Source organism: Oncorhynchus clarkii, chromosome 25 (genome assembly GCF_045791955.1).
Source record: "Oncorhynchus clarkii lewisi isolate Uvic-CL-2024 chromosome 25, UVic_Ocla_1.0, whole genome shotgun sequence".
Lineage (NCBI taxonomy): Eukaryota > Metazoa > Chordata > Actinopteri > Salmoniformes > Salmonidae > Oncorhynchus > Oncorhynchus clarkii.
Genome location: NC_092171.1, coordinates 15,751,940 through 15,815,254, shown reverse-complemented (window position 1 = coordinate 15,815,254; position 63,315 = coordinate 15,751,940). Strand labels below are relative to the sequence as shown.

The 63,315-nt window shown below is 43.0% G+C and overlaps 3 protein-coding genes and 1 pseudogene across 4 annotated transcripts; 1 reads left to right on the top strand and 3 right to left on the bottom strand.

The window, feature by feature from the left end:
• Positions 1–6,311: 6,311 nt before the first annotated feature.
• Positions 6,312–22,514, bottom strand: LOC139383973 (serine/arginine repetitive matrix protein 1-like). Of its 2 annotated transcripts, none has more exons than XM_071128600.1 (17): positions 22,375–22,514; positions 20,734–20,823; positions 20,153–20,275; positions 17,978–18,115; positions 17,685–17,723; positions 16,147–16,232; positions 15,815–16,054; positions 15,376–15,690; positions 15,001–15,245; positions 10,967–11,047; positions 10,779–10,847; positions 10,414–10,555; positions 10,204–10,284; positions 9,617–10,081; positions 7,946–8,132; positions 7,499–7,684; positions 6,312–7,262 (listed from the first exon to the last, which is right to left on the bottom strand). In XM_071128600.1, exons 1-17 carry the CDS (start codon positions 22,393–22,395, stop codon positions 7,251–7,253), a joined length of 2,520 nt encoding a protein of 839 aa, XP_070984701.1. In that variant the 5' UTR covers positions 22,396–22,514; the 3' UTR covers positions 6,312–7,250. The 2 variants fall into 2 exon arrangements, with proteins under 2 accessions (XP_070984701.1, XP_070984700.1); XM_071128599.1 differs by having other exon boundaries at positions 6,312–7,269; positions 22,375–22,487.
• Positions 22,515–26,475: 3,961 nt separating this feature from the next.
• On the bottom strand, positions 26,476–37,229 carry LOC139383766 (L-threonine 3-dehydrogenase, mitochondrial-like). The gene is made up of 9 exons (XM_071128332.1): positions 37,141–37,229; positions 34,385–34,589; positions 28,783–28,843; positions 28,524–28,594; positions 28,208–28,357; positions 27,917–28,089; positions 27,497–27,587; positions 27,128–27,397; positions 26,476–26,753 (listed from the first exon to the last, which is right to left on the bottom strand). The coding sequence occupies exons 2-9, from the start codon at positions 34,572–34,574 to the stop codon at positions 26,608–26,610; spliced, it is 1,152 nt and encodes a 383-aa protein (XP_070984433.1). The 5' UTR covers positions 34,575–34,589; positions 37,141–37,229; the 3' UTR covers positions 26,476–26,607.
• A 6,485-nt stretch (positions 37,230–43,714) lies between these two features.
• Positions 43,715–55,210, bottom strand: LOC139383567 (myotubularin-related protein 9-like; annotated as a pseudogene).
• A 1,165-nt stretch (positions 55,211–56,375) lies between these two features.
• Positions 56,376–61,002, top strand: LOC139383788 (protein FAM167B-like). Its single transcript, XM_071128357.1, has 2 exons — positions 56,376–56,842; positions 57,431–61,002. The coding sequence occupies exons 1-2, from the start codon at positions 56,474–56,476 to the stop codon at positions 57,692–57,694; spliced, it is 633 nt and encodes a 210-aa protein (XP_070984458.1). The 5' UTR covers positions 56,376–56,473; the 3' UTR covers positions 57,695–61,002.
• The last annotated feature ends 2,313 nt before the right edge of the window (positions 61,003–63,315 follow it).

The following is a 63,315-nucleotide window of genomic DNA, read 5'->3' as shown; positions in this document are numbered from 1 at the left end:
GCTCGAGGACAGAACTACATCAATAAAAACAATAAAAAACTATGGGAAGCAAGCATTAGAGTCAACATGGGCCAATTGAATATACATACAATATCATTGCAATAGACATAGTGCTGTCCATTATTCCCAATATTTATATCTAAAGTCAATGCAGTCTAACTGCAGACACTCTCAGGCCGATCGTCTCTCAGGCAGGCCCATCTTCAATACCAGGACCCCTCAATCATTTGACTATACTACCACCTACTGGTGGGGCGAGTTCAGTGTTGAAGGAAAATGGCAGAATTAATGTGTAGCATAGTATGACAATCTTTTTTAATCTCGTTCTATCTGTGGTATTACACTTTAGTAGGGATCGTAATGCTTGTGTTTAACTGACACTTTGATATTCTGGATTTCCCCTGATTGTCTATGCGATTAAAATGTGGGTCAAAAGGGAAATAAAAGTATTTATTTTTCATTTAAACTATCATTGTAGTATAATTAATGTGCAACGTTTTAGCTTGACATGTATATGTAATCTGTTGTGTTGGATAGCAGATGTAACACGAACAGAACTGCAGAGCTAGGGTCCTAGCTAGCCACTTTCTCCGCCGTAACTTTAACAGGACTGTGGGAAAATGTACGGTTCATATCGTGAGTTGTCAGTAGTTTGGACGCTATCCTTTCTGTGGTAAACAGAATTTAAAAAATAGTCTGCTCCTTGTGTTAGGCCCGACGCACCCCCTGCGGGGTTGAACGCAACCGTTTTTCAGGGGAAGAGCGCCTTTGCTTTTGAACATTAACCAGGCGACAGTCGATCTTAACTCCTCCACATTTACTGGATTGGTTGAACAGTGCAGAAGATAAACTGGCCGGAGGTTCTCTTTTCAGGACCAGAAATTAGGACACGCCGCCCTGGCGTTTTGTTTAGGCCTGGAAGTGACGGCCCTGGCATTGGAGGAGCCTGCCTGAGACGTCTAAACTCATCCAACCAGTAGGTGGCAGTATAGAAGGACCTGAGATGTATCTCCAGTTAGAATCCTCTCAGAAATGGCCAGTGACGTGACATTGTATTGATAATCTATAAAACTGGGTAGCTGGCTCAACTCCCACTGGCAGCAATGCTGGTGTAGCAGCAGCTTGCTCAATGTCCTCACACTGCCTGTGTCGGGCCGCCTCTGGAGCGGGTGTTACAACAAAAGCATTAACCATAAGAGATGTTTTTTAGTTACTGTAAAACCCTTACAAGACTCACATCTAGTACATTACATCATCAAATTCAGAATAGACATTTGTCCATTTACTGTATTTTTTACATTTGTATAAAGGTCATATGAGTCATAACTCAAAGATGAGAGAAAATGGCACTATCAGGTAATCAGGCTCTCTACAGTGGATAGCTTTCGATCTCGAGTTGAACTAGTACAGCATGGCATTGTAAAACTGTAATAGAAGAAATGTACCACTTATACAAATGTATTGGACAGGACAGGCAGTTTGGCCAAGATGCCTAATAGGTCTACATGGTGTGTCTATCCGGTTTGTCTACATATCAACTGTTCTGCCTGCGGGTATGGAACCCTGACCTGTTCACAGGACGTGCTACCTGTCCCAGACCTGCTGTTTTCAACTCTCTAGACAGCAGGAGCGGTAGAGATACTCTTAATGATCGGCTATGAAAAGCCAACTGACAATTACTCCTGAGGTGCTGACTTGGTGCACCCTCGACAACTACCGTGATTATTTGACCATGCTGGTCATTTATGAACATTTGAACATCTTGGCCATGTTCTGTTATAATCTCCACCCGGCACAGCCAGAAGAGGACTGGCCACCCCTCATAGCCTGGTTCCTCTCTAGGTTTCGGCATTTCTATGGAGTTTTTCCTAGCCACCCGTGCTTCTACACCTGCATTGCTTGCTGTTTGGGGTTTTAGGCTGGGTTTCTGTACAGCACTTTGAGATATCAGCTGATGTAAGAAGGGCTATATAAATACATTTGATTTGATCAGTGCTGATTGTAAAACCATTCAATGTATCTGCCCCCAGCATGCTTGAAGGTGCTTTCTACCTAGGACTCCCAAAAAATCTAGAGCAGCTGCACAGACCCAACAAGCATCCCAACAGGACAAAAATGAACAAGCCAAGGGAACAGCAGTCACTGCCCTGGCAGTCTTTACTAATACACACTATGGCCTTAGTGTGGTGGGGGATTACAGTGGGGCAAAAAGTATTTAGTGTAAGTTCTCCCACTTGAAAAGATGAGGCCTGTAATTTTCATCATAGGTACATTAATTATGACAGACAAAATGAGAAGAAAAAAAATCCAGAAAATCACATTGTAGGATTTTTAATGAATTTATTTGCAAATTATGGTGGAAAATAAGTATTTGGTCAATAAAAAGTTTCTCAATACTTTGTTATATACCCTTTGTTGGCAATGACAGAGGTCAAACGTTTTCTGTAAGTCTCACACACTGTTGCTGGTATTTTGGCCCATTCCTCCATGCAGATCTCCTCTAGAGCAGTGATGTTTTGGGGCTGTTGCTGGGCAACACGGACTTTCAACTCCCTCCAAAGATTTTCTATGGGGTTGAGATCTGGAGACTGGCTAGGCCACTCCAGGACCTTGAAATGCTTCTTACGAAGCCACTCCTTCGTTGCCCGGGCAGTGTGTTTGGGATCATTGTCATGCTGAAAGGCCCAGCCACATTTCATCTTCAATGCCCTTGCTGATGGAAGGAGGTTTTCACTCAAAATCTCACGATACATGGCCCCATTCATTCTTTCCTTTACACGGATCAGTCGTCCTGGTCCCTTTGCAGAAAAACAGCCCCAAAGCATGATGTTTCCACCCCCATGCTTCACAGTAGGTATGGTGTTCTTTGGATGCAACTCAGCATTCTTTGTCCTCCAAACATGACGAGTTGAGTTTTTACCAAAAAGTTATATTTGGGTTTCATCTGACATTCTCACAATCTTCTTCTGGATCATCCAAATGCTCTCTAGCAAACTTCAGACGGGCCTGGACATGTACTGGCTTAAGCAGGGGGACACGTCTGGCACTGCAGGATTTGAGTCCCTGGCGGCGTAGTGTGTTACTGATGGTAGGCTTTGTTACTTTGGTCCCAGCTCTCTGCAGGTCATTCACTAGGTCCCCCCGTGTGGTTCTGGGATTTTTGCTCACCGTTCTTGTGATCATTTTGACCCCACGGGGTGGAGCCCCAGATCGAGGGAGATTATCAGTGGTCTTGTATATCTTCCATTTCCTAATAATTGCTCCCACAGTTGATTTCTTCAAACCAAGCTGCTTACCTACTGCAAATTCAGTCTTCCCAGCCTGGTGCAGGTCTACAATTTTGTTTCTGGTGTCCTTTGACAGCTCTTTGGTCTTGGCCATAGTGGAGTTTGGAGTGTGACTGCTCGAGGTTGTGGACAGGTGTCTTTTATACTGATAACAAGTTCAAACAGGTGCCATTAATACAGGTAACGAGTGGAGGACAGAGGAGCCTCTTAAAGAAGAAGTTACAGGTCTGTGAGAGCCAGAAATCTTGCTTGTTTGTAGGTGTAGGTGACCAAATACTTAAATACTTTTCTCATTTTGTCTGTCATAGTTGAAGTGTACCTATGATGACAATTACAGGCCTCTCATCTTTTAAAGTGGGAGAACTTGCACACTTGGTGGCCGACTATACTTTTTTTACCCCACTGTATTAGCAATGCACACCACTCAGTACCCCTACTATAATTTCATGCTGCACAATTCAAATTTACATATAAAATACATATAATTTTTATCTATGCAATCCCCGAAAGTAATAATCACGAGGGTACCATAAACATTAACTAGTAATGCGGCATACTCCAAGAAAGGTTACAATCTCACCTTTCTGGTAAAAATAGTTCTAAAATGCTGATGTGTAGTCACTTGAGGACACGAGCTCAAGTACACAGTACATACAGTTGAAGTCGGAAGTTTACATACACCTTAGCCAAATACATTTAAACTCAGGTTCACAATTGCTGACATTTAATCAGAGTAAAAATTCCCTGTCTTGGGTCAGTTAGGATCACTAATTTATTTTAAGAATGTGAAATGTCAGAATAATAGTAGAGAATGTTATTTCAGCTTTTATTTCTTCCATCACATTCCCAGTGGGTCAGAAGTTTACATACACTCAATTAGTATTTGGTAGCATTGCCTTTAAATTGTTTAACTTGGGTCAAACGTTTTGGGTAGCCTTCCACAAGCTTCCCACAATAGGTTTAATTTTGGCCCATTCCTCCTTACAGAGCTGGTGTAACGGAGTCAGGTTTGTTGGCCTCCTTGCTCGCACACGCCTTTTCAGTTCTGCTCACAAATTTTCTATAGGATTGAGGTCAGGGCTTTGTGATGGTCACTCCAATACCTTGACTTTGTTGTCCTAAAGCCATTTTGCCACAACTTTGGAAGTATGTTTGGGGTTATTGTCTATTTTGAAGATCAATTTGCAACCAAGCCTTTAACTTCCTGACTGATGTCTTGTGGATAACATCATAATTTTCCTCCCTCATCATGCCATCTATTTTGTGAAGTGCACCAGTCCCTCCTGTAGCAAAGCACCCCCACAACATGATGCTGCCACCCCTGTGCTTCACGGTTGGGGTGGTCTTCTTTGGCTTGCAAGCCTCCCCCTTTTTCCTCCAAACATAATGATGGTCATTATGGCCAAACAGTTCTATTTTTGTTTCATCAGACCAGAGGACATTTCTCCAAAAAGTACAATCTTTGTCCCTATGTGTAGTTGCAAACCGTATTCTGGCTTTTTTTTTTTAATGGCGTTTTTGGAACAGTGGCTTCTTCCTTGCTGAGCGTCCTTACCTGTTATGTCGATATAGGACTCGTTTTACTGTGGATAGATACTTTTGTACCGGTTTCCTCCAGCATCTTCACATGGTCCTTTGCTGCCGTTATTGATTTGCACCAAAGTACGTTCATCTCTAGGAGACAGAACGCTTCTCCTTCCTGAGCGGTATGACGGCTGCGTGGTCCCATAGTGTTTATACTTGCGTACGATTGTTTGTACAGATGAACGTGGTACCTTCAGGCGTTTGGAAATTGTTCCCAAGAATGAACCAGACTTGTGGAAGTCTACAATTTTTTTTCCTGAGGTCTTGGCTGATTTCTTTTGATTTTCCCATGATGTCAAGCAAGACCATTGAACTGTAGACCATTGAACTACATCCACAGGTACACTTCCAATTGACTCAAATGATGTCAATTAGCCTATCAGAAGCATCTAAAGCTATGACATAATTTACTGGAATTTTCCAACCGGTTTAAAGGCAGTCAACTTAGTGTATGCAAACTTCTGACCCACTGGAATTGTGATAGTGAATTTGAAATAATCTGTCTAATCAATTTGTTGAAAAATTACTTGTGTCATGCACAAAGTCGATGTCCCAACCAACCTGCCAAAACTATAGTTTGTCAAAAAGAAGTTTGTGGAGTGGTTGAAAAACGAGTTTAAATGACTTCAACGTAAGTGTATGTAAACTTCTGACTTCAACTGTATAAAAATAGACGCATTTCATATTCAACAAAACTATAAGGCTTAAAATGACATACGCTTTTTAAATATATCATAATCAAATTATAAAACCACTAACTGTAAGAGTTCACGTTCCTTATAACTGTAAAATACATGTTTGTATAGAGTTAGAAAAAATGTGCATATTTTCTAAAGGGCCCTTGATCAAAACATCTGCCAGCACAGCTGTTAACATCTGAGCTCTAGCTTGGCTTCCAGAACTCATTAGGAACTCACCTTCAATCTCATACAAATCTTGTCCATCTATGAAAGTGTTTCTGCTAAAAAAAAAGAACAATTATTTAGATGAATGGCTATTAATCAATCTCAATGTGCTAGTGATGAAATTCTCTCCTGCTGCGCTACAATGTAAGGATTGCAGGCATGTGCTTTGTCAGTGGCTGTGACGTAGGGTTCAGCAAGGAGTTGGACTGTCGGAAGAGCGAATGAAAATGGTAGGAGGGACATTCCATTGATCTGTGGACATCCCAGCTGGTTTCAGATTTTGCATCCTAAGCAACAAAAAAAAAAAAATAGACTAGCGTGTCAGTGGGAACCAGGGCTATCGCCCAATGCAAGCCATTTGGATCTACGGTGTCCACAGATCAATTTAAGCGAAAATGTCAGTGAGAACTTGTACCAGACCCACGTAGGTCCTCTAAAAACATGGGACTTAATATCTAAGATTTATTTTAAGTGGCCAACCCTGTTTTCTGAGAGGCCTTAACCATGAATTTAGAATACAACATAATCACTTTAGTTTTAATATAAAAAAAATCTTTTAATTCTGAAAGGATGACAAGAGCAGGAGTTTAAATACAAGTCAAATAGCAGTCCCACAAAAATGAATAGCTCAAAGCAAGAGTGGACCAGTGTGAACTCAAAGTATGACTGCATATCAACCCATGTGGGAAATCAAACCCCGGCTCTCTGGTGAGGTCAGAATCCTCATGAAAAATCCAGTTCTTTTTAAACTTGTGTAGACTTTTTCTAAGACAGAATTTTATGGAAGGCCAAACACCTCTATTACATAACAAAAAGGGGAAAAAGACTGCTTGGATTCATTCCCCATTTTAGAGAGCAAACAGCATAGCAATACCATACAATGCCTGCTGACAAAAGGGAAAAGTGACAGCTTTGATCTGTGTATTTGCTTTTTACAGTCCATTTCATGCACATCAGAGCAGAGACACGCTAGCTGCACATGCAATCCTAAATTCCCAAAGTCAAATCTTTTGAATGTCGTAGTATGAGAAACTTGTACAATGCAAGCATCATAATGAAACCGTTCCCATCCCTGATATTATCTTGAAAATTAAGGGGTCCAACAAAGATAGTTTTACAGTTTGGATATAAGCAATAACACACTTTGGGTAAAATATTAGAAAATAATATTAATTGGGAGATCTCGTGACATACCAAGCTCTTGATAAAAAATATATTTCAATAGATTACCAAACCCGTAAAAAGAAAACAAAAACTAAAGAATAAACAATTTGTACATTCTAAAGCTGAACAAGGTTAACGAAAAATTCTAAACAAAGGGAATGGAAAATCAGGAAAGGAGAAAAGGGGAGGAGAAAGAGGGAGGGGAGTGACCGGGCTTCTCAGGACAGTGGAGGGGACAGCTTTCCAGCTTTCCTCATGGAACGCAGTGCCTTCTCTCTCAGGTGCTTCTCCAGGTCGTCCAGACACTCTTCTACTTCACTGTCTGATTCCTTAAGGAAAGGTAGCATTAATTATATCATATTTCGGTTACGTTGCAAGGTAGGTGGTATGATGCTGCAGCATGCTTCATCATAGTAATAGAATAAAGGAATACATTAGCTGATGGTGCACAAGTCAACTTCTACAACCTTGTCTGACTTTGTTAATCTTGAATGAAATGCTTAGATGATATGTGAAGCATGCTAAAACCCCTCAGTAAATCAGAAGAGTAGACTTCACCTTTTTTGGGTTGGAGGCTGCGTCGCCCTCCATCCCCTGGTTCTCCTGGTCATCCCCAGCAGCAACCGGCACATCACACTTCTCCTTCTTGTGTTTCTTGTGCTTCTTATGCTTCTTCTCCTTCTTGTGTTTCTTTTCCTTCTTCTTCTTCTTGTTTTTCTTTCCTCCAGGCTCAGTGTCAGAATTCTGAGAAAGGGATTACAAAGCAATACCACGAGTGAGTAAGTATTTCGTTGGCATTTAGTGAGAAGGGCCAAGCAGAGGGCATGATGACCTTCATTGGTTAAACCTCTTCACAGTCTTGCAAAATGTTATGGTATTGGTGCCCAGAAACACACACCAGCTTTTACTCACAGGTGAACTCCTCTATCTAGCCACTTAGTTAAGTCAAACAAAATGTTTAATCTCACATCGTACTATTAACAAATAGCAGCTTTAAAAACTTGCCTTGTTTGGAGAAGGGCTGCCAGAGCCGCTGCTGGCCTTTTTAGCCGGGGGTGCAGGTGGGGATCCACTGGCTGAGTGGCCTGGAGAAGGGGAGCCTGAAGCTGGCCGTTTCAGGGCTCCTGGTTTAGGGGAACCAGACGGTGACCTTGATGACACTCTCCTCATCGGCTGGGGGCTCTGAGAGGCTCTGATAAGGAGAAACCGGAGAGAAAAGGTGTGATATATCTGGAACGTACACTGAATGTACAAACATTAGGAACACCTGCTCTTTCCATGACAAACTGACCAGGTGAAAGCTATGATCCCCTTTTGATGTCACTTGTTAAATCCACTTAAAAACCAGTGTAGATGAAGGGGAGGAGACAAGTTACCTTCTTATGGTTGGGGGGGCAGTATTGAGTAGCTTGGATGAATAAGGTGCCCAGAGTAAAGTACCTGCTCCTCAGTCCCAGTTGCTAATATATGCATATTACTATTTGTATTGGACAGAAAACAGACGTTTCTAAACTGTTTGAATGATGTCTGAGTATAACAGAACTCATATGGCAGGTAAAAACCAAAGGTTGGTTGATTTTTAACTCGGCCCCTATTGAAGTTAGTGGGATATTGGTCATGTTGCACTTCCTAAGGCTTGCACTAGATGTCAACTGTCTTTAGAAACTTGTTTGAGGCTTCTACTATGAAGGGGGGCTGAATGAGAGGGGAATGAGTCAGAGGTCTGCCAGCAGTCAACAGCTGGTCACGCGCATTTCACATGAGATATCTCCCGTTCCTTTGCTTTCTGAAGACAAAGGAATTCTCCGGTTGGAATATTATTGAAGATTTGTTAAAAACATCCTAAATATTAATTCCATACATCGTTTGACAAGTTTCTACGGTCTGTAACAGAACTTTTTGACATTTCGTCTGCAACTAGTGAATGCGCTTTGTTAGTTTTGATTTGTTTACCAAACGCGCTAACAAAGGAGGTATTTGGACATAAATGGACATTATCGAACAAATCAAACATTTATTGTGGAACTGGGATTCCTGGAAGTGCATTCTGATGAAGATCAAAGATAAGTGAACATGTAATGTTATTTCTGACTTCTGTTGACTCCAACATGGCAGATATCTGTATTTGTTTGTCTGAGCGCCGTACTCAGATTGCATGGTTTGCATTTTCCGTAAAGCTTTTTAAATCTGACACAGCGGTTGCATTAAAGCATTTTTAAGCCTTAAGACATTTGAGACATGAATTGTGTAGGTGTGCCATTCAGAGGGTAACTGGGCAAGAAAAACTACTTAAATGCCTTTGAACGGAGTATGGTGGGTGTGAGGCGCACCGGTTTTGAGTGTGTCAAGAACTTCAACGCTGCTGGGTTTTTCATGCTCAACAGTTTCACGTGTGTATCAAGAATGGTCCATGAACCAAAGCACATCCAGCCAACTTGGCAACTATGGAAAGGCATTGGAGTCAACATGGGCCAGTATCCCTGCGGAATGCTTTCGACACCTTGTGGAGTCCATGGCCCAACGAATTGAGGATGTTGAGGACAAAAGGAGGTGCAGCTCAATGTTAGAAAGGTGTTCCTAATGTTTTGTACACTCAGCGTACATCTAATAGTGGTGGGAGTTATTGATGTGCAGCAGAAGCTATTGCGTTAATAAGGCCAATTAGAGGCTGCTTACCTCTGGTTCTTGCGGGGCTCTGGTGTCCGGGACACCCTGCGGATTGCCCTGTTGCCGTGTGAGGGGGACACCTGGCGCCTCTGTCCAGGTGGAGAGGTGTCAAAGCGCCCCTGAGGACTGGTTCGGCCACGGTTGGCAGGGGAAGGGGACAGGCGGTTACTGTGAGCAAGGGGGGGTGAGCGAGTGTCCCGGCCTGGTCGGTTGGATGGGAGCATGGGGCTTCTCCTGTGTCTGGGGGGAGAGGTGGATGAGGGAGGTGTGCGTCTCTTTTGGGGAGGGGGACTCCTGCGCTTAGGGGACCTGGAGGGACGGCGCTTGGGCACCGGGGATAGGCGTTTGGGAGAGGGAGACCCTGACAGCCTTCTTTTCTGTGGGCCCAAAGGAGTGGGGCTGTATCGCCGCTGGATGGGTGGAGAGTACCGTCTGGGGGAGGGGGAGCGCCTGCGAGGTGGTGGAGAGGGAGACCTGGGGAAACAGAGAGGACATACGAGACAAGTTATTTTTTGAATCTCAGGTGTGGTGCACTGAATTCTGGAGAATTCTCAGTAATGAGGGAACCTAAAACAAGAAGGCGTCAAGTCTTTTACCTGCGCCTAGGAGGAGGAGAGGGAGATCTGCGACGCCTTGGGGGAGATCTGCGTCCTCCGGGGGAAGGAGAGCGTCTTTTTCTGTAGAGGGAAAACAAAGACTTACACGAGGAATGCATGTGGGACAGACAGTGTGTGTGTCTTGTTGGTATGGGAAAAACGTCCAAAATCTATAATCATGACTGCATTAGAGAACTGTCCGTAGCTAACCTGGGGGAGCCATCCCGGTGTCGTCTCCTGGGGGAGGAGGGCGAGTGACTACGCCGCCGCCTGACATCCCCGTTCCTCGCCACTGGCCCCCTGCCCGGCCTCTTGGACCCCTCACCTTCTGAGGATGATGATGATCCAGCCTCTGTTACCAATCCGAAAGAAAACAGCACACGTCATTTCCCAGTAGCAACATGTGGATGTTTCAAAGAGGGGGAAAACCCCATCTAGGTGGGGCTTAGGACCCACAAGATGAGGGTGCAAGACGAGGATCCTCAAGATGAGGGTGCAAGACGAGACGGACACAGAGTGGGTTAGAAAAAAAAGATGGGGTGAGGTGGGGAACACAAAATAAAAACGCTTGTAACCTGAAGACGTTTCCCGATTCTGCCTGCGATACTGACGTCGCTGCTGCACAGAATCGGCTGTAGCCCCCTCTGAAATGCAAAGCAGTGAGTCCCCATTCAGAGCTATAGAAAACCGCTAAAAACCCAACCATCCACCCACGGTGCATCACACCAGACCGAGACAGACAGGCACTAGAAGGCAAACACACCTGACTCTGATGCCTCAGACTGCCTGGGTTTCGGAACAGGGGACGGTGAATCGTTCCTCGTTCCTGGTTTCTTCTTTGACCCTGAAAATCAAAACTGTTTTAGTTGCCAGAATCTTTCCAGCAAGAACACTCATTCACAAATACAAATGCTTGTATAACACTAGTAGTAGGAGTGACATCATGCTTGAAGAGGATGCTTGCTGCAGCCTGAAAAGAGGTTTATGATTCAGCAGTTTCCATTAGCCAAGGCCTGCCAGTAAGGCCACAGTGTCCCACTTCTGTAACCAGGCCAGCCTAGGAATAGTTATCCAGGGATTTGAGATTAAGTAATGTAAACAGTTTCCAGGTCACTGATTGTATAGACATAAACCCTTCCTCTAAAAGAGCATCCAGGAATGGTTGTGTATCACACTCCCACTGACTGATCATGTGACAAGACGGTCACTATGAGGTGAGGGAGTCCCATGTTTGAAAGGTGAGGAAGTTGGATAGGGCTGAGTTCATTACAGACCATTGTTGATACAGTCCCAAAATGTTTTGCATGTCTGCAGTCAAGTTAAAGACACTCTAAACCAATAAAAATAAAATTTAAAACTGTCACGTCATCATAATGCAAAATGCCAATATCTTGAAAACTTGACATGCACAACACTGGGACTGTATCAACAGTGGACTAATGAAAAAAACACCAAAAGATAGTTTCCGGGTAGATATTCTGTTTAAAGCTGCACTATGTAGAAATCGCACCGCCATTTCCTGGTTGCTAAAATTTGAATAGTTTGCCTAATTTCAGGTTGTGTGACAAAACAAGCACGTATAGTGTAGAGAATTATTGAACCATCTAAACTGCTGTATACAAAAACAGTATTTTCAGCCGGTGTACAAAACTGAACGTAAAAGACTCAAACTTGACATAGAATTGGCGCACATAGAAAATATATTCCGCTTCTTAGACTTGCTTTCAATGAGAATGACACTGCTATAACCAGTGGAGTAAACTACTTAATCCCTTCAAGTTCTTTTTACTTAAGTAATTTTGGGGGGTACCCGTAGTAGAGGTCGGCCGATTAATTAGGGCCGATTTCAAGTTTTCATAACAATCGAAAATTGGTATTTTTGGGCGCCATTTTTTTTTTACACCTTTATTTAACTAGGCAAGTCAGTTAAGAACACATTCTTATTTTCAATGACGGCCTAGGAACAAACGGTGGGTTAACTGCCTCGAAAATCTGTCATTCTGCCCCTGAACGACAGATTTTCACCTTATCAGCTCGGGGGTTCCAATCTTACAGTTAACTAGTTCAACGCAATAACGACCTGCCTCTCTCGTTGCACTCAACAAGGAGACTGCCTGTTACCTTGGCTTACTGCATTTGCGTAAGTTGCTAGCTAGCATTAAACGTATCTTATAAAAAAACAATCAATCATAATCACTAGTTAACTACACATGGTTGATGATATTACTAGATATTATCTAGCATGTCCTGTGTTGCTTACAATCTGACTGAGCATACAAGCATACAAGTATCTAAGTATCTGACTGAGCGGTGGTAGGCAGAAGCAGGCGCGTAAGCATTCAGTCAAATAGCACTTGTGTGTTTTGCCAGCAGCTCTTCGTTGTGAGTCAAGCATTGCGCTGTTTATGACTTCAAACCTATCAACTCCCAAGATGAGGCTGGTGTGACCGAAGTGAAATGGTTGGCTAGTTAGCATGCGCTAATAGCGTTTCAAACTTCACTCGCTCTGAGCCTTGGGGTGGTTGTTTCCCTTGCTCTGCATGGGTAACGCTGCTTCGATGTGGTGGCTGTTGTCGTTGTGTTGCTGGTTCGAGCCCAGCGAGAAGAGGGACGGAGGCTATACTGTTACACTGGCAATATTAAAGTGCCTATAAGAATATCCAATAGTCAAAGGTTAATGAAATACAAATGGTATAGAGGGAAATAGTCCTATAATTCCTACAACCTAAAACTTCTTACCTGGGACTATTGAAGACTCATGTTAAAAGGAACCACCAGCTTTCATATGTTCTCATGTTCTGAGCAAGGAACTGAAACGTTAGCTTTCTTACATAGCACATATTGCACTTTTACTTTCTTCTCCAACACTTTTTGCATTATTTAAACCAAACTGAACATGTTTCATTATCTACTTGCGGCTAAATATATTTTATTGATGTTTTATATTAAGTTAAAATAAGTGTTAATTCAGTATTGTTGTAATTGTCATTATTACAAATGCATTTCCCCCCCGGCTTTTTTGGTCCTCAATAATCGGTATCGGCGTTGAAAAATCATAATCGGTCGACCTCTAATCTGTACTTTATTTATATTTTTATAACTTTTACTTCACCACAATCCTAAAAAAAAAAAAAATCCCTGACAGTCAAAAGTACTCATTACATATTGAATGCTTAGCAAGACAGGAAAATGTTCCAATTCACACACTTAAAGAAAACACATGGTCATCCCTACTGACTCTGATCTGGTGGACTCACTAAACAAATAAATCTCCTATAAATAATGTCTGAGTGTTGGAGTGTGCCCTTGGCAATCTGTACATTTTAAAAACAAGAAAATAATTTATACTTTTAATACTTTAAAAATGCAGAAACTGAATATCCCTTTGAGCATGGTGAAGTTATTAATTTGGCTTTGGGTGAGTCATTACAAAAAAATACAGGTGTCCTTCCTAACTCATTTGCCGGAGAGGAAGGAAACTGCTCAGGGATTTCACCATGTGGCCAAGGGTGATTTTAAAACAGTTACAGTTTAATGGCTGTGATCTGAGGATGGATGAACAACATTGTGGTTACTCCACAACACTAACCTAAAATGACAAAGTGAAAAGGAGAAAGCCTGTACAGAATAGAAATATTCCAAAACATGCATCCTGTTCGCAACAAGGCGCTTAACTTCTTGGTGACAGGGTAGCTTGGATGAATAAGGTGCCCAGAGTAAACTGCCTGCTACTCTGTCCCAGATGCTAATATATGCATATTAGTAGTAGTATTGGATAGAAAACACTGAAGTTTTTAAAACTGTTTGAATGATGTCTGAGTATAACAGAAGTCATATGGCAGGTGAAAACCTGAGAAAGTTGTTTGAGGCTTCTATTGTGGAAGGGGGTCAAATAAGAGCTTTTTCAACAAATGGACTAGGTTGTGGACAAATCAGTTGTTTACTGCACGGTCATGCGGGCACGCCGTGCCTTCTTTTTCCTCTGTAATGAATACTCTATTGTCCGGTTGGAATTTTATTGAAGATTGATTATAAAAAGACCAAGGATTGATTGTAAACATCGTTTGACATGTTTCTACAAACTGTAATGGAACTTGACTGTTAGTCTGGATTTTGTGCTCGCGCATTGTGCCTTTGGAATAGTGAACTAAACGTGCAAACAAAACGTAGGTATTTGGACATAAATATGGACGTAATCGAACAAAACAAACATTTCTTGTGGAAGTGGGAGTCCATTCCGACGAAGATCAGCAAAGGTAAGTGAAGATTTATAACGCTATTTATGACTTTTGTTGACTCCACAACTTGGCGGGTAACTGTATGGCTTGCTTTTGTGGCTGAACGCTGTTCTCAGATTATTGAACAGTGTAACAGTTTTGCCGTAAAGCTTTTTTGAAATCTGACAAAGCGATTGCATTAACCTTGTGACTAGGGGGCAGTATTTTCATTTTTGGAAAAATAACGTTCCCGTAGTAAACGGGATATTTTGTCAGGACAAGATGTAATGTGACAAACCTGCACATTTTAGAATGTCCTTTTGTGTAATGACCATGCTGTATAATCATCTTCCTGATATGCCACAGCTGTCAGTTGGATGGATTATCTTGGCAACGGAGAAATGCTCACGAACAGGGATGTAAACTAATTTGTACACAACATTTTAAGTAAGCTTTTTGTGCATATGGAAACATTTTTGGATCTTTTATTTCAGCCCATGAAACATGGGACTAACACTTCACATGTTGCAATTATAATTGTTTATTATGGAATAGAGAAAAGTAAGTAGAGCTAACATACCAGCTGATCTGGATGGGGAGGCTGAGGCCCGGCCCTTTCTGGCCCGCGGGGAGGCAGAGCGTTGTGTCTTCCCAGAGGGGCTGCCATTGGGGGCTCTTCTCCTGGAGGGGCTGAGGGAGGGGTCAGCTGCATGGCCGCGGGGCTGTTTTCTGGGTGGTGTGGTTGACGTTCTCTTCATTGCCTTCTTATGAGGTGAGTGAGACGTGGAGCTGCTCCCAGAGGATGATGGGGAGCGAGAGCGCCGTCTATGGGATACAAACAGAACAAATCAACCACAACTGCTGTTTGGCAAGGTAGCTAGTTAATTCCGAAAGGCTGTTAATGACAGCTTTAGTGACAGGCACTTCTGCTACACTTCTATGGCCCTCCACTCACCTGCGGACAGGGGAGCGACTGCGCCTGTGTCTGGGGCCTGGGGGGCCACGTCTGGGGGGGCTCCTACGACGAGGGGACAACCGTCTCCTGGGGCTCGGCCTCCGCCGGGGGGAGTAAGACCTGGAGCGTGATCTGGGTCGTCTGCGGGAGCGGGAATGGGAGCGAGAGCGGTGGTGGGGCCTGTCTCTCCTGCTGTCCTTCTCCCTTTCCCTGGGCTTGAGCCTATCCTTTTTAGGAGCCTTATCTGGGGAGGGTTCTTTGACCTCAGTCACAGAGTCAGGAACCACAACCACAGTGTCCGGCTTTACCACATCACTGGAAAATTAAAACATACTACAAATTAGATTACATTTTGAAGTCAAGAATGGAATCAACAATCTGGACAAATCCCATCCCTGCGTATTTCCAGATACAGTCGGTGCCCAAACCTTTCTCTTACCTGGTGGAGGAGGCCTCCTGAATGACTGGCTCAGGTATGGTGCTCTCTGAGGTGTCTGGCTCAGGCTGGGGCTCCTCAATGCTCTGGGGCAGGGTAACACTGACAAGGGTGACAGCTGGGGCTGGTGGTGGAGGGGAGCTGCTGGGACTTGGCTTACGCCTCGGTGAGCGGGAGTGACTGCGCTTCCTCTCCCTCTTCACTGGAGATCGTCGCCGTGGAGACTGTGACCTTGACTTCCTCCTGTACCACAACAACAAAAGCCAATGCTATATGAACTCTTACATTTTGATTGAGGTCGACTTCCAAGTGCATTTATTTACTGCCATTCTCACCTTCTGGGGCTCTCCCTTTCTCTGTTTTCCTTTTCCTTCTTCTCATCATCAATCTTCTTCAGAGAAGCGAGCTTCTCTTGCTCAATCTGCAACAGACAACAGCATGCGAGGTCAAAGCAGTAAAACACTGTACAAATTAGGGCTGCACGATTAAATCGAAATCAATTCAAAATTGCAATCTCTCTCGCATGAAGCTGAGATTCTCTGATAAAACAAAAACTAGACTATGGTGCCTCCTCCAATGAGATGCGCTAGACTCCGTTCACACGCAGAGGATGCTGACCAATCACAAGCTTGCGCTCACTCTCACACGCTGGTCAATCTTTAAGTGTCCCCTTAAAACATGCAGTTAGCTGCAGGTGAGGAGAGAAAGTGCTTCCCCTCCAAAATGTGTTGGAAACACGAGTGCTGCTAGTGCTAACGAAAAGAAAACAGCCACCCGTAGACCAGGGTTTTCGTTAGGAAAATTTGGCGGCCGGCAAGATTTTAACTTACCAGACATCCGCTTTAACCTTGTGACTAGGGGGCAGTATTTTCATTTTTGGAAAAATAACGTTCCCGCAGTAAACGGGATATTTTGTCAGGACAAGATGCTAGAATATGCATATAATTGACAGCTTAGGATAGAAAACACTAAAGTTTCCAAAACTGTAAAAATATTGGCTGTGAGTATAACAGAACTGATATTGCAGGCGAAAGCCTGAGAAAAATCCAATCCGAAAGTGACTCACTCTCTTTTGAAAGCTCTGCGTTCCAATGCGTCCCTATTGAGCAGTAAATGGGCTATCAACCAGATTACTTTTTCTCCATTTTCCCCAAGGTGTCTACAGCATTGTGACGTAGTTTTACGCATTTATGTTGACGAATACCCGTAAGCAGCTACATTGCGCAACTGGTCACCTGACCCAGAGTGATTCTTGCGTAAAATACAGAGGTAGCCATTATTCCAATCGGTACTACTGAAAAACCAATTGTCCCGGTGGATATATTATCGAATAGATATTTGAAAAACACCCTGAGGATTGATTATAAACAACGTTTGCCATGTTTCTGTCAATATTATGGAGCTAATTTGGAATATTTTTCAGCGTTTCTGTGACTGCAATTTCCGGGCGATTTCTCAGCCAAACGTGAAGAACAAACGGAGCTATTTCGCCTACAAAAATAATATTTTTGGAAAAAAGGAACATTGTCTGTAACTGGGAATCTCGTGAGTGAAAACATCCGAAGCTCATCAAAGGTAAACAATTTAATTTGATTGCTTTTCTGATTTCCGTGACCAAGTTACCTGCTGTTAGCTGGACAAAATGCTAAGCACAGTGGGTGGATGCCCTAGTGCATTGTGTGCTTAAGAGGAAAGCTCTTTGTTTCTGGCCATTTTGAGCCTGTAATCGAACACACAAATGCTGATGCTCCAGATAATAAACTAGTCTAAAGGCCAGTTTTATTGCTTCTTTAAAGAACAACAGTTTTCAGCTGTGCTAACATGATTGCAAAGGGAATTATAAACAAGGTTGTGATTGTGTCTGGTTGCTTACCTGTCTCTGTTTGATCTCCTTTAAAATTGACTGTGCTTTCTTCTGCTTTTGAACGGTAGTGTTGGTGTAAGGTTGGAAAATATTTGTCTCATTTAGTTTTGTGTTTAGTTAGCACCGTATGTATTCATTCATATGATCTCATGTTAGAAGTGATGTTCTCTACCCCGACACTTGTTTTAACCATGAATAAAGTATAACCAGTGTTAGAAAATGTCAATATCGTGCCAAAAATTATCACGTCTAAATCGTTCAGCCCTAATACAAATGCATGACAAGGTTGTGATTGTGTCCACAGGGAAGGCGGAGGGGATACCGGCGATGTTGTCCTGAGCGCTGAGCAGCAGAGGCCACAGGTCCCTCATGAACTCTCGGGCATTCTTCCCATTCAGGAAGCCAGTCAGGTTGATCTGCATCATCTTACTGTCCGGGTGCTGCAACACACACACACCAAGGGAGAGAGAAAGACAACACACCAATTTAACACAGAGGGAGAACTCACAAGAGTGAAAGGAGGGGGAGGGGGGGTCTCGCTCAGGCGACTGCCCCCCTTTGTTTCCTCACTAAGCTACACCTGCCTGCTAAATAATAGCAGCCATCCTCATAACAAAACAATAGCTACAGTATAACCCCTGTGCCCCAACAGACTGCTTCATGGCAACAAACTTTGTTCTGTTGACTTGAGGCTGTGATAAAATTGTGCAATTCAATTTTTATCGCCACCCCATTAGTTAGGTAATTGAAACCTGAAACTGAGAATATCTGAGGGGAGACAAAAACTAGATCATCCATGTATAAGCACCCCCACTGCATGCATTAAGGTAGTTTCCTTAAAATATTCTGAAAAATAAATCCCCCACATATCACTAAAATTTTCATCAATTGTGATAGAAAATAACTATCAGATATCTTTCCCTGCCAGTCTTCCCACTAGTTACCCTGCCCTGTTGTTCTCGGTCTCCCCAGTCTACTCTGAGAGATTAACAGATATCCACAAAACAGAGTGCATCAAAACCCAACACTGCGAGTACAGTCCCGGTGTCCTCAGCGTGTCCCGCAGGATCAGTGGGTATGGAGCGCCCGAGTCTCCTGCAGAAAGAGACGCTCCCTTGGCTTGCTTCCGACTCCCTAGTGCTTGAGACTCAACCACCTTGAGTTTATTGTTATATCATTTATCTAAATTGCAAGAGACGAACAAGCAATAATGAGTGCACAAGACATTTGAAAGGGGTTTTATTTCAACATGTAGGTCAAGAATTAAAGTCAGATACCCCTTTACCTCACTAACAATGACGATTAAGGACTTTGCTTATTACTGTGCTGTTAAAGCATTTAGCTTAAAAAACCCACCCCTCAAAAGATAACAGCACAGAAAAGAAATCAAGTCGGTAAGAGGTAGCTGAATGTTATTTTCCCTCCCAGTATTAGGCTAGGTTCACTAAAACAGATAGTAAGAGAACTTACAGGATTCCAGCAACACCTTTGTATGAATATAAAGCATCCTAGGGTTGTTGGGAGTCATTTGTTCATTAAAAAAAACCTGTTGTTTATCAATACCCTTGAACATTTCCTCTGGGGTTTCATCCAGTTAATTATATGTAATTTCCCCTTGAAGTCATGTTTTATAGGCCAAATGCTAGTTAAGCTGGGGGGGAAAAATGTGGTAGAATGCACAAGTATAATTTTAACCATGCGATTAGATTTCCCAACTTGAGGGCAATTTTAAGGAGGAACAAATGACAATGTAACAATGTGGAAACAACTTTGGACATCTAGTGCACTGATTTATTTATGCAGAACAGGGTCCATGTGCATTATAGTATTCAAAAATCACTTAGTGGGCTAGGTAATGTTTAAAGCACCGTTTTGCCACAGCCCAGATTGAAGATACTACGGATGTCATTTTAATATAAACTAACTAAATGAGGATCAATAGTCTAAAGTTCAACTGTATTCCCAGTCAATTTTTTTCACCATCCAAAGACAGGCTAGAGGAGATAAAGAAAAACTAGCGGTGCGATTCAAAAGTATATGGAGAAAATGGCATTGTCCAAGTGTTTCTATCACTAGCATGTTGATCCCTGAACATAACTCACCTCAAACCACACACTGCATCAGGGAGAGTTGGGCTCAGTGACACTTTGGGCTCAGCAGAGAGCTAATAAGGTGTTGGTGCTATACTTCTGATGCAAGGTATAACATCCATATTGGTTCAGGCCTTTTGAATCATAAATCACATCATCATTAGAAAACTGTGGCACAAAGGCACTGTCACATATTACAGCAAAAACTTTGGGTCATTCAAATTATGTATATTGGACACCGGTAGTCGCTCTTTCCCCCATCTGCATTTATATTGTGTCTTATCAATACACTAGATTAAATCAACCTCTCTTTGCCTTGTATTAAGTTAACAAATAACATCTGATGTACATACAAGAACAGGAAGGAATTGGAGTCAATAGTATTACCTTTTCTTCCAGCTGGTTAAATATAAATTCTATGACGACGTCATCCTCGAACCCCAGGATCTCTGTCACTCGCTGAGTGATCCAAGGTTTGACGACCTCCAGGTTCACCTTGGTCATATCCACCTAGGGGAGGAAGAACCAGGAAGACGTTCAAACACATTCCTAACTTCAACCCATTGCACACTTAAAGGGATATGTAGAGATTTTGACAATGAGCCCCTTTATCTATTTCTCCAGAGTCAGATGAACTTGTGGATTCCATTTTTATGTCTCAGAGTCTAGTATGAAGTAAGTTTGAGGTGGTTTCGTGAGCCAATGCTAACTAGTGCAATGACTGGAAGTCCATGGGTATCTGTTAGCATGGATACCCATAGACTTCCAGTCATTGCGCCAGCGCTATTTAGCGAAACTGCATGCAGACTTAAAAATGGCATCCACCAGTTCATCTGACTCTGGGGAAGTAGGTAAAGGGCATCCCTTTAAACCAAATTAGGCAATATATTAGTTATGGCTATTACCATATTTAGTTGTGGGGGCATTTCAATTCAATTAAAAGATGTGCTTTGATGTGTTATTTATACCTTCTTTTCCAGACATTCTGCAAATTTCAGTTGCTTTAGAAGTTTCTTCTGCTTGTTGCTGAAGCGATTGTCCTGTTCTGCACTTGTGCCCTGTAAGAAACAAAAACATCAACTATTACAAAATGTTTGTTCCTGTCCATGCCGCAGACACTTAGCTGAGGAACGCTAAACTCCGTTTTCTTATATCGAGGCAGAGTAGTCGCGCGATTTGCTAGCAACAACATTGCGCTACGTGTACATGCACAGGAATAATTCTATATCAAACTGATTATGGCAGTAGGCAGATTATGCAAGTCATGTAAACATACTTTCAGCGCTCCAGCAGTGTATTTCATCTGCGCACATGCACAGCAGAAGTTGTGCAAGCCTGCCTCTTTAGCACAAGTTTATGGAGTTCAGAGCAATGGATGACTCTTATAAAGTTTGTATGTGGAGACTATTTCTATGTCCAAACTCAATCATATATACTTCCCAAAAATAACCTGGTCACTGTGGTATAACGTTTATTTTGAGTGGCAATTTTCTGCATTTAACAGTGTGCCATCAGGTAGCTTGATTTCATAAGTGTTCATGTAAAGAGGATTGTTTGGGAATCAGTTCTTCTTGTAAAGTATGGTAACTTTAAAAAATATATATATTAATCTGACTATCCACAATAATCGCATTATTGTGTGCATGTAACGTTAACCGTAGTCATTGAGTCACCATCGGTCAATAGGCTTTCCTGTACCTGTTTGTCCTGTACAACTGCGGTCCATAAGCGGGGTGCTGAAATTCACTTTTAATATAAACGTTTACTTAATACAACGGACTTTTTACTAATTTGTGTTAAATTAGTGAAAAGACGGCAATTGTATTTTATTAATGTTTTATTAAAAAAGTATGACTTTCATCATCGCGCGGAAGGACAGCAGTTGTACTGGACAAACATTTACAGGTGAACGTTTTCAGAATTGACATTCTTACAATTATCTACTGACGGTGACTCGATGTTTTTCGCAGTAACGTTAAATCGCGCCACCAGCAACACTCAATTCCGCCTCGATGTAAGAGAACGTCAGCTAATGTTAGCTACGTCACAACAGTTGAACATAACGTTAGATAGCCGACTTTAGAAACATGTGACACATATACAAGTAAATTATGTAGAAATGAAGTCCCTAATATGATCACTTATTATGGAGAATAAACGTCAGTTTGTTGCTAGCTAACGTTAGTGTTAATCTCGATGTGCGATAAGGCCCGAGTACGAGTACTGTAACATACTCAGCCCGACTAACGTTACAGTAGGATGGCTAGAATTATACAAACCCATTTTGCAACCAAGTCTTATACTAGGTAACACATTCTTGTAGTTATCACCCTTAACTACATCAGTAATGACAATCATTTGAAAATGGGAACACACAACATACGCACAATTTATCGGCTAGCTTCAATCCAACATATCTATAGCTAAGCTAGTTTGCTAACAGTTAGCTGGATAACTTGCAGCCGCCATCTTTACACTAGCTCCTCATTGCAGCGGAATGGCGCACGAGCTCGTCCGTCTACAATGGCACATACTTACAAATACAAACGAATATATTATACATTTGGAACACAATTTAACGAGTAATAGTATAACTTTAAATATCTTACGCGGAAGAACCCCGCGTCCATGTTATACGTTGAGAAAGATGTAAAAGTGGGTGTTGGTGGAGTCTGGAGAAAGACGTGCTCACAGCGCTGTCCACGACCTGCTAACAAAACCCCAAGATACAGCGCGCGACAGGGCTCCTCCTTCTCAGCAGAACGGAAGCAGCGATGACGAGAACAACAGGTTCTTCTACACTTTTTCTGAAAGACTCTAGTCAGATTCCCATTACGATTAATGTGATTAGAATCATTTTCCAACGCATCTGGTCTGCATCACAGTGCTAGAGGCGTCACTACAGACCCGGGTTCGATCCCCGGCTATATCACAACCAGCCGTGATTTCAGTCTAGAGGCTTACAAAATGTTAACCCTCTTATTAAAAACCCAGAGAAGAAGCTTAATCAATGGCTACAGAGGGACTAATCTTTAAAAGGAAGAGTCCTATAAACAAAGGCTGAGGGTATCTGTAGGCTAGCATATGCCGCTCTATCTTTATATCTTGACGATAAAATAAGCAAAGAGATAGACCAGATGCTTTTCAACTTTCTGTGGAGAAACCGTACACATTAAATTAGGAAAACTGTTGTAATGAACACTTATGAGTATGGTAGGGTGAATTTTCTGGACTTTACTACCTTATATAATACCTTTAAGATCAATTGGATAAAATAATTCCTAAGAAGACACACTTCTATGTGGAACTTTATTCCTCATCATGTCTTCTCTACTTTTGGTGGCCTTTACTTCATGTTGATTTGCAGTATATATTGACAAAGTTCCAGTGAAACTCTTGTTTTTCATCAGAAGGTTTTCTTGTCATGGTCCTTAATTTCTAAGCATACTCTTTCTCCACACAGATACTATATATGGAATAAACAGGATATATTGTGTAAAAATAATTCTTTGTTTTTAGAATATTGTTTCCGAAATAATATCCTATTGGTGAGCCAACTTGTAAATACAGAGGGTCTTTTACTGAATTATAAGAGATTCTTATCACTTTACAAGGTCCCTGTAACACCTAAAGATTTTTCAATTGTTTTACATGCCATTCCCTCAGGTGTTGCTCTGTTATTCAGGAACGTGTCAAGACCTGACCCTCAGGACCTGCCTACGATTAACCATGTTGACTCATCAGTAGGAAAGATTTGGGTGTTTTGGTCCATTCAACAACAATAAAGCTATATGAGCCTTGTTTCAACAGGATGTTGTATTATGTCATGCCTTATTAGAATGGTTTTATTAACACTATCTGTTGAAAAAAAAGTTTGGATGTTGCCACACACATACCTACTTATTAACAACATTAAGGACATCTATTTTTAAATTATTCATAAATATTATACTGTCAACCACTATATGAAGAAGTTTAGGAAAAACATCCATTCAAACCGTACCTTTTGTAATGACCACCCAGAAACAGTGTTGCATATTTTTGGGCATTGTATTCATGTAAGGAAACTGTGGCAAGACATCAGTAGATTTACAATGGAATACGTTTATGAAGATTTTACACTATTGTGGAGAGATGCACTGTTTGGATTCTTTACCTACAATAGAAATAAGTTGAAACAATTTTATGTAATTCATTTCATTATTCTTTTGGCCAAATTTCATATTCACAAATGTAAATTTACAAACAAAACACCACGATTTATTACCTTACCATTTTTTCAAAACTGTATTTTAAGACAATTAAATACTCTACCAACAAAAAAGCTATTAGAATTGTAAATGTTTGTATATGTCCCTTAAGGTCCATGTGTAATGTGATATTGTACCCCCTAGCCCAATTGTCCTTTGTATATTCTTTATATATACTTGTGTTCCATGTACTTTGTGTATTGATTAGTTGTTAATTAAAATAATAATAATAATAAAAACAAGTTATTCTTCTTCGATAAGGTTTAACGGCTGTTGACATCCAATAAATGTTGCATTGCCGCCACCTACTAGACTGGAGTATAACTCCCTTATACGTTGCTTGAAAAATAAATAAACAAATAACCTACCATCTAACTACACTCACAAAAAAATATTATAATAAAATTAAAAAATAAACACCACCCTACTCCACTATTTGAATCTATTTAGTCCTACTTCAGGCCAACAGCCTGAAAGGATGTAACACCACCACTCAACACACCCTGCAACTCTTCTGACGCAAAATCTTGCACACCCAAATACCTCTCTGCAGCTGCCACCACCACCTCAATTCTCTGCGACTTATGTTCCATCCTTGCAGTACAGTTGATAACCATTGCTATAAATGCAAAACATCTAATCTTAACTGAAACATATATCACTTGTTGGTACAGATCTACTATTCACACCACTCCTCTCAGGATCCCTCCCCCTTGACCCATCTTCCTCAACTTTCTTCACTGCCTCAGCATATGACAATTTCTGCACTACTCTTACCCTGGAAACCTCAAACTGCCTCTCTCGCACAGGACATTTCTGATCCCCAGCCCCATGGGTACCCCTACAATTAACACATACCAATACCTTCCCCAATGCTGGTTGAAAGAATGCCAAGAGTGTGCAAAGCTGTCATCAAGGCAAAGGGTGGCTACTTTGAAGAATCTCAAATTTAAAATATATTTTGATTTGTTTGCACTTTTTTGGTTACTACATAATTCCATATGTGTTATTTCATAGTTTTGATGTCTTCCCTATTATTCTACAATGTAGAAAATAGTAAAAAATAAAGAAAAAAAACCTTGAATGAATAGGTGTGTCCACACTTTTGACTGTTGCTGTATGTATTGTCGGTAGCCTGATACTGTAAGCAACATTCTATTTCAATGTTACATTCTAGCAATCAACTGTATGTTATGTATCAATCAAACCTAATGAAATGTGATATATTTTGCACCAACGTTGTCTTTGGATTGTAGCTCAAAATATTGCTGGAGTTATGAAACCCTATGATGAAATTCAAAATTATTGAATGATCAAATCAAATATTATTGCTCACATACACATATTCAGCAGATGTTATTGCAGAAGTAGCGAAATGCTTGTAGGCCAAGGTCTGTTCATCAACACACAGTAGGCCTGCCGATTAGTAGCCTAGAATACCGCCATAATAAATCAGTCCCCCAACAGCAAATAGCAAAACAGAATGAGCAAATTAAGAGATTTATTCCATTTCTGATCGAAAGTACACTGCAATTTTGTTCATTACCCACAAATATATTTCTAATAAGTCTTTAATTAAAAATAAGGCTTCAATTCTGAATTTATTTGGTACCCATTTGTACCCAAAATAACACTGTGCCTGTAAAGAAATATGAAGATGTTTTAACATCTTCTGAAGTTGTGTTGTAAAGGCAGGCCTTTTTATAAACATTGTGGATTTTCTGTTTCTTCTGCATCCATTATGCCTGATAGGTTTCCCTATATCTCTCACTGCTGCTGTGTCATTTCACTGTGCCCTCTATACTACCCTAATGCAGCAGGCCAAGAGGGAAATGAAAGCCAACCCCTTAAGATACTGTAAACTGATGGTAGGGGTACTCTACCTACATGTACATATTGCCTCAATTACCTTGACTAAATGGTGCCCCCACACATTGACTCTGTACCGGTACCCTCTGAATATAGGCTCGCTATTGTTATTTTACTGCTGCTGTTCAATTATTTGTACCTTTGATTTTCATTTTTTTTTTTACTTAGCTATTTTTTACTTAACACTTATTTTTCTTAAAACTGCATTGTTGGTTAAGGGCTTGTAAGTAAGCATTTCACTGTAAGGTTGTTGTATTCGGCGCATGGGACAAATATAATTTGATTTGACTTAACTATATGTAAAATAATTTGCCTGAAGCCTATTTCCCCCAGAGGTTTGAGGCTTATGTTAAACCTGCTATGATACTTAAATGATCTCTATCACAATTAAAACAACAGAAACTGAAGAAAGTCACAACAGAAGAAAATGATTGACTGTAATGAGTAAGGCTGCTATTATGAGAGCGTGTGCTGCCTACCATGTGTGTGTGTGTGTGTGTGGTTTCAGTGTCCACTGTCGTGGCAAGTTGAGTGGTTCTGGCTGAAGACTCCTGGTTTGAAAATAGTCCCTGGTTTATTGGTAGAATATTCCTGACATACAAAAGGTTCCTGGTTTGGAAATGATGCTAAGGTTAAAGAGGGTCTGTTGTGATAGGCAGACCCAGAATGAAGTGGATTTAAGGGAATAGTGATTGGCAGGTCAGTCTCTGTGAGTGGGGCCTGCTAGCTGTCTGGCAGTCCGGCGTTGGTCTTCTTGTCATGGATGGAGCTTAGCATGTCTGAGACGAGCTCCTCAAGCCCATAGGTCGACTTCCAGCCCCAGTCTCTCTGTGCATTGGAGTCATCAAACCTCACTGGCCAGCTGTCTGCTACACACCAGGGGACAATCATGGTCAATAGTTATTTTACACATCACAACTTTCATAAGACCCAATGATGACAACATTCATGATTGGGGACCGTGTGAAGCAAACCCAGAGCAAATAAAATTTGATTTGATTCGATTTGAAATAGCAATGCTGTAGGAGGTCAAGGATGAGAGAAAGGCTGACATGTAAGGCTTACAATATTTAATACAAAAATACAATGCATATCTACTCTAGCCTATACACTATGAAGGATAAAATGTTTCATATACTTCTACTATGGCTTAATTCAAATCACACATCTTGAGGTTCAATAACAATTAAAAACACTCCACAGACAGTCAGACACACACCAATAAGGTGAACAATGAACATACCAATGGTCTGGCGGACAGAGTCAGGGTTATAGGTGACCTTGAGGTGGGGCAGGTGCTTGCGTATTTCCGTGGAAACTTCCTCGGGGGTGAAGCTCATGGCAGCGATGTTGTACGTGCGCAGCGACAGTTGGCATTCCGGGGCATGCATGAACTCCACAGTCGCACGGTGGCAGTCACCAATGTGCATCATGGGCAGACGTGTGTCAGCGCGTAAATAGCACTCGTGGTGACCTGTGCTGAGTGCATCGTGAAAAATCTGGACAGCATAGTCTATGGGAAAGGAGAGCAAAAAAGTACACAGAATGTATTGGAATATATCCCTATGGCATTAATACCTTAATAAATGATTATATGATAAATATGGGTTACCTGTTGTTCCTCCCCCAGGCTGTGTGTTAGCTGAGATGATGCCAGGATAGCGTAGGCAGCGGAAGTCCAGTCCATACTTGTGATGAAGATACTAACAGAGAGAGATTTAACACAATCAAAGCAAATAACCAGCAAAAGCATATTCCACTTAATCTGCACTTGGTTAATTAATTTACTTACTTTCTCTGAAAAATCTACATGTGAAAACTCTCTTGCTTTAAGAGAGGACCGGCAGGTTGTGTGCTCTCGCTTTAAGAGAGGACCGGCAGGTTGTGTGCTCTCGCTTTAAGAGAGGACCGCTAGGTTGTGTGTGTGCAAGAGTGTGCATTTGACAGCAATGTGGTCGCATTATGACTGCATCTATGACTGTTTGTGTGTTGATGTGTGTATATTTGTATGTATGAACATAACAGGTCACACCTCCCCCATCAGTTCGGCGTGCACTTTGGACACCCCATAAATGGTGTGAGGCCTCTGGACACACAGGTCAGGTGCGGGGTCACGGGGAGAAGAAGGGCCAAAAGCTCCGATGGTGCTAGGGACAAAGAGACGTAAGCAGCTCTCCAGAGCCAGGTCCAGCACATTATGAAGGCCTAGAAAGAACAGCAAGGAGTGAAGCTTTAGACAAAAACATACAAACCTTGCAAAAAGGGATACAGTGATACTGCCCTGGATACTGTGGTAGCTTGTGTGTGTGAATTTGGAGCTGACCTGTGATATTGATCTTGCGTGCCAGGGCCACATTGGCCTCTCCTACAACACTGAGTAGAGCGCTGTAATGCACCAGCCAGGTGATGCGGTTATTCACCACCAACTCTCTGAGGTTCTTATAGTCCAACACGTCAGCATACACAAACGGGCCTGAGGGAGAGGAGAAGAGATTGACAAACTACGGATTGCCCCTTCAAGGCAGGGAACATGTTATTTTCTGCAGAAAAGAAGAGGATTTGAGAAGCGCAGTATGGAGATGTGCATGGACATTGAGATCAATAGAGAATTGCTGATCGTGCCAAATAAGAAAACTTACCACTTCTGTACACTTCTGGTGGAGCCTTTTTAATATCCGATAGGATAACGTTTTCTGTTCCGTACTGTTTCCTACACATTGATGTTCAATTAATATATGACATTTCAGTTCATTCCTGGAATTTATGGAATTGAATTGGATAGGAGCCCAACCCCAGAAGATGTTAAGTGAGAATTCGACAACCTGGGGAATATTCAGGCTATCAACATCGAAGAAATCAGCATTGAAGAAAAGATTGCTCTTTGGGTTTTTTTCTTACCTCAGGATTTCTGCAAGCCCCACACCTAACTGGCCAAGTGTCATGTTGTCTTGTCTCTGTCCTTTCCCTTCACCCTGTCTCCCTCTGCTGGTCGTGTTAGGTTACCTTTTCTCCCCCGCTTTCCCCCAGCTGTCCCTTGTCTCCTCTAACTACCCATTCACCCCGTTCCCCACCTGTGCCCTTTTTTCCCTCTGATTAGGTCCCTATATCTCTCTCTGTTTCTGCTCCTGTCCTTGTCGGATTCTTGTTTGTTTGTGTCATTCATGCCTGAACCAGACTGTCGTCATGTTTGCTGTAACCTTGTCCTGTCCTGTCGGAATCTGCCGGTCCATCTGAGCCTACCTATGTTTGGTAATTAAAGAAGCTCTGTTTAAGTTGATTCGCTTTTGGGTCCTCATTCACGCACCGCAACAGAAGAATCCGACCAAGAATGGACCCAGCGACTTCGGATCCTCTCCACTCAGCCGTCGAGATCCAGGGAGCGATGCTAGGCAGACACAAGCAGGAATTGTCTGCTGCTCGACATGCCGTTGAGACCCTGGCCACCCAAGTCTCCAACCTCACAGAACAGGTTCACCATCTCCGCCTCGATCCACCGGCCACTTCCAGGGCTTTCGAATCTCCGGAGCCCAGAATCAATAACCCGCCGTGTTACTCTGGGGAGCCCACTGAATGCCGCTCGTTCCTCACCCAGTGTGATATTGTGTTTTCTCTCCAGCCCAACACTTACTCCAGGAGCACTGCTCGTGTCGCCTATGTCATATCTCTCCTTATTGGACGGGCTCGTGAGTGGGGCACGGCAATCTGGGAGGCAAGGGCTGAGTGTACTAACCAGTATCAAGACTTTAAGGAGGAGATGATACGGGTTTTTGATCGATCTGTTTTTGGGGAGGAGGCTTCCAGGGCCCTGTCTTCCCTATGTCAAGGCAATCGATCCATAACAGACTACTCTATTGAGTTTCGCACTCTTGCTGTCTCCAGTGGCTGGAACGAGCCGGCCTTGCTCGCTCGTCTTCTGGAGGGTTTCCGCGCAGAGGTAAAGGATGAGATTCTCTCCCGGGAGGTTCCTTCCAGCGTGGATTCCTTGATTGAACTCGCTATTCGCATTGAGCGACGGGTTGATCTTCGTCACCGAGCTCGTGGAAAGGAGCTCGCGCTCTCCGTCGCCTCCCTCTCCGCATCACTACCATCTTCCTCTGCCGGCTCGGGTGCTGAGCCCATGCAGCTGGGAGGTATCCGCATCTCGACTGAGGAGAGGGAACGGAGAATCACCAACCGCCTCTGTCTCTATTGCGGTTCCGCTGGTCATTTTGTCACTTCATGTCCAGTAAAAGGCCAGAGCTCGTCAGTAAGCGGAGGGCTACTGGTGAGCGCTACTACTCCTGTCTCTCCTTCAAGATCCTGCACTACCTTGTCGGTCCATCTACGCTGGACCGGTTCGTCAGCTTCCTGCAGTGCCTTAATAGACTCTGGGGCGGAGGGCTGTTTTATGGACGAGACCTGGGCTCGGGAACATGACATTCCTCTCAGACAGTTAAAGGAGCCCACGGCCTTGTTCGCCCTGGATGGTAGTCCTCTCCCCAGGATTCAGAGTGAGACGCTACCTTTAACCCTCACTGTTTCTGGTAATCATAGTGAAACCATTTCTTTTTTAATTTTTCGTTCACCTTTTCCACCTGTTGTTTTGGGCCATCCCTGGCTAGTTTGTCATAATCCTTCCATTAATTGGTCTAGTAATTCTATCCTCTCCTGGAACGTCTCTTGTCATGTGAAATGTTTAATGTCTGCTATCCCTCCTGTTTCCTCTGTCTCTTCTTCACAGGAGGAGCCTGGTGATTTGACAGGGGTGCCGGAGGAATATCACGATCTGCGCACGGTGTTCAGTCGGTCCAGGGCCACCTCTCTTCCTCCACACCGGTCGTATGATTGTAGTATTGATCTCCTTCCGGGAACCACCCCCCCCCCGGGGTAGACTATACTCTCTGTCGGCTCCCGAACGTAAGGCTCTCGAAGATTATTTGTCTGTAGCTCTTGACGCCGGTACCATAGTCCCCTCCTCCTCTCCCGCCGGAGCGGGGTTTTTTTTTGTCAAGAAGAAGGACGGGTCTCTGCGCCCCTGCATAGATTATCGAGGGCTGAATGACATAACAGTGAAGAATCGTTATCCGCTTCCTCTTATGTCTTCAGCCTTCGAGATCCTGCAGGGAGCCAGGTTTTTCACTAAGTTGGACCTTCGTAACGCTTACCATCTCGTGCGCATCAGGGAGGGGGACGAGTGGAAGACGGCGTTTAACACTCCGTTAGGGCACTTTGAATACCGGGTTCTTCCTTTCGGCCTCGCTAACGCTCCAGCTGTCTTTCAGGCATTAGTCAATGATGTCCTGAGAGACATGCTGAACATCTTTGTTTTCGTTTACCTTGACGATATCCTGATTTTTTCACCGTCACTCCAGATTCATGTTCAGCACGTTCGACGTGTCCTCCAGCGCCTTTTAGAGAATTGTCTTTTTGTGAAGGCTGAGAAGTGCACTTTTCATGCCTCCTCCGTCACATTTCTCGGTTCTGTTATTTCCGCTGAAGGCATTAAGATGGATCCCGCTAAGGTCCAAGCTGTCATTGATTGGCCCGTCCCTAAGTCACGCGTCGAGCTGCAGCGCTTTCTCGGCTTCGCGAACTTCTATCGTCGTTTCATCCGTAATTTCGGTCAGGTGGCAGCTCCTCTCACAGCCCTTACTTCTGTCAAGACGTGCTTTAAGTGGTCCGTTTCCGCCCAGGGAGCTTTTGATCTCCTCAAGAATCGTTTTACATCCGCTCCTATCCTTGTTACACCTGACGTCTCTAGACAGTTCGTTGTCGAGGTTGACGCGTCAGAGGTGGGAGTGGGAGCCATCCTTTCTCAGCGCTCCCTCTCTGACGACAAGGTCCACCCATGCGCGTATTTTTCTCATCGCCTGTCGCCGTCGGAACGTAACTATGATGTGGGTAACCGCGAACTGCTCGCCATCCGGTTAGCCCTAGGCGAATGGCGACAGTGGTTGGAGGGGGCGACCGTTCCTTTTGTCGTTTGGACTGACCATAGGAACCTTGAGTACATCCGTTCTGCCAAACGACTTAATGCGCGTCAGGCGCGTTGGGCGCTGTTTTTCGCTCGTTTCGAGTTCGTGATTTCTTATCGTCCGGGCTCTAAGAACACCAAGCCTGATGCTTTGTCTCGTCTCTTCAGTTCTTCAGTAGCCTCCACTGACCCCGAGGGGATTCTCCCTGAGGGGCGTGTTGTCGGGTTGACTGTCTGGGGAATTGAGAGGCAGGTAAAGCAAGCACTCACTCAAACTCCGTCGCCGCGCGCTTGTCCTAGGAACCTTCTTTTCGTTCCCGTTCCTACTCGTCTGGCCGTTCTTCAGTGGGCTCACTCTGCCAAGTTAGCCGGCCACCCTGGCGTTCGGGGTACGCTTGCTTCCATTCGCCAGCGTTTCTGGTGGCCCACCCGGGAGCATGACACGCGTCGTTTCGTGGCTGCTTGTTCGGTCTGCGCGCAGACTAAGTCCGGTAACTCTCCTCCTGCCGGCCGTCTCAGGCCGCTTCCTATTCCCTCTCGACCGTGGTCTCACATCGCCTTAGATTTTGTCACCGGACTGCCTTCGTCAGCGGGGAAGACTGTTATTCTTACGGTTGTCGATAGGTTCTCTAAGGCGGCTCATTTCATTCCCCTTGCTAAGCTTCCTTCTGCTAAAGAGACGGCACAAATCATCATCGAGAATGTTTTCAGAATTCATGGCCTTCCGTCAGACGTCGTTTCGGACAGAGGTCCGCAATTCACGTCTCAATTTTGGAGGGAGTTTTGCCGTTTGATTGGGGCTTCCGTCAGTCTCTCTTCCGGCTTTCACCCCCAGTCTAACGGTCAAGCAGAACGGGCCAATCAGACTATTGGTCGCATCTTACGCAGTCTTTCTTTTCGCAACCCTGCGTCTTGGTCAGAACAGCTCCCCTGGGCAGAATACGCCCACAACTCGCTTCCTTCGTCTGCGACCGGGCTATCTCCTTTTCAGAGTAGCCTCGGGTACCAGCCTCCGTTGTTCTCATCTCAGTTCGCCGAGTCCAGCGTCCCCTCCGCTCAGGCTTTTGTCCAACGTTGCGAGCGCACCTGGAAGAGGGTCAGGTCTGCACTTTGCCGTTATAGGGCGCAGACTGTGAGAGCTGCTAATAAGCGTAGAACTAAGAGCCCTAGGTATTGTCGCGGTCAGAGAGTTTGGCTCTCCACTCAGAACCTTCCCCTTAAGACGGCTTCTCGCAAGTTGACCCCGCGGTTCATTGGTCCATTCCGTATCTCTCAGGTCATTAATCCTGTCGCAGTGCGACTTCTTCTTCCGCGATATCTTCGTCGCGTCCACCCGGTCTTCCATGTCTCCTGTGTTAAGCCCGTTCTTCGCGCCCCCGCTCGTCTTCCCCCCCCCCCCCCCCCCATCCTTGTCGAGGGCGCACCTATCTACAGGGTCCGTAAGATCTTGGACATGCGTCCTCGGGGCCGTGGTCATCAGTACCTAGTTGACTGGGAGGGGTACGGTCCTGAGGAGAGGAGTTGGGTTCCCTCTCGGGACGTGCTGGACCGTGCGCTGATTGATGATTTCCTCCGTGGCCGCCAGGTTTCCTCCTCGAGTGCGCCAGGAGGCGCTCGGTGAGTGGGGGGGTACTGTCATGTTGTCTTGTCTCTGTCCTTTCCCTTCACCCTGTCTCCCTCTGCTGGTCGTGTTAGGTTACCTTTTCTCCCCCGCTTTCCCCCAGCTGTCCCTTGTCTCCTCTAACTACCCATTCACCCCGTTCCCCACCTGTGCCCTTTTTTCCCTCTGATTAGGTCCCTATATCTCTCTCTGTTTCTGCTCCTGTCCTTGTCGGATTCTTGTTTGTTTGTGTCATTCATGCCTGAACCAGACTGTCGTCATGTTTGCTGTAACCTTGTCCTGTCCTGTCGGAATCTGCCGGTCCATCTGAGCCTACCTATGTTTGGTAATTAAAGAAGCTCTGTTTAAGTTGATTCGCTTTTGGGTCCTCATTCACGCACCGCAACACCAAGGCCTCCTTAACCACAAAGAGAAAAATAATGCATAATACAATGCAGAATTCATAAGCATTCATGAAACAACACCATCTCAATTGTTCTTGTTCATTTGTAGTTGCTAAAAGGTCTCAGAGAATATATGGTGAAAATGTGTTTCTTATGTACAATTTCAGAAAAAAAGTAGGGCTGGATGTTTTGTCATATTCTGCTTCAACCAGGCTGCAACCTTTTTTGTTTTCACCAAAGCTTTATGTACAGACAAAAACTGGCCTCAGGCCATTATTCTGCCCATGGTCACTTGCTGGGGCCTTTTTGTCCCCAGTCTACTCACAGCCTATTGTACTAAGGAAAAGAGGATGGCCACTTACTGAACAGTGAGAACAACTCGAAATGACAAAGAGAATGACAGCATGCCTATGCGTGTATAAACATTTTTTTTTAACAGATTTGACTCAATTTCATAAACACATATACATCCTATAGGGCCTATCTATAGACTATGGGCCATAAAGTGTTATTTGCTACTTGAGATAATAAAAAATAGTTAACCTGTGATGAGAATTCGTGGGTTCTCTGCAGTAGATTGAATTGAATCCTGACTGTTCCACCGGCTGTTCTGTCGGGGCGACCAACTACAGCCCCGGAATGACAAACTACGCGCCCGGCTGCGACAGCCATGGCACAACGATCCGAATAGAGCTGCCGCGGAGGGCATACAGAACCGCATACCCGGTAGCATGTGGAGCTGTTGACCCTGTGGAAAAAGACGGATCAAAGACAACAGGCTATGTTATCTATTTCATCCGGCAAATCAATCTCACTCAGTAGGAATGACACCATTTAGGTCATAGGCACGGTTCATTCTATGGATTAATTCAATAATTACAATTTGAACAGTGCAATCAAATCAAATCAAATTTTATTGGTCGAATACACATATGTAACGTTAGCAGATGTTATTGCGGTTTTAGCTAAATGCTTGTGTTCCTTGCTCCAACAGTGCAGTAATATCTAACAATACATATGAATCTAAAAGTAAAATAATGGAATTAAGAAATATAGAAATATTAGGACGAGCAATGTAGGAGTCCAGAGTGTGTATAAATATAAAATCAAACTGTATTTGTCACATGTGCCAAATACAACAAGTGTAGACTTTACTGTGAATTGCTTAACCCAACAGTGCAGTTTAAGAAGAGTTAAGAAAATATTTACCAAGTAGACTAAAATAAAACGTAATGATAAAAAGTAATAGTAAAATGTAACACATTAAGAATAACAATAACAAGGCTATATACATGGGGAACAGGTACCAAGTCAGTGTGTGGAGGTACAGGTTAGTTGAGGTAATTTGTACATGTAGGTCAAATCAAATCAAATCAAATTTTATTTGTCACATACACATGGTTAGCAGATGTTAATGTGAGTGTAGCGAAATGCTTGTGCTTCTAGTTCCGACAATGCAGTAATAACAAGTAATCTAACTAACAATTCCAAAACTACTGTCTTGTACACAGTGTAAGGGGATAAAGAATATGTACATAAGGATATATGAATGAGTGATGGTACAGAGCAGCATAGGCAAGATACAGTAGATGGTATCGAGTACAGTATGTACAAATGAGATGAGTATGTAAACAAAGTGGCATAGTTTAAAGTGGCTAGTGATACATGTATTACATAAGGATACAGTCGATGATATAGAGTACAGTATATACGTATGCATATGAGATGAATAATGTAGGGTAAGTAACATTATATAAGGTAGCATTGTTTAAAGTGGCTAGTGATATATTTACATCATTTCCCATCAATTCCCATTATTAAAGTGGCTGGAGTTGAGTCAGTGTCAGTGTGTTGGCAGCAGCCACTCAGTGTTAGTGGTGGCTGTTTAACAGTCTGATGGCCTTGAGATAGAAGCTGTTTTTCAGTCTCTCGGTCCCAGCTTTGATGCACCTGTACTGACCTCGCCTTCTGGATGATAGCGGGGTGAACAGGCAGTGGCTCGGGTGGTTGATGTCCTTGATGATCTTTATGGCCTTCCTGTGACATCGGGTGGTGTAGGTGTCCTGGAGGGCAGGTAGTTTGCCCCCGGTGATGCGTTGTGCAGACCTCACTACCCTCTGGAGAGCCTTACGGTTGAGGGCGGTGCAGTTGCCATACCAGGCGGTGATACAGCCCGCCAGGATGCTCTCGATTGTGCATCTGTAGAAGTTTGTGAGTGTTTTTGGTGACAAGCCGAATTTCTTCAGCCTCCTGAGGTTGAAGAGGCGCTGCTGCGCCTTCTTCACGATGCTGTCTGTGTGAGTGGACCAATTCAGTTTGTCTGTGATGTGTATGCCGAGGAACTTAAAACTTGCTACCCTCTCCACTACTGTTCCATCGATGTGGATAGGGGGGTGTTCCCTCTGCTGTTTCCTGAAGTCCACAATCATCTCCTTAGTTTTGTTGACGTTGAGTGTGAGGTTATTTTCCTGACACCACACTCCGAGGGCCCTCACCTCCTCCCTGTAGGCCGTCTCGTCGTTGTTGGTAATCAAGCCTACCACTGTTGTGTCGTCCGCAAACTTGATGATTGAGTTGGAGGCGTGCGTGGCCACGCAGTCGTGGGTGAACAGGGAGTACAGGAGAGGGCTCAGAACGCACCCTTGTGGGGCCCCAGTGTTGAGGATCAGCGGGGAGGTTGTTGCCTACCCTCACCACCTGGGGGTGGCCCGTCAGGAAGTCCAGTACCCAGGTGAAGTCACTATGCAGATATAATATACAGCGAGTAGCATATATGTATGTATATATGTATATATATGTGTGTGTGTCTGTGTTTGTGTGTGATGGGCTGTAATATACATTATGGACCGTGTGTGGATAGAATATGTAGTATATCTGAAGAATACGTGGATAGAATAGTAAATGTACAGCATTAGTTGAATAGGATGGCCTTGACTAGAGTACAGTATATACATTTGAAATTGGTTAAACCGTATGTAAACATTATTCAAATGACGAGTTTTCCATGTCTATGTACATATGGCAGCAGCCTCGAAAGTGCAGGGGTGAGTAACCGGGTGGTACCCTGCCTGTAAGTTCAGGGCAGGGTACTGGATGGAGGCCAGCTAGTGATGCCTATTTAACAGTCAGCCTTGAGATAGAAGCTGTTTTTCAGTTACACATCCGTACAACAATGAGTAGGTTAGTTATGTAACATTGTTGTTTAGCCCATTTAAAACATCAATTTTATACAGTTCATATTGACTGAAACACCACGCGTTATCTTTCAGAAGTAGAATGGATACAAAACAACATGTTACCTGTGTGCTGACAAAAACCTGCAATCAGTCTCTGTTCGTGCCAACCACTTGTTGCCCAAACTGAAGACTTTACAGATCGCACAATCGCGTTTCACGATATGTTACAAAACGAATTTATGAAAATTGCGCTGGTAAAACGGTTTTCACGGTAGTTAACTCTTAGAATTAAAAGATTACCCTCCGATTGGTCACGGATTAAGCGCACCAAGCATCCATTGGGTAAAACTAGATAAACGGCTGATGAAAGTCATGCTGGGATATGTGGTTTTCCTTGTTGTGGTGTAAGAGCGCAAGAGGGCGTGACTCAATTGTAAAGGACTACAATATCCAGCCTGCAAGGCAATACATGTGGGCAAACATGCTGACTAGCTGCTCACAGTGGATTTGTATTGTGTAGAAATGTTTAGCTGAGTTTGGCTTGAGCAGGACTGGAGCGTAGAGGCTTACTTCAGAGTCAGAGAAGGGATCAAAAATATATTTGACAAGTGACAACAAGCATTATGCTACTTACTACAGTTTGGTGTAATATATGTCACCCCAGGTGTAGTGTGTTGTCTATGAGTCAAATGCTGTGAAGAGGACTTCTGATTCCTGTCTTTAAAACCCAACAGAAACACACATCAACCAACCAAATCAGAATACAGAAACAATTTATTAACAAAAACAATAAGATATAATACCGGTCAAATGTTTTAGAAAAACTACTCATTATTTTGACTATTTTCTACATTGTAGAATAATAGTGAAGACATCAAAACTATGAAATAACACCTATGGAATCATGTAGTAACCAGAAAAGTGTTAAACAAATCAAAATATATTTTACATTTGAGATTCTTCAAAGTAGCCACCCTTTGCCTTGATGACAGCTTTGCACACTCTTGGCATTCTCTCAACCAGCTTCATGAGGGAGTCACCTGGAATGCATTTCAATTAACAGGTGTGCCTTCTTAAAAGTTAATTTGTGGAATTTCTTTCCTTCTTAATGCGTTTGAGCCAATCAGTTGTGTTGTGACAAAGTAGGGGGGTTGTGCAGAAGATCGCCCTATTTGGTAAAATACCATATTATGGCAAGAACAGCTCAAAAAAGCAAAGAGAAATGACAGTCCATCATTACTTTAAGACATGAAGGTCGGTCTATACAGAACATTTCAAGAACTTTGATAGTTTCTTCAAGTGCAGTCGCAAAAACCATCAAGCGCTATGATGAAACTGGCTCTCACGAGGACCGCCACAGGAATGGCAGACCCAGAGTTACGTCTGCTGCAGAGGATAAGTTCATTACAGTTACCAGCCTAAGAAATTGCAGCCCAAATAAATGCTTCACAGAGTTCAAGTAACAGACACATCTCAACATCAACTGTTCAGAGGAGACTGTGTGAATCAGGCTTTCATGGTCGAATTGCTGCAAAGAAACCATTGCGATAACAACACCCACCCGTAGCACGCGCTCCAGCAGGTATATCTCACTGGTCATCCTCAAAGCCAACACCTTTTTGTCCGCCTTTCCTTCCAGTTCTCTGCTGCCAATGACTGGAACGAATTGCAAAAATCGCTGAAGCTGGAGACTTATATTTCCCTCAATAACTTTAAACATCAGCTATCCGAGCAGCTAACCGATCGCTGCAGCTTTACATAGCCCATCTGTAAATAGCCCACCCAATCTACCTACCTCATCCCCATATTGTTTTTATTTACTTTTTTGTTCTTTTGCACACCAGTATTTCTACTTGCACATCCTCATCTGGTCATCTGTAACTCCAGTGTTAATTTTTTTAATTTTAATTACTTTGCTACTATGGCCTATTTATTGCCTTACCTCATGCCATTTGCACACACTGTACATAGACTTTCTTTTTTTCTATTGTGTTATTGACTGTACGCTTGTGTAACTCTGTGTTGTTGTTTGTGTCTCACTGCTTTGCTTTATCTTGGCCAAGTCGCAGTTGCAAATTAGAACTTGTTCTTAACTGGCCTACCTGGTTAAATAAAGGTGAAATACATTTTTAAAAATACTAAAGGACACCATAAGAGGAAGAGACTTGCTTGGGCCAAGAAACACGAGCAATGGACATTAGACCGGTGGAAATTTGTCCTTTGGTCTGGAGTCCAAATGGGAGATGTTTGGTTCCAACCACCGTGTCTTTGTGAGACGCAGTGTGGATGAACTGATGATCTACGCATGTGTATTTCCCACCAAAAAGCATGGAGAAGTGGCCTCCCGGGTGGCGCAGTGGTTAAGGGCGCTGTACTGCAGCGCCAGCTGTGCCATCAGAGTCCTGGGTTCGTGCCCAGGCTCTGCCGCGACCGGGAGGTCCGTGGGGCGACGCACAATTGGCCTAGCATCGCCCGGGTTAGGGAGGGCTTGGTCGGTAGGGGTGTCCTTGTCTCATCGCGCACCAGCGACTCCTGTGCTGGTGACAATGTCTGTGATTTATTTAGAATACAAGGCACACTTAACCAGCATGGCTACCACAACATTCTGCAGCGATACGCCATCCCATCTGGTTTGGGCTAAGTGGGACTATCATTTGTTTTTCAACAGGACAAATGACCCAACACACCTCCAGGTTGTGTAAGGGATATTTTACCAAGAAGGAGAGTGATGGAGTGCTGCATCAGATCACCTGGCACCCACAATCCACCTACCACAACCAAATTGAGATGGTTTGGGATGAGTTGTACCACAGAGTGAAGGAAAGCAGCCAACAAGTGCTCGGCATATGTGGGAACTCCTTCAAGACTGTTGAAAAGCATTCCAGGTGAAGCTGGTTGAAAGAATGCCAAGAGTGTGCAAGCTGTCTTCAAGGCAAAGAGTGGCTATTTGAAGAATCTCAAATATAAAATATATTTAGATTTGTTTAGAACTTTTTTGGTTACTACATGATTCCATGTGTTATTTCATAGTTTGATGTCTTCACTATTATTATACAATGTAGAAAATAGTCTAAATAAATAAAAAACCCTTGAATGAGTAGGTGTGTCCACACATTTGACTGGTATTGTATGTGTTGTAGGTAGCCTGATACTGTAAGCAACATGACTAGGTGTTCCAAAACTTTTGAACGGTTGTGAACATGTGTTTTGTCCTGAAATGCATCATAGTACTAGGCTAAGGTTAAAAGGACATCACATTCGTCCTGCACGAAATAAGCTATGAAATCGTTTGAATTCATCTTGTGAAATGTTTGATTGTCAACAATAATATACATTACATTTTCCCTGATCTCTTAATTTTAGAAAACAAAATCTGGACCTGCAGTGAAAACAGTGTTAAAATGGTAGTTTGAGTAGATATGTGTCATAGAGAAACATTTTTAACGATGAGGAACTTTCACAGTATGCGATGCAATTTGATGTCCATAGGAGCAGCAATCTCTTGCAATAAAAGTAGATTTGTTCTCTCCCTCAACAGTCAATCAACCAGGATGAGCCTCCAGTGTCTCTGTGTGTCACTGTATTGTTGTCCTCTCTTCATCAATGTTTTCAACTTTCCTCACGGCACTCAATGACAAGGTTCCGTATCTCCCCCGGTGTTCCCTCAGCTGAAGAGCATGTTGGGTCCCCCGCAGGAGCAGATCTTATACACATCCAGAAAAAGACATGTTCTTCGGAAATAATGCAATATTTTTCGGTGCGTATTACTCAGCGATTAACTGTTTTAGTAAATACTCTTCATGTAATAGCTATTTCGATTCACCCATCCAACATTCAGCGTATGTCAGAGGGCTGCTGAAGGGGAGAGCAGCCCCAGATCTGCCTGTAGTACTGTAACTCACCTCTCCAGAGCTGCAGGGACTGTGGCTGGACTGAGGGCCAGATGACCAGCTCAGTAGGCTCAAACAGGGGGTAGAGTAGTGCTCCTCTCACAGGGCCTCAGGAGGGACTGGAACAGGCAGTGCGTTCTCTCCTTCGCCCCTGCAGCACACCTAACAATAGAGAGAGACAGATGAAGAGCAAGTGGAAAGGTACAGACAGATGCGGATTTAGTGTGGATAGACTATATTCTTGGACAAGGACTGTGGATATAAGGAGTCTGGACAACGGATGAATCCAGGTGTCACACGTCTCAACTCTCCTGATCGCTGTTGCAGAGGAAGGTGCCATAGTCTGAAGCGTAGACCTCATTGGCCAGCCGCAGCAGCAGAGGCTCAGAGAACTGCCGGGCCAGCTGCAACACACAGTCCAGCAGCATCATCAACACATGAGCTCCATCACTTGATCTAAAGAAATGATGAATTACCAGACACTGACAATGATTTACGGATGATGAGAAGCACATTTCTTTATTGATAATAATGTGGGGTAGAGATGTCCTCTTGATTGTTGCTGATCACCTGCAAACGAGAGTAGACATGAGAGTTTATGGTCGCACGCTGTCGATAGGTTTGTGCGCTCAAAACCCATTGTTGTGCATTGCTCAGTGTCACGTTCTGACCCTAGTTATTGTGTTCATTGTTTGTTTTAGTTGGTCAGGACGTGAGTTGGGTGGGCATTCTATGTTTTGTGTTTCTAGGTTGTTTTTCTGTGTTCGGCCTAGTTTGGTTCTCAATCAGAGGCAGGTGTCGTTAGTTGTCTCTGATTGAGAATCATACTTAGGTAGCCTGGGTTTCACTGTTGTTTTGTGGGTGATTGTTTCCGTGTCTGTTTCACCACACAGGACTGTTTCGGTTTTCACATTTATTGTTTTGTAATTTGAAGTGTTCAGTTTGGATTTATATATTAAATAAGATGAACACTCACCACGCTGCGCTTTGGTCCTCTCCTTCCCAGGAAGAAAGCCGTTACACCCAGTATGTAACTCATGTATTTATGATCAGGAAGTACAACTGATGTATTCATGTTTGACTATTAAATCATGAGGGTTAAGCTTAAGAAATGGAGCTGCTTACCTTGTTTTCCTCATTAATTGAAGAGGGTTATCTGTTAATTTCCTGGTCTGAGAATTGACGGAGAAATGGGGCGTGTTTGAGCGCATAGTTTCTTACGTACAGTACATGTTTATATCCCTGGTTGTATTTATGCTTAAAGCATTGTGTAGAATCTTTATTGAACTGTGTGCACTATGGAAATACATTTGTTTCTAATATGAACAGGTGTATATTGTAATGGTTGCCCTTGATTCTGAGTATGCATCCTGGTAATCTGTCTGGACCTGCGTCCTTGCGAATGTTAACCTGTTTAAAGGTCTTACTCACATTGGCTATAGAGAGTGTGATCACATAGTCATTCGTAACAGCTGGTGCTCTCATGCATGGTTCAGTGTTGTTTACCTCGAAGTGAACATATTTGGTATTTAGCTCGACTGGTAGGCTAGCATCACTGGGCAGCTCGCGGCTGGGTTTCCATTCGTAATCTGTGATATACTGAACAAAAATCTAAACGCAACACAACAATTTCAAAGAGTAAATTGAAATAGGCCCTAATGAGTTTATCTATGGATTTCACATTGCTGGGCAAGGGCGCAGCCATGGGTGGGTCTGGGAGGGCATAGGCCTACCCACTTGGGATCCATGCCCATCCACTGGGGAGCCAGGCTCAGCCAATCAGAATACGTTTTCCCCCACAAAAGGGCTTTATTACAGACATAAATACTTCTCAGTTTCATCAGCTGTCTGGGTGGCAGGTCTCAGATGATCCCGCAGGTGAAGAAGCTGGATGTGGTGGTCCTGGGCTGGCGTGGTTACACGTGGTCTGTGGTTTTTAGGCCAGTTGGACCTACTGCCAAATTCTAAAATGAAGTTGGTGGCAGCTTATGGTAGATAAATTAACATTACATTCTCTGGCAACAGCTCTGGTGGACATTCCTGCAGTCAGCATACCAATTGCATGCACGCTCCCTCAACTTGAGACATCTCTGGCATTGTATTGTGTGACAAAACTGCACATTTTAGTGGCCTTTTATTGTCTCCAGCACAAGGTGCACCTGTGTAATGACCATGCTGTTTAATCACCTTCTTGATGTGACACACCTGTCAGGTGGATGGATTATCTTGGCAAAAAGAGAAATGCTCACTAACAGGAATGTAAACAAATGTGTGCAATTTGTTGTTGAGAAATAAGATTTTTGTGCATAGGGAACATTTCTGGGATCTTTTATTTCAGCTCATGAAATATGGCACCGACACTTAATATTTTTGTTCAGTATAGTTTTCAAGCCCTGCCACGTCTGATGAGTGTCAGAGCCGGTGTAGTAGGATTCGATCTTAATCGTGTATTGACGCTCTGCCTGTTTGCTGGGGCTGAGCTCCCTGCCATACATGACCTCTACACCAGGCGGTGTCAGAGGAAGGCCCTAAAAATTGTCAAAGATTCCAGCCACCAAGTCATAGACTGTTCTCTCTGCTACCGCACGGAAAGCGGTACCAATGGATCAAGTCTGCCCCCAATCCATAAGACTGCTAAATAGTTTAGTTGAATAGTTGTTCACGATGCATGTAACGAATACAATTTGATTTGATTGTTAATTAATCATTGTGTGAAACATATTCCCATTGGCGGATGCATTGTGGGTATAAGAACCCTGCTATTTCATTGTTTGAGAGAGGCAGGGATCAGGTCAGCATGCCTCCAGTTTTAAAGCTATACTTGACACCTGGGTTTTTCTTTGATAGAGTTCCACATATTTTGATTCAGATTGTCTTTGATCATCAACCACTGTTTTCTTTGTTTTGTTGTAAATACAGTTTTCGCCAGTCTATTTTCTCCATCTACATATAAAAAGGCTCACTCTGGGAAAGAGAAGTCAATATCTGCTGTTTCCTCCTCACTGTTATAATCCAACCGCATGGCCAACCTTACACACATACACACACAGGAAGCCGGCCAGTGTGCGTGTATTTGGGTCCAGGATGAGTTGGGCCAAAGAGCTCACCAGAAGGTCTGTGACCTTTGAACCATGGACTAGAACAGTGTGGCCATCCCTGGACACAGCCACAGAGCACCATAGGGTTACATAACATACACTGAACAAAAATATAAACACAACAATTACAAATATTTTACTGAGTTACAGTTCATATAAGGAAATCAGTCAATTGAAATATATTAATCAGGCCCTAATCTATGGATTTCACATGACTGGGAATACAGAAAACCAGTCAGTATCTGGTGTGACCACCATTTGCCTCATGTTTTGCAACACATCTCCTTCGCATAGAGTTGATCAGGCTGTTGATTGTGGCCTGTGGAATGTTGTCCAACTCCTCATCAATGGCTGTGGGAAGTTGCTGGATATTGGTGGGAACTGGAACGCGCTGTTGTACACATCGTTTTCAGAGGATCCCAAACATGCTCAATGGGTGAGTATGCAGGCCATGGAAGAACTGGGAGTTCTCCAGCTTGCTCAGTAAGCAGTCCACACTGTGGGAGTGATCCCCACAGGCCTCCACCAGCTTTATCAGACTCTCCTGGGGATACACACATACAACTATTCAGTCAATAGGCATAGAGCTATTCAGCCAAACAAATGTGTCATTGTTTGGCATGACAAAAAAAGGGGTTGGCTAAAGCAGAAACAGCCTGGCAACTACGTTAGACATACGTAGCCACAAACACATGAAAGAACTCACACACAACATGCAAACACACAGACACCTTTCCAGTTGGCAGTGCAGTCTCTTCCAACAGCTAGATCTGGACTCCAACCTGTCCTCTGTCATCCTGGTCTGCTGAGCATATTGCTTGGAACGGGTGTCAACGATGTAACCCAGCCCAGAGCTGTCAATTACCGACTGGAGGAGGAGCGCATCCTCCCTACAGCGCTTCCTATTGGCTTCCGTCAGGGTCCGGCTACTGCACATGATGACCTGGGAAACACAATTTTGCTATTTGATACCGTAGATGCCATCTACAGACAAAAGTATGTCATTGTAGTGACATGAATGTATCTGTGTGTGACTGCAACTCCATTTATGTGCGTGTTCATGTGTGGGCTCCCGAGTGGCGCAGCGGTCTAAGGCACTACATCTCAGTGCTAGAGGCGTCACTGGTTCGATCCCGGGCTGTATCGCAACCGGCCGTGATCGGGAGTTCCATGGAGCGGCACACAATTGACCCAGCGTCGTCTGGGTTAGGGGAGGGTTTGGCTGGCGTAGGCCGTCATTGTAAATAAGAAGTTGTTCTTAACTGACTTGCCTTGTTAAATAAAGGTTAAGACACACAGTGTAGTCTCTGTTCACATGACTCAGTCTCTACCTATCCTGCTGCAGGGGGAGATAAAAGTGGGAAGACACAACAACACAGATACATATAGTTCACTGTTAAACAATGAGGGTGATTTGTGGTTCTATATATACACAACCTTTTGAGGGACATATATGGAGCATATATGGTTTGAAATAATATGATTTCTTCTAACAGGGCCTACACTGGGTCTATTAGGTTGTCTTGACATAGCGATCCCCAGGTTATCATATGTTTTAGAACTACAGTAGCCTAAATGTACCATGTCAAGGGTATCACAGGAAGCTGACTATATAGCTTAGCAGGGATTCATGTTGTTTCCCACATGTACTGTATACACAACACAGTCATAATGTAGTAAGTGAAACCACATGTACTAGGCTGCAGAGCTGGTATTGTGGTCTCAGCAGGATGAATTGATCTGAATCTTGACCCTTCCATTGTGTCTGCCCAGTGACCCATAGGCATGTTGCTCTGTTCCCAACCCCCTCTGTGGACTTCCTGATCCCAGCGCTCTGTTTTCCTGTCACATGTGAAGACCTGGATTATAGTCTGTGATGATTGTCTCTGATTTTAGATTTAATGCAACAACAACGGGATATCTATGTGTGTGTGTGTGTGGCACTTACTAGCTCCTCCATTTGAGATACCCCACTGGTCCTGGAGACTGAGTTTAAACGGTCTGTAGAAAAATTGATACATATCAGACACACTTACCAGAGAAGAGAGAGACCACAGAGAGCAAGAGAAGGGGGGGGGGGGGGGGGACCAGATTCATCACTGCTGCAAATGAATGCAGAAAGTCCTCAATTCTTTGCAGTTCATGACAAAAAGCATGTGGAGGAAAACATTAAGAATCCTCTATTCCTTTCGCACAGTACTTGTCGTGGCAGAATCAGAATTATTTAGGTAACATTTCTAAATAAAATGTTTTATTTATTTTATTTCATGCTTATGTGAGATACACTGCTCAAAAAAATAAAGGGAACACTTAAACAACACAATGTAACTCCAAGTCAATCACACTTCTGTGAAATCAAACTGTCCACTTAGGAAGCAACACTGATTGACAATAAATTTCACATGCTGTTGTGCAAATGGAATAGACAACAGGTGGAAATTATAGGCAATTAGCAAGACACCCCAAATAAAGGAGTGGTTCTGCAGGTTGTGACCACAGACCACTTCTCCGTTCCTATGCTTCCTGGCTGATGTTTTGGTCACTTTTGAATGCTGGCGGTGCTTTCACTCTAGTGGTAGCATGAGACGGAGTCTACAACCCACACAAGTGGCTCAGGTAGTGAAGCTCAGCCAGGATGGAAAATCAATGCGAGCTGTGGCAAGAAGGTTTGCTGTGTCTGTCAACGTAGTGTCCAGAGCATGGATGTGCTACCAGGAGACAGGCCAGTACATCAGGAGACGTGGAGGAGGCCGTAGGAGGGCAACAACCCAGCAGCAGGACCGCTACCACCGCCTTTGTGCAAGCAGGAGCACTGCCAGAGCCCTGCAAAATAACCTCCAGCAGGCCACAAATGTGCATGTGTCTGCTCAAACGGTCAGAAACAGACTCCATGAGGGTGGTATGAGGGCCCGATGTCCACAGGTGGGGGTTGTGCTTACAGCCCTACACCGTGCAGGACGTTTGGCATTTACCAGAGAACACCAAGATTGGCAAATTCACCACTGGCGCCCTGTGCTCTTCACAGATGAAAGCAGGTTCACACTGAGCACGTGACAGACGTGACAGAGTCTGGAGACGCCGTGGAGAACGTTCTGCTGCCTGCAACATCCTCCAGCATGACCGGTTTGGTGGTGGGTCAGTCATGGTGTGGGGTGGCATTTCTTTGGGGGGGGCGCACAGCCCTCCAAGTGCTCGCCAGAGGTAGCCTGACTGCCATTAGGTACCGAGATGAGATCCTCAGACCCCTTGTGAGACCATATGCTGGTGCGGTTGGCCCTGGGTTCCTCCTAATGCAAGACAATGCTAGACCTCATGTGGCTGGAGTGTGTCAGCAGTTCCTGCAAGAGGAAGGCATTGATGCTATGGACTGGCCCGCCCGTTCCCCAGACCTGAATTCAATTGAGCACATCTGGGACATCATGTCTCGCTCCATCCACCAACGCCACGTTGCACCACAGACTGTCCAGGAGTTGGTGGATGCTTTAGTCCAGGTCTGGGAGGAGATCCCTCAGGAGACCATCCGCCACCTCATCAGGAGCATGCCCAGGCGTTGTAGTGAGGTCATACAGGCACGTGGAGGCCACACACACTACGGAGCCTCATTTTGACTTTTTTTAAGGACATTACATCAAAGTTGGATCAGTCTGTAGTGTGGTTTTCCACTTTAATTTTGAGTGTGACTCCAAATCCAGACCTCCATGGGTTGATCAATTTGATTTCCATTGATCATTTTTGTGTGATTTTGTCAGCACAATCAACTATGTAAAGAAAAAAGTATTTAATAAGAATATTTCATTCATTCAAATCTAGGATGTGTTATTTTAGTGTTCCCTTTCTTTTTTTGAGCAGTGTATGTCATTAGAATGTCTATTCTTGGATAATACTGTTGGCCGGTTGCAGTTATCTGTTCTCTGTCAGGGTTCAGTTACTTGGGCCGCAGAGAGGGGAGAGGTCAAGCTTGTCTTCATATGTACAGTGCCTTGCGAAAGTATTCGGCCCCCTTGAACTATGCAACCTTTTGCCACATTTCAGGCTTCAAACATAAAGATATAAAATTGTATTTTTTTGTGAAGAATCAACAACAAGTGGGACACAATCATGAAGTGGAACGACATTTATTGGATATTTCAAACTTGTTTAACAAATCAAAAACGGAAAAATTGGGCGTGCAAAATTATTCAGCCCCTTTACTTTCAGTGCAGCAAACTCTCTCCAGAAGTTCAGTGAGGATCTCTGAATGATCCAATGTTGACCTAAATGACTAATGATGATAAATACAAGCCACCTGTGTGTAATCAAGTCTCCGTATAAATGCACCTGCACTGTGATAGTCTCAGAGGTCCGTTAAAAGCGCAGAGAGCATCATGAAGAACAAGGAACACACCAGGCAGGTCCGAGATACTGAAGTTTAAAGCCGGATTTGGATACAAAAAGATTTCCCAAGCTTTAAACATCCCAAAGGAGCACCGTGCAAGCGATAATATTGAAATGGAAGGAGTATCAGACCACTGCAAATCTACCATGACCTGGCCGTCCCTCTAAACTTTCAGCTCATACAAGGAGAAGACTGATCAGAGATGCAGCCAAAAGGCCCATGATCACTCTGGATGAACTGCAGAGATCTACAGCTGAGGTGGGAGACTCTGTCCATAGGACAACAATCAGTCGTATATTGCACAAATCTGGCCTTTATGGAAGAGTGGCAAGAAGAAAGCCATTTCTTAAAGATATCCATAAAAAGTGTCGTTTAAAGTTTGCCACAAGCCACCTGGGAGACACACCAAACATGTGGAAGAAGGTGCTCTGGTCAGATGAAACCAAAATTTAACTTTTTGGCAACAATGCAAAACGTTATGTTTGGCGTAAAAGCAATACAGCTCATCACCCTGAACACACCATGCCCACTGTCAAACATGGTGGTGGCAGCATCATGGTTTGGGCCTGCTTTTCTTCAGCAGGGACAGGGAAGATGGTTAAAATTGATGGGAAGATGGATGGAGCCAAATACAGGACCATTCTGGAAGAAAACCTGATGGAGTCTGCAAAAGGCCTGAGACTGGGACGGAGATTTGTCTTCCAACAAGACAATGATCCAAAACATAAAGCAAAATCTACAATGGAATGGTTCAAAAATAAACATATCCAGGTGTTAGAATGGCCAAGTCAAAGTCCAGACCTGAATGCAATCGAGAATCTGTGGAAAGAACTGAAAACTGCTGTTCACAAATGCTCTCCATCCAACCTCACTGAGCTCGAGCTGTTTTGCAAGGAGGAATGGGAAAAAATTTCAGTCTCTCGATGTGCAAAACTGATAGAGACATACCCCAAGCGACTTACAGCTGTAATCGCAGCAAAAGGTGGCGCTACAAAGTATTAACTTAAGGGGGCTGAATAATTTTGCACGCCCAATTTTTCTGTTTTTGATTTGTTAAAAAAGTTTGAAATATCCAATAAATGTCGTTCCACTTCATGATTGTGTCCCACTTGTTGTTGATTCTTCACAAAAAAATACAGTTTTATATCTTTATGTTTGAAGCCTGAAATGTGGCAAAAGGTCGCAAAGTTCAAGGGGGCCGAATACTTTCGCAAGGCACTGTAAACATATCTTTTAAACCATGTGAATGGATCGATTGAGGGGGAACCAATTATCTCTTGGCTTCACAATGTCTGTGTGCCAGTCACTGTGTCTCTGTGAGCTTGTCCAGAATGGGAGTGTCTAAAACGACAATTGATATATATCCTAATGTCATGTTGTACCAAGAACGAGAAGTAGAACCTCGTTTTAGGAGAGCAAACTGAACGATAATTTATAGCTAATGCTGTCTGGCTATGGAATACTCCTCTCTCAAGTAAAGTCTTCCTTTGTAATGTTCCTAAGATCTGTTATTCGTCATGTGAGTTGAGATGGGTGTGTCTTGGCTATAAATGATACTAAGAACTGTTTTGTAAGGACTCTCAGAGAATTCATTTATAGACACTCAATTGATCTGAGAGTCAAAGGGTTGTGATGGAGCTCATATAATTAAAGATAGACTTTATGATAACTCTGACTTGTGTGTGGTTTGCTCTCATGATTTGGTAAATACAGGACATTTCCACTACATACTACGGACATGGAAAGCAGCATAGTGCAAAACACAAAAAACACATCCAGACTCACACACAAGGTATCTCACAATTATGTAAATCCTTTGTCTCTGGCCTGTACTAGAGAAGAGGCCAATAGGTGTTCCATAATCGGCAGGGAGGGAGAGAGAGTTAGGAGGGGGCTTTGGTTAGTGAGACATCCTTATCAACAGCAAACTTAATAATAATAATAATAATAACAACAACAGTAATAATAATATATTCCGTTTAGCAGACGCTTTTATCCAAAGCGACTTACAGTCATGCATGCATAACCAGAAACCCTGACCCAACATTCACTGAGTGATTGTAGGCAGGGCCAGATTACAGAACAGACAGGCAGGGCACGTTCCCTGGAGCCCCCATCCTCCAGGGGGCCGCCAACCCCCTCCAATTTATTTATTTTTGATAAATATGAAGAATTGCGAGAAATTAGGTTGGAAACTGCTAAATGTTCTCTCAGCCTAATGGCAAAATGTGTCGAATTGCAGGACATTTGCTTTAAAACTGCAACATTTTCTCTAAGCCTCATGAAAGAATGTGTAGAAATAGCATTATATAACTGCATATATTTCTCTCTGCACCATGGCAAAAACTGTTTTCCCAAAAAAATCTAGAATATTGTTTTCTTCTATTTTTTTTTATAGAATGGCCCCGGAGTCAGTGCCCCAGGGCCCCAAATGTGGTAATCCAACCCTGTGTATAGGATGGGTTAAACTTTATTAGTAACTATTAGTAGACCTATGCGCAATATGTCAATTGGCTGTCAACACGTTGAAATATAGGGTTTAAGCAATATGGCAGGAGTTCTGTATTCTAGGCTATATGGTCCATCAATCCGACTTTGAATGTTAGTGACATTGGTAGGCTATACTCAGTGGTGTAAAGTACTTAAGTAAAAACTACTACTTCAGTAGTTTTTGGGGGTATCTGTACTTTATTCTACAATGTAGAAAATAGTACAAATAAAGAAAAACCCTTGAATGACTAGGTGTGTCCAAACTTTTAACTGGTACTGCATATTTACTAAAACCTCCTGTGTTGTGTGCTTGTTCATTTACCAGGTACTGTATGAATGTCTACCAATGGCACGCCTGGTGAGTAACTGGTGAGAAATTGAACCAGTCACTCAAAACATTTATAAACTATTTAAAAAGTATAAATAGTACTCACTTTAGATCAAGGACTGCAAAACAACTTTACTAATGATTTGTCATAGAACGATGCCGGGACTAGTTTATGTGGGTGAGGATAGATTTCCAGCGTTGTGCTTCATTTGACAGTGCAGTGCGCAAAGGTTATGTGTAACCTTCTGCCAAGAAGTGACAAGCCTTTCAGGGAGTGAAATAAGCAGGAGATAGGTGGGACTTTCCACCCTTCAGTGGCTGTAGCAATGTAATGTAATCCGACACCACAGTCACTCATTACTACAGCGTATAAACACAATTCCTGGGCTGAAGAGACTGATTCAGAAGCTTCTAAATATTTATAAAACAATTCAAATACACAGACAGTCCCCGAATTGACCTTTACTGTAATCAAATAAAATAAAATGTTATTTGTCACATGCACCAAATATCAACAGGTTTAGTAGACCTTAACATGAAATGCTTACTTACAAGCCCTTAACCAACAATGCAGTTAAGAAAAATATGTTTATATAGCACTGTATAAATGTCTATTAGACGGCTATTGCCTTATTGTTATAAAAGCCAATTTAGCGACTTGTTAGGCTAAATTGCAAGTAATAGCCTATTGTATAAATGTTCTCCCAAATCCCCCATTTCCCTAATTAGCCTATAGTAGGTATGAAATCTATTTCATACAATACACAGCTAAAATATGAGGCCTAGCTGGCAGCAGTAGGCTGCATGATCTGTGTCAGTGTGCATGAGTGTGTCTTCTCTGTTTTCTTCCTATACCTCGACTGCACCACAGCAGCTGATCTGTCATTTCTGCACCACAGTAGCTGATCTGTCATTTCTGCGCCACAGCAGCTGATCTGCCATTTCTGCACCACAGTAGCTGATCTGTCATTTCTCACAGACACAGCACTAGGACCTGCTGAACCAGAACTTTCAGCAAGTAAGTCGGTTCATTTCACAAATTTAGCAGCTTCGGCCTCAAAAGCCCTTTTTTCGTCTAACTTTTTCGGTACTATACCTTTCTGTTTTTCTGTTCTGACTTAGTGACTGACGGAGAGTCAGAGCAGGTCTCGCTCTCTTTGATTATGTGTTCTTTACTTTGAATGTTAATTCGCGCCACCTCAGCTCAGCTAATCAGAAAACTGGGCCGACCCATCTTCGTAGGTGCCCAGCCTTTGCCCACTGGTCAGCCAAATGCTTAATATAGATTATTATGGAAATCTGAAGACATAACAACTAGGATAGGTTGCTAATAAGACTAGGATTATGCCTTTGGCTTCTGGACAAAGAAAAAAAGTTGATATGAAACCAATAGAACAGGAGAGAAATGACATGAGGAAGTCTTTAGGCCTATAAAGTAAGTCCCTAAATGTTTCTATGGTCAGATTTTGGCTAGGCTACTTTGAAGCAAGGTAAGAGTACCAATTATACCGTGACATTTGGGGGACTCTTTTTCACAGGGCCAATTTTTATAAAGACATGTACAGTGCCTTGCAAAAGTATTCACCCCCCTTTGCATTTTTCCTATTTTGTTGCCTTACAACCTGGTATTAAAATATATATTTTTGTGTTTTTTTATCATTTAATGTACACAACATGCCTACCACTTTAAAGATTCCGAATATTTTTTATTGCGAAACAAACAAGAAATAAGACAAAAAAAAACGGAAAACTTGAGCGTGCATAACTATTCACCCACCCAAAGTCAATACTTTGTAGAGACACCTTTTGCAACAATTACAGCTGCATGTCTCTTGGGATATGTCTCTATAAGCTTGGCCCATCTAGCCACTGGGATTTGTTGCCTATTCTTCAAGGCAAAACTACTCCAGCTCCTTCAAGTTGAATGGGTTCCTGCTGGTGTACAGCAATATATACGGTGCCTTGCGAAAGTATTCGGCCCCCTTGAACTTTGCGACCTTTTGCCACATTTCAGGCTTCAACTCTGTCCATAGGACAACAATCAGTCGTATATTGCACAAATCTGGCCTTTATGGATATCTTTAAGAAATGGCTTTTTTCTTGCCACTCTTCCATAAAAAGTGTCGTTTAAAGTTTGCCACAAGCCACCTGGGAGACACACCAAACATGTGGAAGAAGGTGCTCTGGTCAGATGAAACCAAAATGTAACTTTTTGGCAACAATGCAAAACGTTATGTTTGGCGTAAAAGCAACACAGCTGAACACACCATCCCCACTGTCAAACATGGTGGTGCAGCATCATGGTTTGGGCCTGCTTTTCTTCAGCAGGGAAGATGGTTAAAATTGATGGGAAGATGGATGGAGCCAAATACAGGACCATTCTGGAAGAAAACCTGATGGAGTCTGCAAAAGACCTGAGACTGGGACGGAGATTTGTCTTCCAACAAGACAATGATCCAAAACAAAAAGCAAAATCTACAATGGAATGGTTCAAAAATAAACATATCCAGGTGTTAGAATGGCCAAGTCAAAGTCCAGACCTGAATCCAATCGAGAATCTGTGGAAACAACTGAAAACTGCTGTGCTCTCCAAAACACAAATGCTCTCCATCCAACCTCACTGAGCTCGAGCTGTTTTGCAAGGAAGAATGGGAAAAGATTTCAGTCTCTCGATGTGCAAAACTGATAGAGACATACCCCAAGCGACTTACAGCTGTAATCGCAGCAAAAGGTGGCGCTACAAAGTATTAACTTAAGGGGGCTGAATAATTTTGCACGCCCAATTTTTCAGTTTATGATTTGTTAAAAAAGTTTGAAATATCCAATAAATGTCGTTCCACTTCATGAATGTGTCCCACTTGTTGTTGATTCTTCACAAAAAAAATACAGTTTTATATCTTTATGTTTGAAGCCTGAAATGTGGCAAAAGGTCGCAAAGTTCAAGGGGGCCGAATACTTTCGCAAAGCACTGTAAGTCATACCACTGATTCTCAATTGGATTGAGGTCTGGGTTTCGACTAGGCCATTCCAAGACTTTTAAATGTTTCCCCTTAAACCACTCAAGTGTTGCTTTAGCAGTATGCTTAGGGTCATTGTCCTGCTGGAAGGTGAACCTCTGTCCCAGTCTAAAATATCTGGGATGGTATTCTCAGGGGGGTGAGAGGTGTTGGGTTTGTGCCAACGTTTTCCTTGATGGCCAAAATGCTAAATTTTTGTATCATCTGAGCATAATACCTTCTTCCATATGTTTGGGAAGTCTCCCACATGCCTTTTGGCGAACACGTTTGCTTATTCTTTTCTTTAAGCAATGGCTTTTTTTCTGACCACTCTTCAGTAAAGCCCAGCTCTGTGGAGTGTACGGCTTAAAGGGGTACTATGGATAGATACTCCAATCTCCGCTGTGGAGCTTTGCTGCTCCTTCAGGCTAATTCCTTGGTCACTTTGATGCCTCTCTGATTAATGCCCTCTTTCCTGGTACGTGAGTTTTGGTGGGCGGACCTCTCTTGTCAGGTTTGTTGTGGTGCCATATTCTTTCAATTTTTTAATAATGGATTTAATGGTGCTCTGTGGGATGTTCAAAGTTTTGGATATTTTTGTATAACCCAACCATGATCTGTACTTCTCCACAACTTTGTCCTTAACCTGTTTGGATAGCTCCTTGGTCTTCATGGTGAAGCTTGCTTGGTGGTGCCCCTTGCTTAGTGGTGTTGCAGACTCTCGGGCCTTTCAGAAAAGGTGTATATACAGTTGAAGTCGGAAGTTTACATACACTTAGGTTGGAGTCATTAAAACTAGTTTTTTTAACCACTCCACGAATTTCTTGTTAACAAACTATAGTTTTGGTAAGTCGGTTAGGACATCTACTTCTACTTCAACTGTATCTCCCAGGCATATTACATAATTTATGCAGCAGCATACAATACATTTTTGTACTCACCTTGGTGTGCTCACTTGAATAGGAAGGTGGCGCAGCGGTCCTTCGTGGGCCAATTTTGTCATCAAAGTCAGGCATTATCTGGATTAATGGTGCTTTCAACACAACTGCAAACTCTGAAAAAAACAAGGTTGAATCATGACGTCAGTGATCTTCAAGTTGTTGCTCTAGAAAGAGCTGTGCCTAAGAACAGCTCTTAGCCCTGGTATATTGGCCATGTACCACACCCCCTTGGGCCTTATTGCTTAATTCGACCATTGGAGTTGAGTATGTATAAAAATCATACTAGAATTTATGAGTGAAATCTGCTGTCTCTTTCAAGCTGTTGTTGAACCATCCCAGTCTAGTTAGTTTACATTACTCATCTAGTAACTTCAGGTCACCAATCCAAAGCAAGCCACTGTATTGGTCAACATTTGTGAATACCCATCTCATTCCCAGTGTGTTGACCTAGTCTTTGATAGAAAATGGATCATCTGAAGGTCAAACAGTAGGTGGCAGAGAGTAGAAACTCACATATAGTGTAAAACTTGCAGCCAGCTGCTTGCTAGCCCATCCATATTTCCATCCGATAATTGAGCAAGTCGAATTGATTCCCCGTGTGTTAGATTATCACCACTAGATGGAGGCATTGCCCTAAATGAAAACATTCCAATCCTATTTCTGAGGAGTTAACGTTTGCATTTAGCAGACACTTATCCAGAGCGACATACAAGCTAGGTAAGACAACCACATATCACACACAGTAAGTTAAACCTTGTTTCAGTTTGTCAGCTGTTCCAGTCAGGATCATGCACTGATAACATAATTTGTATGAATAGCTACTGTACCTGTCCTAATAAAAATGAATTGGTAACACCAAAATAATTCAAATTTTAATTACAAACATTGCATATAAATACAAAATATATCTAGGTGTCATCTTAACTTCACAAGTTTCAGAGATATGGATAAATCAATGTCACTTTTATCCCATTGCCATTTTCGAGTAGGATTTTTTAAAGCCTTTGAACCATTGACATGTCAAATCAAATCCTTGCGTTCCAATGTTAAAAGTTGCACCTGAGTGCTGCCATAAGTAGACACCGCTAACTCTTTATTTCACCAACGTGTGGTCACATGAATACTTGAGGGAGGCTGCACACTTGCATGGCCTACACCTCTTCTCCCTCGCAGCCTCGCTCAATAAGGGGCGGTAACTTTTGTTTATCCTTATCACTCTATAAATAAAGTAAGCAACACCAGTGCACTCCAATCCAGAACTGGCAAGCCCACTGACTGAACACTCAAGGGACATATCCTGCGCTGTGAATAACTCATTCAAAAGTTTTTGCAGCCTCTATGATGACTTTTTACGCAGATCCATTTAAAACGACTAGTGCACTTGCAATGGACTTCAAGGAGCTAGGAGGCGAGGACAACTGCGAAGGAGATACAGAGGGAAACGCTGAGGATTTGAACAATGTGAAAGTCCTTACCGAAAAACTAAAGTTACAAACCCGCAGACCATCCTACTTTGAATGGCAGGAGCGCTTGCAGAGCCGACCGTGGAAGGAGAACCCAAATGGTTTAGATAATAGTCAAGAGACTGCAGAGAAATATGTGTTTTTGCCTGAAATTATGCGGGATGAGAACTCAGATCTAACCATCCGCAACATCTGTGGCTTCGATACCATTGATGACGCGTTGGATTTCCTTAGAAAAGAGCTGGTGAGTGCACTTATTTTAATGCAGATATTGTCTATTTTTCTCCAACTCAGACTCAGTTATGTTTACTTGGACATGTTAGAAATTAATAAGGCTGCAATATTTCTGCATAACATCCTTTAGAATCAGATATACAATGAAAACACTCAAGTCGATTTGAATAGGACACAATGAGACTATTTGGCAAACATAATTACCAGGTAGGTAGTTTCACTGGTTTGGTTTGCCTGGTTTGTGCATCCTCATGATGCAAGTGTGCCATAGTGCAGAGTCTATGTGCCAGCTACCAGTGTCATGTGATGGAGACATCTATGGAAAATAAACCTGTTTTCAGGTTGAGCTCTGAGCACAAAGTCATGCTGTAATATCGTTCCATCCAAAACAATGCAAACACACTAAAACCACAGGGACCTTGTTAATTTCAGAGCTGAAAAATCCTAAAATAGAAATGCACTTTTTTTTTTTTTACACAGATCATGTGTTGGTGTCTTTACACATCAATAACGAAAACCTGATCCAAGGGATTGAGCGCTTGAATTGATATTTGATTGCTAATCTCTTCCCTCTCTCTTTCCCTTCCTTGTCATACAGAGGGAGATGCGGTTCCAGGATAACCGTCTGGCGCGCCAGCTGATCCGTCTGCGTGTGGAGATCCACCGGCTGAAGGTGGAGCAGGTGTGTCACCGCCACAAGGAGATGCTGGACGACGCCACCTACGAGCTGGAGGAGTGTGGCGAGGAGTCCGACCTGCTCTGTGACATCCCCATGAAGGCTGCCTTTGCTCTGTCCACCCCCCTCAAACACCTTGGCCTCACCAAGATGAACATCAACTCCCGACGCTTCTCCCTCTGTTGAAACATATACCACCCTGCGAGGCTTGATTTACTGTATTAAAGCCTCTATCTAATCTATGCAGGGTAATCAGGGGTTTTCCACTGCACAGGTTTCTGTTATGACATGAGAGGGAAGAAGAATGGCTGGCAGAGCGTGCAGACTGTAATTAGCCAAGTGGGAGGAAATGGAAATGACTCCTCTGATCCGTGCCCTAGTCCTGACGTGAGAGAGACACAGGCCTCCATAGTAGAGCCCTGTAGGCGCACGGCATACACCCATAGCAAAGCTGCACCTCTCCAATGAACCTCAGGGAAGGTGCAGACTGATAGGTCAGAGTAGATGGACAGGGAAGCTAGTGATGAGGTGTGGCTCTGGAATGGATATGGTTTGGATTGCCATGGTGTCAGATCAATTGCACTGTATTCAGATAATTAGTTATGATGACCCCCTGACATACAGAATAGGCCTGACTGCCATGGTGGTACTGTAACTAGAGATGTCTCTTGAGCGTTGCACAGGGGAATTGTCTTTCTTCAGACAAAGAAAAAATGGTCACAGCAATAACACTCACTAACACGAGTCCCGTACTTTAATCACAACCCAGGAGGAAGTATGTATCTCTTCATACAGACACCTTAACACTAGTCACACCCCCAGGGACATTTGACAGCCCAATGGGAAGCATTTCTCTCCCCTCTGCATTGGCAGAGTCCCAGTCCACACTCCCCAGGAAGCTGTAGGTCACATTCCAGCATTCTGTCACCTCTTCTTCTGAGACCAAAAATAGCAAGGACCTCCATGGGGTCATGGCTTCCGTGATAGGACATTATTGGAGGCGATGCCTTATGGAGTAGTACTCCATGCGTTTTATTGTCCTTTAGATGATCCAGATGTTGTAGACAGCCCACAGCCCAATGTGCTGTCATTGTGTTTTACAGTAGATTATAGGCTTGGCCTACTGCAATGTTGTCCAAGTAAAAAACTGTATCAAAGTTTTATATGTATTTAAAGATATTGTTCTCAGGAAGAGAGAGGAGAAACTGAAAGTATTTTGGGGGGGAAATTTGAGGGAGTGAATGTTGAACAGGATTTAGTGGGTGTTAATCAATGTTACAAAATGTTTGCTGAATATACACAAAGCAAAATGTAGATTTGTAAGTGCTTTTTAATGATTACGTACTGAGTTCTACTCTGCTAATGCAGGAATATCTCAAGGCCATCCATTTAATGTATGAGGGAAATGACTAGAGGCAGACTAGAGCGGTTTTCAATATGTTTGTTTTTCAATGTATTTGTTTAAATGCACAAAAAATTGCAACAAACTTGAAAATACACTTGAGAAAGAAAATTGTTGTCTGTCTGTCCATTAAGGTAGGCCGTCGTTGTAAATAAGAATTTGTTCTTAACTGACTTACCTAGTTAAAGGTTAAAAAAGTTAGAACAGGTTAAATGACCGGAGTCATTACGCAAGACTTCAATGAGTGCTCAGTCAGCTATAACCTTTCACATCCTGAAATACCTTCAATGCACAGTTTCCTCTTTCAACTACATCAGGCGTTTGTCTCTTAAACATTCCGTGGTGTAAGCTGATACTATCAGAACAACTCCTAAGGCAGAATTCCCCAACTGGTTGTTTTATTTGCGCCCCCAAGTTTTCTGAGCCATAATTATTTATTTTTTAAATCCATTGCACATAAACTGTAAAAAAAAAACAGGAAATCAGCTCCAAGTGATTTTAATTTGGGAAATCTGTTCCCAAGTATTTCCACCCATAATAGACAGACACGTGATCATATGCAAAGGTTTGAAATTATTACGTTTTAGTCAAATATTATATCTGTTTGTGCTTCTTGCGTTCAATTTGCAGGCTACAAATTATTTGTCATTATATTCCAGCCCCCCTACCTTCCTCTCAAGAAAAGATCTGCTCGTGGTTGAATCTAGTTGATGATCCCTGCCCTAAGGGGTACAGCATAAATGGATGAACTCATAAAGATGTCAAGATGTCATCAATTATTCTACAAAATGGGTAGACATGACATACTAGTTTACACTGAGATTACCTCATGAATGACGTGAGAGAGAGAACTAATAACTAGGCCAAATGGAACCATTGTAATTAATTATAGGATATACAGTGCATTTGGAAAGTATTCAGAGCCCTTCCCTTTTTACACATTTTTGTTACATTACAGCCTTTATTCTAAAATGGATTCTATAAAATAAAAAATCGTCATCAATCTACACACAATACCCATAATGACAAAGCAAAAAGAGGTTTTTAGAAATGTTTGCAAAGGTATTCAAAATTTTTAAAAACAGATACCTAATTTACACAGGTATTCAGGTGCATCCTGTTTCCATTGATCATCATTGAGGTATTTCAAGAACTTGATTGGAGTCCACCTGTGCTAAATTCAATTGATTGGACATGATTTGGAAAGGCACAAACCTGTCTATATAATGTCACACAGTTGAAGGTGCTTGTCAGGGCAAAAACCAAGCCACGAGGTCGAAGAAATTGTCCGTAGAGCTCAGAGACTGGATTGTGTCGAGGCACAGATCTGGGGAAGTTTAGCAAAACTTTTCTGAAGTATTGAAGGTCCCCAAGACCACAGTGGCCTCCATTCTTAAATGGAAGAAGTTTGGAAACACCAAGACTCTTCCCAGAGCTGACTGCCAGCAAAATTGAGCAATCGGGGGAGAAGGGCCTTGATCGTGGAGGTGACCAAGAACCCGATGATCACTCTGACAGAGCTCCAGAGTTCCTCTGTGGAGATGGGAGAACCTTCCAGTAAGACAATCCTTTTTGCAGCACTCCACCAATCAGGCCTTTATGATAGAGTGGCCAGACAGAAGCCACTCAGTAAAAGCACTTGACAGCCCGCTTGGAGTTATCCACTCTCAGACAATGAGAAACAAGATTCTCTGGTCTGATGAAATCAAGATGAAACTCTTTGGCCTGAATTCCAAGCGTAACATCTGGAGAAAACCTGGCTATATGATCACACCGGTAATAGATCTGTTGTTGTATTACTTGTGAAGCACAGCTGAGTAAGCATACAAATAATTCCCGTTTTATTTTTATTTAGCACGGAGTGGAAATAGGAAGAACACGCATTTTATGGCTTATACAAATGTTGAATACAAAGTGTTGACAGTACTGAGTAAGAACTTTAAACATGAACTAACTCATAAAAACAGCATCTCTTTGTTGTATTCATTGACAGTCTCTCTTGTCATGGTTTTAAACTAGGGCTGTCAAAGTTAATGCATTAATAACGTGTTTAAAGCTTACATTTTTAATGTCATTAAAAAAAATCACACCATTAGCGCATTTTCGTAGTTTGACCCCCTGAACCATCCATACAGTGGCAATTTTAGCATGCAAATCTTGGTGGGGCAAACTGCAAAAAATGGTTTTAGATGCTTTCCAGCAAAGCCACAACACAACACTAAACAATACATGAATTGCACTATAACGGTGACAAACGGTGCTCACAAAGTGTTAGGGCCTTCTTTTCAGCCACTGCTACACCTGGCTATCATCAAAACAGTTCATTCAGCCTCATTTACTGCTGTTTAAAAAAGAACATAACTGATATGGCTGACTTGGTTAAACAAATGTGGTTTCTACTGACAATTGAGATGTACAAACTATGGCATAAGGGGAGGACGAGTGGATAAGAGGAAACCAGTCAGTTTGATTAAGACATTAATGAGCGAGTTAGGACGGACGTAGTCAATATAACTATTTGTTCAGCACTTTTGAAATGTACAGCGACAGAATTCAGAACATGGGCCATTCTCTCGATATTCTCCCCGTACAACAACTCTGAACTGTAGGATAAATAAAGGGGGCATATAAGCAGACAATGTTCGATGATGACATTTCTCTAAAACAGCCTATAGGCTACATGTGCACCAGCAAGTCAGAACAGTAGGCGAAGTTAGGAGTGTGAAAGGGACCATATTATTAGGGTGAGGCACATGGGCTACGAACAGCTTACTACACAACATGCACTTAGTATTACTTTCTTAGATATAATATACATATCTCCCTGGCATATTACATAATTTATGCAGCAGCATACAAGACATGTTTGGACTCACCTTGTTGTGCTGTACTCACTTGAACAGGAAGTTGGTGCGGCAGTCCTTCATGGGCAAATTTTGTCATCAAACTTTGTCATTAAAGTCTGGCATTCTCTGGATTTATGGTGCTTTCAAGACAACTGGGAACTCTGGGGGGAAAAACCAGGGTTGATTCATGACAACAGTGATCTTCAGGATCGGAGCTCGAGTTCCCGACTTGGTATTCCGAGTTGGATGACCATTCAAAACGGATTTTCCCAGTTGGAGCCTGTTTTTTTTTTTTGAGTTCCCAGTTGTCTAATAAGTCTAATATTTCCCAGTTCTGAGTTTCCAGTTGTTTTGAACAAGCAAATGTATTCAACCTTTTCTGGCCCATCATGCTGAATGTTTATCAAATCAAATCAAATCAAATCAATTTATATAGCCCTTCGTACATCAGCTAATATCTCAAAGTGCTGTACAGAAACCCAGCCTAAAACCCCAAACAGCAAGCAATGCAGGTGTAGAAGCACGGTGGCTAGGAAAAACTCCCTAGAAAGGCCAAAACCTAGGAAGAAACCTAGAGAGGAACCAGGCTATGTGGGGTGACTAGTCCTCTTCTGGCTGTGCCGGGTGGAGATTATAACAGAACATGGCCAAGATGTTCAAATGTTCATAAATGACCAGCATGGTCGAATAATAATAAGGCAGAACAGTTGAAACTGGAGCAGCAGCACGGTCAGGTGGACTGGCGACAGCAAGGAGTCATCATGTCAGGTAGTCCTGGGGCATGGTCCTAGGGCTCAGGTCAGTTGAAACTGGAGCAGCAGCACGGCCAGGTGGACTGAGGACAGCAAGGAGTCATCATGTCAGGTAGTCCTGGGGCATGGTCCTAGGGCTCAGGTCCTCCGAGAGAGAGAAAGAAAGAGAGAAGGAGAGAAATAGAGAACGCACACTTCGATTCACACAGGACATCGAATAGGACAGGAGAAGTACTCCAGATATAACAAACTGACCCTAGCCCCCCGACACATAAACTACTGCAGCATAAATACTGGATGCTGAGACAGGAGGGGTCAGGAGACACTGTGGCCCCATCCGAGGACACCCCCGGACAGGGCCAAACAGGAAGGATATAACCCCACCCACTTTTCCAAAGCACAGCCCCCACACCACTTATCCTTTAAGTCTGGAAAAGAGACCCTTAAACCCATACTTGGACCACACACCCACTCTACTGAATAGCAGTCTAGTGATTGCTTTGCAATGCTTGCAGTTTTTATTTATTTTATTTTTTATTTCACCTTTATTTTTCCAGGTAGGCTAGTTGAGAATAAGTTCTCATTTACAACTGCAACCTGGCCAAGATAAAGCAAAGCAGCGCGGCACAACACACAGTTACACATGGGATAAACAAAACATACAGTCAATAACACAATAGGAAGAAAAAAAAGTATATATACAGTGTGTGCAAATGAGGTAAGATAATGGAGGTAAGGCAATAAATAGGCCATAGTGGCAAAATAATGACAATTTAGCAATAAAGTTAGTGAGGGAGATATGAGTCT

Excerpts from the sequence above, each read along its gene's own strand:
- LOC139383788 (XM_071128357.1), top strand. The coding sequence starts at position 56,474 with ATGATGACTTTTTACGCAGATCCATTTAAAACGACTAGTGCACTTGCA. Across the intron at positions 56,843-57,430 it reads ATTTCCTTAGAAAAGAGCTG|AGGGAGATGCGGTTCCAGGA; the intron begins GTGAGTGCACTT and ends CTTGTCATACAG.
- LOC139383766 (XM_071128332.1), bottom strand. The coding sequence starts at position 34,574 with ATGCTACCGGGTATGCGGTTCTGTATGCCCTCCGCGGCAGCTCTATTC. Across the intron at positions 27,588-27,916 it reads ACGCCGAACTGATGGGGGAG|TATCTTCATCACAAGTATGG; the intron begins GTGTGACCTGTT and ends TCTCTCTGTTAG. Across the intron at positions 27,398-27,496 it reads GCCTGGGGGAGGAACAACAG|ACTATGCTGTCCAGATTTTT; the intron begins GTAACCCATATT and ends CCTTTCCCATAG.
- LOC139383973 (XM_071128599.1), bottom strand. The coding sequence starts at position 22,395 with ATGGACGCGGGGTTCTTCCGC. Across the intron at positions 16,233-17,684 it reads AGGAGATCAAACAGAGACAG|ATTGAGCAAGAGAAGCTCGC; the intron begins GTAAGCAACCAG and ends TGTCTGTTGCAG. Across the intron at positions 16,055-16,146 it reads GAAAGGGAGAGCCCCAGAAG|GAGGAAGTCAAGGTCACAGT; the intron begins GTGAGAATGGCA and ends GTTGTGGTACAG.